Source organism: Ziziphus jujuba, chromosome 8 (assembly GCF_031755915.1).
Source record: "Ziziphus jujuba cultivar Dongzao chromosome 8, ASM3175591v1".
NCBI classification, from domain to species: Eukaryota; Viridiplantae; Streptophyta; class Magnoliopsida; order Rosales; family Rhamnaceae; genus Ziziphus; species Ziziphus jujuba.
Window position 1 is genome coordinate 11,380,992 of NC_083386.1, and position 72,089 is coordinate 11,453,080.

Below are 72,089 nucleotides of genomic sequence, written 5' to 3' on the forward strand. Positions count from 1 at the left end.
ACCGGACTAGACGACAATGTACTCGTATTATAAAGACATCAACTTGCAAAAATTAAGTCCCAAATTTGTTTATTTATTTGCTAAATATCTAGTATTTCAGACGTAGTTTATGATTATCATCTATAGAAAAGGTTTATTTGCCAAATATGTTGTGTTTGTGACGTAGTTTATGACTACCATCTATAGAAAAAGTTCAAGGATTTTAGCATTAAGCCTAGCTACACAATTTCAAGCAACCCATTTAAAATTTATTTTCTGTTGTTGAATAAATAGAAATCCATAAAATTGTAGGGTGGAAGCCCCCAAAAAAAAAAAAAAAAAATCCACAAAAATGTAGGGGATTAAAAAAAATAAAAAAATCATGAACCTCTTTGATAGGTCATATATGAGGAGTAAATTCAAGAATGAAAAAAAAAAAAGAAAAGAAAAGGAAACTTGGGGCATGATGAGAACTCTAATTTACTTTTGTAGTTCGAATCATTACGCTTGTGTAAATTGTTAGAGTTAATATCATTTTACATTCCATATCGAAGATTTTCATTTTGCCTTGCAAATTATTATTTTTGTACCATTTTGGTAGTTTTATAGACACATAAAATTGTTGTCACCTATACAACTTAGTCCGGAAAAGAGATTTTATTTTAATTTTGAATATTGTTAAGAGTGTATGACTAATTTGGTCAAATTCATTAAAATAAAATTACAAATTTGGACTAAAGGGAGCAATACACGAAATTTATAGTCATATAGTTTGAACGTTAAAATGATAATAACCCAAATTTTTATTTATATAACAACAACTGAAAATGAACTGTTAATGGAAACCCATTATGCCTTGTGACTCGTGAGCCACTTGTATAGGACCTTTTTTACTTCATGTCTCTTTGGGGGTCCAAAAGAGTATGTATCCCAACCCAAAAACAGTTCTTAATACAAAGATATGGCAACTAGTTTTACTGCTTAATTAAGTTGCCAAATGGAATGGAATCTCCGTTTCTTCATTGCAGCGATGTTTAAGGGAATATTTGGTCCAGACCCAAAAGGGTGAAAGATATTCATTCATAGTCAATGTTTCTGGGACCAACAAAAGCTGATACAAACACCATCTATCTTTTTTGGGGAGTTTTTATTTACGTCTCAGTATCTCAACTACTACGCATCAAACAAACTCTTCAAATACCACAAATACCAAAAACACCACCTATAATTTGTGTTTCTACTAAAGTTCCTTTTGTAGAAGCTAGAGGCTTTTATGCTTTATTTATATTCCGTCAACATGTCTTCTCATATAGTCAATGCTGTTAGAGTTGGGCCAAGGCGCACTAGTGTGAATTATTTGAGTTTTTTGGTTGTTGAGTTTTATTATAATAATTTTAAATCAAATCAAATAATATTTTGATAATAGTGGGAGTGAGTTTTACGGGAGAATAACTCCTTATGAGAGTTTGAAGGTTGCACGAGTAACGTTCTTTTTCAATTTTAATTTTGGAAGAAAATACAGAGAAAAAAAAATAGTGGTAAAATGAAGGTACATAGAAAGTTCGAAGAGAAAAAGCTTCAGAGGTGCTGAATCTGAAAGCTTTTGCAGTCGTTGTATCCTGGGAGACGTTCACTACAAAACTCCTGCATCGGTGGGCGTAAAACGTCTTAAGGACACTGTGGTATCACACAGGCCTCGGTCAACCTTTCTAGAAAGTAGATCAATTTCAAAGACTTACAGGTTCTAAAATGCTTTATTTATTTTGTATTTATTTTTATTTATTTTGTATTAAATTGTCCACATGTATTTACATATATTCATCCATGATATTTTCCCAACAATCTTAAGATGTTTTACTAATTTTTATATATATGTAAATATAATGTGGAAATTGAAGTTGTTTATTATGTTATTGTTTACCGTTAAATATTTCCATGTGTGTTTCACCGTTGAAACAAGAGAAGGAAAAAAAAAAAATTTTATTAAACCCGTGGGTATAAAAATTTATGGGTAATTATTAATTTTTTGTTTTTGATCAAAAATCTTTCCAAAATTGAATTGCCCATAAATTTTTAAACATTTTGGTGTATTTTTGGTAATTTTTTGGCCACTGGGAGAGTGGAAAAGAGAAGGAAAATTGTTGCTGGATCGTATGACCCGTTTACCAGAGAAACCGGGTCATTGTTGAAGAAGAAAAGAAATAGGGTTTGGGCTGTATCTGAAAAGCTGGGCTGGTTTTTCTAATGTTATTGGGTCAGGCCTAGTTCTAAAGTCCAGACCAGGTTAGAACAGGCTACTGTTCAACCCAGGACCTAGGCCCGATTGAGATCAAGGCCCAAGAGAACCGGTCCAATGGCAAATGGGCTTACCACGTGTCGCCAAAACAATGAGTCATGTGTCGACCCGATACATATGACACGTGTCTCATTCTCGGACGGCCACGTTTCATGCTTGGACAGTCCACATGTCGACCTGCTACAGGCGACACGTGTCTGTCTCTAGTATTGACACGTGTCGCAAATAGTGCCAACAGGATCGCCACGTGGCATATCCACGTCATCAATGTGATGACGTGGCCTGGTGCCACGTCAGCGTGTGTATGACATGGCGGTGACACATCACCAGGATGATAATGTGGCTGGGCGCCACGTCAGTGGACTGATGACGTGGCATGGTGCCACATGTGCCGAGCGATGATGTGGTGTGGTGCCACGTCAGCACTATGATTATATGGCGGGGTGCCACGTCAGCAGAATGATGACATGGCAGAGGTGCCACGCCAGCCCTGTGGCCAGGCCACGTCAGCATGGTGACACGTGGCATGAACAGTGAATGTGAATAGTATTTTTGGGGTGTATGCAGTAATTTTTTGTGGTGTATTCAGAAATCTTAAAAATCATTTTTTGTGTGTTTTCCTTATGGAAATTGCATATAATTAGTTTGTTAATATAGAAAATAACAACTAATTGATTTCTGTTTTGTGATGTTACAGAAATGGCAAGTGGAGACAACAGGACTGTGCCCACTCAGACTTCTAAAATTCAGATGCCTCTTTCTGCTAGTCATGCAGAGAAACCTGAGAAGTTTAATGGAGCAAACTTCAAAAGATGGCAGCAGAAGATGCTATTTTATTTGACCACCCTGGGACTTGCGCGGTACTTGACTGAAGATGCGCCACCCAGTAATGAAGAGAGTGATAAGGAGACTCTCATGGCGGTAGATGCATGGAATAATTCCGATTACTTATGTCGGAATTATGTCCTGAATGGCCTGTCTGATGCCCTGTATGGTGTATACTGTGGCACGAAATCAGCAAAGGAGCTGTGGAAAACACTGGACCGAAAGTACAAGACCAAGAATGCGAGTTCAGGAAAGTTTATTACAGGCCGATTCTTGGATTACATGATAGTGGATGCAAAGCCAATAATGAATCAAGTACATGAGTTGCAAGTGCTAATTCAGGAAATGCTTGCTGAAGGGATGATAATGAATGAAGCATTGCAAGTGGCCTGCATGATTGAGAAACTACCTCCGAGTTGGAGTGACTTCAGGAATTATCTGAAGCATAAGAGAAAAGAGATGGATATGGAGGCTCTTATTAGCAAGCTTCGCATAGAAGATGACAACAGGAAGTCTGATAAGAGAACTTTGAAGGCCGTGTTGAAGGCTAATGTTGTGGAGCATGGTCAGGGCTCCAAGAATAAGAAGCAAATTGGAAAAGCTTCTAAGCTAGGGCCAAAAGGAGGAATCTCCAAGAAGGCCAAATTTCAAGGCAGGTGCTTCAACTGTGACAAGATGGGTCTCAGAGCTACTGAATGTAGGCTGCCAAAAAATAAGAGGAACCAGGCATAAGTGATGGAGGACATCACTAAAGAGGTTGACGATATTGACCTAAGTGCTGTGATATCTGAGGTGAACTTGGTGGGATTTAATCCTAGAGAGTGGTGGATAGATACTGGTGCGACCCGCCACGTGTGTTCGGATAGGAGTATGTTCACTTCCTTCGAACCAAAGAAGAACGGGGAGAAGCTATTTATGGGTAACTCCGCTACCTCAGAAATCCAAGGTGAGGGCAAAGTAATCCTGAAGATGACCTCAGGGAAAGAGCTGACTCTGAATAATGTATTGTATGTTCCAGACATTCGCAAGAATCTGGTATCTGGATCGCTGCTGAGCAAACATGGTTTTCGCTTAGTGTTTGAGTCAGACAAGGTTATTTTGTCTAAATTTGGGATGTTTGTGGGAAAAGGCTATGTAGTCAATGGTTTATTTAAGCTGAATGTAATGACTGTAAAGCCTAAAGAAATGAATAAAGCTAGTAGTTCTTCTGTTTACTTGCTTGAGTCTTCCATTTTATGGCATGGTAGACTAGGACATGTTAATTTTAATTCTCTGCGGAGATTAATTAACTTAAATTATATTCCCACATTTGAAATTGATTCCAATCATAAGTGTGAAACTTGTGTGGAAGCAAAATTAACGAGGTCATCATATCAAACAATTGATAGAAATAACGAACCTTTGGATTTAATACATAGTGATATATGTGATTTAAAATTCGCACCGACTAGAGGTGGTAATAAGTATTTTATCACCTTTATTGATGATAGCACGAAATACTGCTATATATACTTGCTTAAAAGCAAGGATGAGGCTATAGAGAAATTTATTCTCTATAAAACGGAAGTTGAGAATCAACTCAACAGGAAAGTTAAAGTGATCAGAAGTGATCGTGGTGGAGAGTATGTAACTCCTTTCGGAGAGTATTGTGCTCAACATGGCATAATACATGAAGTTACTCCACCATATTCGCCACAATCAAATGGTGTGGCTGAACGGAAAAATAGAACCTTGAAAGAAATGATAAATGCAATGTTGATAAGTTCTGGAGTACCTCAGAACTTGTGGGGGGAAGCCATTTTGTCGGCAAATGACCTTTTAAATAAGGTGCCCCGAAAAGATAAGGTAAAGACACCTTATGAGGTATGGAAGGGAAGACAACCCTCCTACAAATATTTACGAGTGTGGGGGTGTCTAACTAAAGTAGTAGTACCTACACCTAAGAAAGTGAAGATAGGTCCCAAAACTGTTGATTGCATCTTCATAGGATATGCACAGAATAGTAATGCATATCGGTTTCTCGTGTATAGGTCAGAAATTTCTGATATACACAAGAACACAATAATGGAATCAAGAAATGCATCATTTTTCGAACACATTTTTCCATATAAAGTGGAAGAAGGACCGAGTACGTCTAAACGAACTTATGATACTATTTATGATGATAATCATGATAGTGATCAAGAACAAGAAACTGAAGTTGAGCTTAGACGTAGCAAGAGAGTAAAAACTGAAAATTCCTACGATCCGGATTTTCTTACTTATATGCTAGAAAGTGAACCTCAAAGCTTCCAAGAGGCCATAAATTCTCCTGAAGGGAATTTATGGAAAGAAGCGGTTAAAAGTGAAATTGATTCCATCCTGCAGAATCACACTTGGGAGTTGGTAGATCTTCCTCCAGGTTGTAAACCTTTGGGTTACAAATGTATTTTTAAAAGAAAGATGAAAGCAGATGGAACAATAGATAAATACAAGGCAAGGCTTGTAATTAAGAGATACAAGCAAAAGGAAGGCCTTGATTATTTTGACACTTATTCTCCAGTAACGAGGATAAATTCCATAAGGATGGTACTGGCAATCGTAGCATTGCGAGATCTTGCAGTACATCAAATGGATGTGAAAACAGCCTTTCTGAATGGAGATCTAGAGGAAGAGATCTACATGGAGCAACCTGAGGGTTTTACTGCTGCAGGACAAGAAAGGAAAGTTTGTAGATTGGTAAAGTCCTTATATGGACTTAAACAAGCTCCAAAGCAATGGCATCAAAAATTTGATAATGCCATGCTAAAAGATGGGTTCAAAATAAATGAATGTGACAAGTGTATCTATGTAAAAGATACAGAGAATGGATATGTTATTCTATGTTTGTATGTAGATGACATACTCATAGTAGGTAGTGACGACAATATGGTCCGAACTACAAAAGCCATGTTAAATTCTAAATTTGACATGAAAGATATGGGGCTTGCAGATGTGATTTTAGGTATGAAAATCACGAGAACTTCGAATGGAATCATTCTTAATCAAACTCATTATGTAGATAAAATACTGGCTAAGTTTAGTAATGATGATACTAGTATAGCCAGAACACCCATAGATATGAGTTTACGCTTATCCAAAAATAAAGGAGAAGGTGTATCTCAAGTAGAATATGCTAGGGTGATTGGAAGTCTGATGTACTTGATGAGTTGTACCAGACCAGACTTAGCCTACGCAATAAGTAGACTAAGTAGATACACAAGTAATCCAAATGAAGATCATTGGAAAGGGATCGTTAAAGTACTAAGATATCTACGATATACTCGTGAATACGGACTGCACTATACAAGATATCCTGCTGCATTAGAAGGATACAGTGATGCAAATTGGATATTAGATATAAAGGATTCAAAATCCACTAGTGGCTATGTATTCACGTTAGCAGGTGCAGCTGTGACATGGAAGTCCTCGAAACAAACTGTGATAGCTCGATCCACTATGGAATCCGAGTTTATTGCTCTAGATAAATGTGGTGAAGAGGCAGAATGGCTACGCCAATTTTTAGAGGACATTCCGAGGTGGCCTAAACCTGTGCCAGCAATAAGTTTACATTGTGATAGTCAATCTGCGATTGGCAGGGCACAGAATATTATGTATAATGGAAAGTCTAGACACATTCATCGTAGACACAATTCCATTAGACAATTAATCTCAACTGGAGTTATCTCAATAGACTATGTAAAGTCAAAAGATAACATTGCGGATCCGCTAACCAAAGGGTTAAATAGAGAACTAGTTGAGAAGTCATCGAGGGGAATGGGATTGAAGCCCGTGAATAAAGTCAATACGATGGAAACCCAACCTAGTTGACTGGAGATCCCAAGATCCAGGTTCAATGGGACAACTCAATTGTGAAGACTAGTATGGATTAGACCTGGCAATTTGGATCATGACACGGCGACACGACTCGAAAACGACACAGAATAAATGGGTTTGGGTTTATTATAAATGGGTTCGGGTCATAATCGGGTCAACCCGTTTAACACGATTATTAATCGTGTCATTTTCGGGTTGACCTGTTTAACTCGAAATTGACCCGTTACGACCCATTTATTAAACGTGTCAGTTTCAACCCGACACGATTATATACCTATTACAACCCATTTAAATTTAATTTTAAATTAATATTTTATCACTAATATAATATTTAATAACTAAAAAATATTATAAATTAAAAATTTTATAAAAATAATTTTCTATTACTAATTTTTTAAAAACAAAAAATACATCTTTAATAAAACAAAAACATAAAAATAAAAAAAATAAAAAAATAAAAAAAAATTCGGGTTAATAGGTTAATTTTCGGGTTAATAGGTTAGTTTTCGGGTTAATAGGTCAATTTCAGGTTAACGGGTTAATAGGTCAACACGACCCGTTAAAATAATCGTGTTAAACGGGTCGTGTCGTGTTGACCTGTTTATAAACAGGTCGGGTTAGTGTTTTAGGTACCTGACACGATTAATAAATGGGTCGTGTTCGGGTTAGGCATTTTTGACACGATTATTAAACGGGTTGACACGAACACGACCCACCAACCCGAATTGCCAGGTATAGTATGGATCACTGTGGGGGGTTAATCCTCTGCCCATTCCTATGATGAAACAATGATAAAAAGAGGTTAAGCATAAAAGTATGCTTTTAATGATTCCTATAAGAGTATGTTTAGTAATCTATGCATAGGTATGCTGATTATAAAAGAAATAGGAATCACCTATGTGAGAGAGAAGAGTGGCCGCTTCAAAGGAGAATTGTTTAGGGCACAATTCTTTAGAAACTCTCGCAGAACCAGGGAGGTGTTTATGGCCAAAATGAACACAATAGTGAGAACTGAAGTGTATCAGGAAGGAATCATGTGTGGGCTATGTTGTCATTTACACAAAAGACGAAATGGTTCAAAGATATCGCTTTTATCATAAGTCAGTAAAGAAAATGTAGTCTCTTAAGGAAATGTTCAAAGAGTAACATCTACCTATCCTATGCAGTTTCCGACTGTAGAGCTTTACCACTAGAATCATGTTTGTATTTTTAAATCAAATCATTCATGTGGGGGATTGTTAGAGTTGGGCCTAGGCCCACTAGTGTGAATGATTTGGGTTTTTTGGTTGTTGAGTTTTGTTATAATAATTTTAAATCAAATCAAATAATATTTTGATAATAGTGGGAGAGAGTTTTACGGGAGAATAACTCCTTATGAGAGTTTGAAGGTTGCACGAACTGTAACGTTCTTTTTCAATTTTAATTTTGGAAGAAAATACAGAGAAAAAAAAAATAGTGGTAAAGTGAAGGTACACAGAAAGTTCGAAGAGAAAAAGCTTCAGAGGTGCTGAATCTGAAAGCTTTTGCAGCCGTTGTATCCTGGGAGACGTTCGCTACAAAACTCCTGCACCGGTGGACGTAAAACGTCTTAAGGACACTGTGGTATCACACAGGCCTCGGTCAACCTTTCTAGAAAGTAGATCAATTTCAAAGATCTATAGGTTCTAAAATGCTTTATTTATTTTTATTTATTTTGTATTAAATTATCCACATGTATTTACATATATTCATCCATGATATTTTCCCAACAAATGCTTCGTCTATGCAGGTGTAGAAAAACGATTATGGAAAATGGTGTCACCAGTCTTAACCAATAGCATTTTTTCCACATAAAAAGTAAAATAAAATATAAAAAAAGTAAACAAATTGCACCCACAATAATATACAATAGTCATAAATGTTCTGAGTCACAATGTAAATGATCAAGCCTGTTAACCGAAGATTATTAAATTTAATAGCATATTAAATTATTATTGATAAAAAAAAGGCTTAAGTTTACTGTGTATCAAACAAACACATATAAATGAAACTGAATTCTCACAGCTTTTATGTGAATTTCATGACGAAAACTAAGAAACCTGCATCAAGTTATAAAATTCTAGAAGACAACTGAATCAGATGCTAAAAAAAATATCATGGATCTCACTTTATTTGCAATTCTTGCTTTTAGTGCCTCAAGATAACTTTCTTTCCCGAGGCTCTACATAATCGTGCATGCAGTATGCTCCACTTAATAATTGCAAAAGTAGTTGCAAAAGGCAGCAGTACTAGCTCTTTTCATTTGCTATGACAGAAAAAAATTAATAACAATAATAAACAAAGTTATCCTTATCATATAAGGAAAGGATACATTAATTATACAAAAATATATATATATATATATTCGATTTCTGAGTAAATCAAACTTGTTTGTTTGCAAGCCTATCTGTTAAAAAACAATATATGAAGATATGCAAGACCGTTGTTGGAAAAGGTTGATAATATCCAAACAGTAATTCACCAACTAAACTCCTTATGCAATAATATTGAATCACAGAAAGCGAACTTGGGTCACCCCATTTCACATAGTGGCTGAACTTTCTCATTTTGAATGGTTGTTATTCTCTCTTTCTTCATTGGTCGTTCTTCCATTTATCATCAAAATTTCACCAATCAGGATCAAGTCAATCTGATAACCCACCATTACACACTTTCAAGAATAAGAATCTTTTGCATTCTACCTTGTTCCAACACCACCATTTGCTGTGCTTGCTCTTTGTCCCATTCAAAAGCAAAAGAAGAAACAGGATATAATGTTAGCCCATGAAAAAAAAAAAAAAAAAAAAACTTGAAGTGTTTTTTCAAATATTAATATGTCTATACGACAACCAATATGCAGTATGTTGATTGGATACAGGGCAAGAAAGTGCACGATCAGGAAAACAATATAGCGCACCATCAGGAAAACAATATTCAACAGTTGGGTAACAATAGAAATATCACAGAATAATATTATCATACTTTGATAATCTTCAATGGAATCCATTTTAACACACTAAATATTTATATTGCTAGTGGAATATTGCTTTTAAAGTATAACAACTTTCCAACAAAATATGCCAGAATGCTTTGCAATAATTGGAACCAGATATTTTATTAACATAAATACTAACAAAAAAGAACACCATGAAAAAGGCTTTAGCTTTTGCATGCGTGCACATTTCGTTGGCTGAATTCTGGCACAGTGGCAGTCTTGGAACATTTACACATCTTAGTTGGTGATGTTAAAAAAAAAAAGTTAGAAAGCCAAAAAGGAATATCAACCAAGATTACCAGTCACCCAAATCTTAAGCTTAAAAAACACAACTTGCATTGGAACTGGAACTTCAGATAAAATCAATAATGACATAATTTATTTATTTATTTATTATATGATTGGAATTCCCAACATCGCTAATACTGGCCTAAGCAGGATCGAAGTTACATATATATGCACAGCAAGTTGCTAGCTTGCTCATTTCTGGCAATTTGTACACATATATGCACGAAGTTACAAATTATAACTTTTTGAGATACACAAATAATCTGTAAATCCATCCTTCTTTCAGGCATAAAATGATTAAGTCAGCGATCCTCGCTTCAATAACATGCCTTTCGCGAGTAATATATAAGGAGACAGCAAACGAAGTTCCCATCCCATAAAACCTGCTTGCAAAAAATATATTACCATCAACATCAAGTTGATTTGTTAAGTATAAAGATACAAATTGGGTGATTATTGAGATAAAGATTCTAGGATTTTAAACAAATGCCTAAAATACCTTCACTTCATAGATCGCAAATCAATGGCAAAATCACCTAGTGAACCAGGAGCAATCCGATTGCTAGGTAATTATGTCATCCTTCCCTGCAATGAATAATACCACTAATAAATTTAAGAAGCCGGTTTCCAAGTAGAAAGTGCATAAACAATCCGTCCCTTCCACCCCTGCAGCAGCCAATCTCCATCTTCATCAATCACAAAATCCTTATGGTAGAATGATTTCATCCTGTCCTTTGCCATCCGCCAGATCTCCTGATTCAAAGGAAGCTGCCTAAACCCAGCTCTCTGATTCCGGACTTGCCACTGTTTGTATGTCTCTGGCCTCTCTGTCCTCTCTGAACCTTCACATGCAATAACATTTATAGCTTCACGTCCAAATATCACCTTCTCAATCAGCATCCTTTCAGGAATCTCTCGGGGAACATTTACCTCAAGCATGTCAAACAGTGTAGAGAAGTGGAAAAGAGCCTCTCGGAAACGTGTGATAAAAAAAGGTGCACTATGGGCTCCATTGACAATTCCATGTATGAAAACATCGGGATTTATCTTCCTGATCAAGTTCAAGACGATATCTCTTGGACTGTCAACCACCACAGTCTCATCCAGTAGATTTCTGAATCTGTACATAACATTGACAACAAGCACCTCATCATCCCTAAGTTTAAGATCCTCAACTTGAATGGTGTCCCACTTTTGTGCTATAGCATTAAATTCAAATGGAACTTTGAATGTTTCTGCATAGTTTGCCAAGCGCCGTCCTGTCTCCTCAACCCTTTCAGCTGGTCGGAAACCTGGTTGTGGTAAATCAATCCCGGTAATCCGAAGCATAGGAGGTCCCTCGGACCTAGATGAGAGACGTTCTATGAGGCAAGGCCACTGAAAACCATAAAGAATACCGAAATCAATAATGTGGAGCCTTGTTGCTTTCTCAGCTATATTCATAATTGTCTTGTTTGAGAAGAAATTTGATAGCTTCTTAAAAGGACATGCAGCAAGAAATAGATGGTAGGCTTTCAAGATATCAGCAGCAGATGTCGGCCACGTAATAAGGGTTTTGTGAATCTGAGTACCAGAGCCAGCTATCCGTGCCTCAAGGCCATCAGCAAAATAATGGGCTATTCTTTGCATTCCATCCCCCGTAGAAGTTGAGTGCTGTCTGATCTGCTTCAGAAACTCATTAGCAGTCCGGAGATCATCAGCTGCAACAGCTTGTGCACAAAGTGTCAAAAGAGTTCTCAAATCTACCACATCTCTTTTACCTCCCTGCTTCTTCCCACGAGTTTTTCCACTTGACCCTTTGGACTGACCATTCTGCTGAACATTTTTGCTTGTTCCATTTTGCAAAGCTTCTCGAAGAGCTGATTCACCCTGACCACAGTTTAGCAAAATCATATCAAACATTTCTGAACTCACAGTTGATTCCGAACAAACTGCTGATTGTTTGTTATTCCTCCCTCCCTCTGAACTAGCATCCTCACTATGAGGATTCTTCTTTCGCCTTGATCCATCCATCAAATTTTCATTCTCAAACTTAACTACCACATCTCTAGTCTCTATTTTTACCTCTTTAGGTAACAATCTATTGCTTTCCAAATCAAAAAAGGGACTATTTCCATTAGGAATAAACTTGCTTGCTTCCTCAAACCCTCTCTTAAATTGCATGACAGACTCATTCTCATTAAACATATCAGGAACTTTAAGAATGCTCACAGGAGAATCCATAGACCCATCCATAAGATTACCAGTCCCATTTGGTGAACCATGGGAGGAATGAGAAGTTGACTGAGCAGCAACTTGTGGTGACTTATATTCACCCAGATCATAGATCCACCCAGGATCCACTAGGCTGACACTACTAGTACCGTTTGTATTACTACTACAGTTACCGTACTGCAAACCAGGACTTTCATCGGGTCTTTCGTGCTTTTGATCATGAGATGGACTCGGGGAACTATGAGGTGAAGATGGATACTTCTCCCCAAGAAGCTCATACAATGATTTTTCGGCGGCTTGGAGCGCTGAAGACTCATGAAACATGGAGGTCTTTTCTTCAATATCTTCTTCCATAAGCATTTGGCTTATGTACTTTAGAACTAAATCACTGAAATCATAGTCCTCATGAGCATCCCCTTCTTGGTTCACACTAAAAGAAGGGGATGAATCACTGGGGATTGAATTGGGAGGAAATAGAAGCATATTTGCATAATTTTGATCAACAAACTGATCTCTCGTTCCCGACCCATTATCACCTTTGTTTTGATTTGATAAGCCCAGAAGAGAATCATCCCTCATGTACTCCAACCCATTGATAGAAAGTCCAGTCAAATGTTGATCCATGACCATCCAGATTGCCAGACTATTCACAACACCAAGATACAAAACCTCTTCAAAGATAAACTCACATAAATGATTTGATCAGCATATGCAGCTTATCTTATTATCATCACCTCAGAGTAACAGCTAGCTTTTATGTATTAAAACCCAGATCATATATACCTATAGGAATGTAAACATCAGTACAGAATCGAACCCAGTAATCAGAATACTGGAAATAAATGAACTAAAAAAAAAGATTTCATCTTGAAAGCAAAAATTTATCATACTCCAAAAGAGAAAGACTTTTTTCATGGGGAAAAAAAAAAAAAATTCATTTTGAAAGTAAAACTTTATCATACTCCAAAAGAGAAGAATTTTCTTTTTAAAAAAAAACAAAAAAAAACCATTTTTACTGAATCATTTCCAGCGGAGCTGTAGGAGGATAAAGAATAAGTACCTGAACCAGACCCAGATAGAAAGAGTGGTAAATATCCACTTTTGAAGGAGTATTTGAAATGGGTCTTTTTCTGATAAGAAAATGGAAGGCTAGCTCCACTGTCTGTGATTAGGATTTTAGGCTTTTGACGGGAAGGAGTCAAGGACAAAGAGAAGAAAAGATATAGAAGGTGTCTCAGCGGTACGGATGATTTCTGTTTTCTTTTTCATTTTTTTAAAATTATTATTTTATTATTAATTTTTTCTTTTTGGACTCGTTTTCAGGGATTTCACGGGAAGTTTAATAGGCGTGCAAATTGCCCGCGTGTTGTCTGTTGACAGTTTCCACTAGGCTTTTTTCTTTTCTTTTCTTTTCCTTTTTTTTTTTTGGTTGTCATTTATAATAATATTCCATACACATTTATAATAATTTTCTGAGTCCGTATTTCAAACTCACAGCTTTGTAAATATGCGAGTTGCAATATATCAGTAAAAGTTAATAATTCCTATACCAACAAATAAAAAAATAATCCTACCTATTTCTCATTAAGTTTATTGCAAATATAATTTGGAAAATCCATAACTTCCATTTGATAATTTTGAAACATGTAGAAAACTTTCACCTTTTTTTTTTTTCTGTTAATTTGATCATTTGAAGCTGAAAAACTCACATATCAGATGTGAACATTGCCGTTAGAATTTTTAACTCTAAAAAAATAAGGTTATGTTGGATCATATTTTTCATTTTTTGTTTTCAAAATATTATTTTTAAATCATAAAATAAAATAATTTTTTGTTATTTATGAAAATAGTAAGTATTTGGTCGATTATGTTTGAAAACAATCAAACAAATAAATGTCAGATACCGTGAACCAATATATTTTTGAATTTTTTAAAAATTTTGAAAATTTTTTTTTTACTGTTTTTTCTTTTTTTGTTTTTATTTTTATTTATTTTCTAAAAATAATTTTTAAAAACTGATGACCAAACAATATATTTTTATTTTGAGAATAATTTTTTATTTTGAAAAATAAAAAATAGTTGTTAAAACAAATGGCCAAACAAACTTTAAATTTCTAATAGATGTGTAGTTATATTTTAAATTTTAGAACAAATGTGAACATAAATATAATAATGGTATTGACAAATATTGTTTAAGTTAAGATAAAAGACCTTTTATTTGTAGGAAATGCTTTGACTAAAAACCGTTAAACATTACTTAGAGGTTTCCTATAAGTCTTAATACATCTTTATAATTTTCTATTAAAAATAAATGGAAAGTTTCTTTTAGTTTGCTTTGCCAAATTCTACCTAAATTTGTATAGTCTGTGGACAGCTCAAATGAAAGAAGCTAAGCCATGCAAATTTGAAGCATAAAATGTTGTATTCCATATATTAGGTTGATGTCCATGGATTCCTTAATTAATTTACTTTATAGAAAGCCAAAAAATTGATCCATGCAACGTAATCATCAATGAGCCTAAGTTTTTGTATTCTATCGTTGCTGCCGAATATCATTCTTATTTGCTTTTTTTTGCTTTCGCTTTGGCTTTATGTCCTTATTTTTGGTTTGGATTGATTTCATTTTGATTGGAATATGTACTAATTTTGATATCCTCATAATAATTCCAACAACTTTATCTTGGAAGTCTTTTACGGTTTTACCCATAGACCAAAACATCAAACATATTGATATTCCCCATCAACTGTTGGCCCCCCACATATACATAATTATATTTTTCCAATTTTTTTTTTTTTAAAAATTCCACTGTTTCTGATATGATTCTCAGAATATTGGTGCACTGCTTAAAACGACAGAAGCATAAACCAAATGAAGATGTGGAATTAACGTGGACCAGCATTCTCTTTATTTATTTCTTTATTGATTTATTTATTTATCACAACAAACTTTAAAAAGATGGAAAAAAAATAGAGGTTAGCCTATTTTTATTATCCAAAATGGTGAATTCATTTTCATTGATCAGATAAGAATAATCGAATTTTTATTTTAGATAAGAGTGAAACTTCAACTTAGCATGTTGATTAACCATATCTTAACATTTAGGATTATGAAAAAATCGGAGAAAGAATCATTTACAAAATTTGTTGGATCTTTAAAGGATAGTGGCTGGCTGGATATTAGAAATTGGAGAACAAATGCAAGTTATCATGATAAGAGGAAGCAGCGATTGGAACATGTACCAGCTTTCTCTTCACAAAACAATAACAAAAAAACAAAAAAAACATTATCCTCAGAAAATAGTATGAAAAATGTTTTCTTTTTTATTTTTGGGTTCGGTTTGATGGCTTGAAGGGGAAAAAGGGTTTAATTTACTCTCTTTATTTTTGACAAGATTGTGGGTCTGGGGTTTGGTTTGATGGTTCGAAGGGGAAAAAGGGTTTTTGTCTTCTTTCTTTATTTTTGACATGATTGGGGGATTTGAAGGGCGGGGTTGTCCATGGTTAACACCAAGCATAAGCATAAGCTTATGTTGTTGGTATCTGAGTGGAGCTTATCTACTGTTTCTGTAAATAAATCATGCTTGGTACTTAGATAAGGATGTTCAGACAAGATCTCGACCTTAAAAATTTTAATTTTTCAATCTGTCATTGTCTTGGTCCGTGGAGGCCTCTAGACAAGTACCTATTTTATAGTTATAAAAAAAAGAAATAGTATTTTTTTTTTTTTTTGGATGATTGTGCTAATCTGCTATTTTGGATATACTTCTGATTTCCATCTATATAATACTAATATCTTTTAGCATATTGTATGACTATGCTTTGTTTTTAGTTTGATCAAATGTCCCTTTGCATAAATGTACACAGTTTCTATAGTCCCGTTTAGGAAAAATTGCAATTTTGATGGAGAATTATTTTCGAAAATTAGTTTTTGAAAAATTAATTTTTTAGGAATTTAATTTTTATAAATTATTTTTCAAAATGTTTAATTTGTATAGGGATATTTAAAATTTATAAATAATTTAGAATTTGGAATTTAAAATTTGAGAATAATATTATTTTTTAATAAAATATATAAAATTAGTTTCTTAATAAATTTTAAAAATGATACTTTCATTGAAGGATTCACTTTTTATCCTTATATATATATATATATATACATATGTATATATATATATATATATATGTGAGATTTAGTTTTTTCTTAAAACCCACAATTTCATTTTTCTAAAAACCATTCAAAGATGGAAAAACTTAATTTTTTTCAAAAAGTTTCAAATTTTTACTAATTTTAACACTTTTAAAAAAAATTAAATAATAAAATAATTTGTATTCACCCATAAATTGTTTTATTATTAGGTTTTTTAATTCTTATTGTATTATTGAATTTTTATTATTATATTACTTAAAATCATATTTAACTGAGAAGCAAACCCATATCAATTACGGAGGAGAGATAGGCAAAGAAATCATAATAATTAAATAGAAACAAATTGGACATGGTTATTGCTTTTATTGTATTTTCATTCTTATCATTTTATCAAACAATATGGCTAAATTTTATGTGGGAATCGTGATTCGAACCTAAGATATGTGGGGCTCTCACCGCGCTTCTATTTGGCCACCTTGATTCAATCTTATAGTTGCTAATTAAATTTTATATATCCAATAATTCACACATATTTTCACTTAAATTCCTTTCATTTGAAAATTCAAATATGCATCTTCACTTAACAAGGGCAACGGAATCGGAGAAAGAAAAAACATCAATTTTCAAAAATAGTTTTAAAAAACAAACAAAAAAATAAAAAATAATTAAAAATAATAAAATGATATTTTTATCTGTTTTGAAAATAATAAAATATATATTATTTTAATTTATTTTTTTAATCGTTTTTCTTTAGTTTGCATTCTCTATTTTATAGAGAAAAAATTATACAGAAAAAACATTACTTCAATTTTTTAAAATATCTTAAAGAGAAAAAATTATTGAGAGAGAAAAATAAAATATTATGCCTTGATAAATGTATCCAATTAAATTTTTTTATTTTCTTATTTTATCTTTCTTTTTTTTCAAATTTTTTTAATAGAACAATTTTAAAAAATAGTTATTTTTTTTTAATCCTTTGAAAGTTACATCAATTATTTTTTATTATTATTTTTTATTTTCCTTTTCTTTTTTATATACCAACTAGTTTTTTGTTTTTTGTTTTTTTACCCTACTTCTTTTATCATTTTTTTGGCAAATATTTCTTATATCAATTATTTATTTTGTTATTTTGTTCTTTTTCCTTATTTTTCGTTTTTTTCTTATCAAATATTCTCTCTCTCCTATTCTGTTCTTTTTCCTAATTTTCCTTTATTCCATTATTTTTTTCTTATTTTTCATTTCTATCATATATTTTTTTAATTTTTTAATTTTTACTTTTTCTTTTTCATTGTTTTTATGTTTTCTGTAAGTTATTCTTTTTTTTTTTTTCCTTATCTCCATTTTTTATTTCCCCTTATCTCCCATTGTATTTTTTTTTCCTTTTATTGTTTATTTTTGTTTTTAGCTTTTCTCTGCAATAATGTTAAGAAGATCTAAACATGTGGCTTGGCTATATATAAAAGTTAGTAGTTTTATTATTATGCTAATATGAGATTTCATGAATGGTTATAGTTGGAAATGTTATGTTAGACTTGTAGAATTTAATTTTTTAATTAATGAAACTGTAATCTTCATTTTTATGTCTTATTATTTTATTTACACCCTTCAAAACAATTTTATCTACATTCCCTATAATAATCCCAGTTGTAATTTTCAAAATCTAAAAGGTTAAATTGAAATTAATGCAAACCTATGAGTTTAGATGAAATATTCCCAAAAAAATATATAGCTATAAATATTATATATAATGTTAATCAATTAATAATAATTAAAAAAAATTCAACAGAAAATAAATATTATATTATATTTTAATATATATTTTATATATATAATTCATTAATATGTGAATGCATTAATACATATATATAAATATTATAGCTATATATATATATATATTATATAAGGTTCCTTGTATGTAAAAAAAAAAAAAAATCATCTTATGTTAAAAAAAAAAAGTAGAAAAAAATGAAAACTTTTTTTAAAAAATGAAAACTTAAAAAAAAAAAATTTAAAAATTGTTTAGCCAAACATCTTTTTCTGTTTTTTAGTTTTGAAAATTATTTTCAAGTATTAATAGTTAAACGCTTATAGTTCTCATTAAACAGTAAAAAATAATTTTTTATTTTCTATTTTGAAAATAATATTTTGAAAACAGAAAACGGAAAACATAGTCAAACAGGCTCTAAGATATTATTCTTATTGTTTTATTACTTTCTTCACTTATAAATTGTTTTATTTTTAATTTTTTTATTCATATTATTTTATAGTGTTATATTATTCATGTAATTATATTTTCATTTATTTATAATTATAGAGATTTTTTAGAAAATAAAGGGGAAACGCCTAAAAGGGGAAACCAGCCACAAATTCCAAAAAGATGCACATTATAAAAAGCTTTTTTGTTTTGAATTAGAATCCTTTATTTTGTTTTTTCTATTCTTTTTTAATCTTATTTTTATTATCAATCTAATGGATGATATGTATGTATCTACTTTATCATTATAATTTTTAAAAGCATAATTAAATTTAAAAAATATATATATATATATATATATATATATATGTGATTAAATATTTTCAATGTTAAAAAAAAGAAAAAGAAAAAGAAAAAGCATACATAAGGATAGAAATAAAACAAATAGAAAACCTAGACCCATTTGTTCTATGTTATTACCAACACGTTCATTTCTTCTTTTTGTTCCTTTTTCATAGGTTTTGATTAAATTTTTGAATGTCTAAAAGCATGGTTTATTATCTTTATATGAAATAGAATAAAAGTTTTAATCATCTTTTGATTTTTGATTTTTGATTTTTTTTTTTTTTTTTTTTTTTTTTTTTTTTTTTTTTGGAGTGGGGTTCATAAGTGACAGTGGTTATTGATGAGCCTAACGTAGTGGTCCACAATTATATGAAAATCCATTGAGAATTGAACAAACATGGCAGGCAAGGGTCCAAACCAGTAAAAGCCAATCAACCGAAAGCGACCTATTGCGTCCAACTAAAACAAAACAATGTGTTCCGCAACTTTTGATTTCCGCTCTTACAATCAAATTTCAACACCAAGTGGGCCCAAATCTTGGGCTTTGGAAGTCCTAATTTCCATCTCCATTATCAATAAATAAATAACTCACGGGTGAAAATGATTGTGGGCGGTAATTAATAATAGTTAATAAATTCGTTAGATATTTTAATTAATTACAAAGTTATAAAAGGAAAAAATATATATAAATATTAAATGGAACAAATTTATAATTATTTAATATGTATAACAAATTTTAATTATTATTAATTAATACTAATAAATATTAAAAATAAATAAACTATAACAAAAAAAAAAAAATTAAAAGCCAATACCAAACAACAGCTTAGGTCTTGTTTGTTAACGTGCTCGGTTTTTTATTTTTTTGTAATTTTTTTTGTAAATTGTATATAGTTTGTTTATTTTAATAATTTATGAATACTGGTTAATGGTGGTTAAAGAGTACTATGAGTTTGTCATAGTTATCATTTTCCTATTTTTGATTTTCATTTTAAGTTCTTAATAATCAGCTACTCAAAAAAACTATACATGAAATTAATCGGACTGTTAAATTCTTTAATTTTTTTGAAACCAAACATTATATATTTTTTTTAAAAAAAATTCTTCTATATACCTCTGAAGTTTGTTAAAAAAAATTTAAATATCGTTGAGATTTTAAAAATTATCAATTACATATCCCACTTTGGAAGAATCATCTTTTATCACTCTTGAAGTTGATTTTCAAGTAAAAATTGATTTATAAAAATTCTATTTTACTTTTTAGTTTCAAAATAAATATCGATACTTTATTTTATGATCTTTTTATAATATATTATACAGAATTTTTTTTTTTACAATTATAAAAGAACTCTATAAAGTATCATTTTTTTTAAATCTTTGTTCATTCTTTTCTTCTTCTTTTTTTTTTTTTGGCATCAGTATTAAGTTTCAATTTTTTCTTTTTATTATCTTACAATTTCTTTCTTTTTTTATTTTTTTATTTGCTTTTTTAGTTTTGTTCCTCCAGTTTCTTTTTCTCTTTTTAATTTAAAAAAAAAATTAAATAAAGGAGTTATCTATTTTTTATATTGAACTTATTTAATATAAATTATTTTATTTAATTCAAAAATTAAATAACTTATATTAAATTTTAATAATAATTATATAAAAAAATAATCCTATCCAATTGACAACAAACATAAAATTAGATGAATTTTTATCTCATTCAATTCAAATCCAACTGTATCCTTAAACCATGCATGTTCTAATGGATTTCATTCTATAGACTTCAGCCACAGCAATAACACTCAGTTATTTTACCCAAAAAATAATTATAAAAAAAAAAAAAAAGAAAAACCACTGCGGCTATGTACTTCAAATAAGTGACCAACAACCATCACTACAGTACAGGCATACCAATAAAAAAAAACCGAAATTTTATATTAGAGTTGCCAGCGTGGGTCAATCGGATAATATATATTTAATGTGTGCATGTGGCATTCCACGTGATACATATATGTACAATACACAACTACTGCACCGCCAACCCTTCGCTGTAATCATTCATAGACCCAAAAAGAAAAGGCAAAAAAGAAAAAAAAAATAAAAAAAATAATAATAAATTAAAGAGAGAATCTGAATTTGATAACGTAGCAATCATGTAATTCAGCCTTGTTTGGAGGAAAAGACTTTAAATTGACGTTCAATGCAAGTTTACCCACCTCACATGGTGACAAGTGCCAACAAGCAGCGTGACTAAAGAGAGTCTCTGAAATGGAGTTCTGTCAACCCTTTTACCAATAATTCGCTTCCCAGCTATGTTACGAAAAAACAAAAAACATTATCTTCCCAACTACTTAATAGACAATGTTGTTATCGACCCACAAATTTCTTGCCAAAATTAATCAGGAAATTCATGGGGATGTGTTTGGTGGGAAGGAAAATGAAGCTTCAAAATTAACATAAAAGAAATATGCCAACCAGACGACACCTTAAGCTGTCGGTGCCGAAAGATCCTTTCACCTGGGAATTTTACTTGATTCAGCAACAACTCAAAATGTATACTTTCTATTATTCACCATCAGAAGTATCAAAACAAGTAACAACAACCATTTTTACCAAGAAAAATAAATAAGTGACAACCACCACAACATTATGCGTTTTTCTAAATTTGAATCAATTGAATTACAAAAAACAAAAAATGAAAATTAAATACACTAAAAGTCTGTTAGAATCATCTTATTCCATTCGAGTCATTTACAAATGCCACTGCCCGGGCGGACAGTAAAGTTGGCGATGAATAATGTGAGTGTGAGAATATTACAAATTTGAGTGATTTGTACATTTTTCCTTTTTCCCTGTTACTGTCAATGTTTCGTTACTGTTTTTTACATCGTTACATGGGGATACCTTCAACTCCTTGTCTATCAGCGGGAGCTTCTGTAATCATCAGAGTTCCAGACTGATTATGCTTGCCATGTTGCTTAGCTTGATGCTGAGCCCAGTATGCATGAGCAGCCAACACCCTGTCCAAGAGTTCCTGAGGGACAGGCTCTCCCCTTCTTTGCTGTGGAGAAATTTTGGCTGTGTGAACCAATGTTTTCCATTTATCCTGGACACAATCGACAAAACGCATTATGCACTGAAAACTGTCAGCTACTACCATTGTTATATACCATTTATATCCTACTTTTTATGTTCCAATTTCTACAAGGATGGCCTGTGCATCAGTGCAGATGTAAATTTTCAGTGCTTTTTGATGCACCATTAACACTTTCTAAATACAGCAGGAGTGACAGTATCTGTTGTTCCACAAGCATACTCGCCACACTAGCGCAACTTTTAGTTGTATCTGAGGACTGAAAAACAATTCTACTTTTCATGTGACTTGTATTGCAATCCTCCATTATAAGTTGAAGTGTCATACAAATATAAACAACTTCTTACCTTCAAATCCACATAAGTTCGATGATCTGCATCCTCAAAAGCCCTTAATTTAACATCGCGCCACCTGTTGAGGGTAGCATTGTCAGACCCCTATATATCCTACCGTAATAATTAATTTGTCATACTCCATTCTTCCGTGAAGTTAATTAAGAGATAATAACAACTCACCTTCCAGTTCCAAGTTCCTCAACCGCCTGAACCAATGCCTCTACCTCTGATACAGAGAAAGGTCTCCTGGTTCGACGTTGTACAAGCTCAGATCTCCTAGGTTTTTGGTTCACAGGAATGACAGCTAGTGCCTCCATGCTCATGTCTGGAACAGCAACTAATGCTTGAGAATCCGGGATTACTTCATTGGTTAATGTATCAGTAGGGGAGGAAACTGATTCATGGTTACTTTGAACTTGCGTGTCTGAATTGGTTAATGGAAGGGGAAGGGGTTTAGGTAAGTCATCACAAGTCCCTGTATCTACGATAGGAGTGCTTGGGGACCTGGAAAGAGCAATCTCATATTAAGCTCTCATGAACAATGACATATAGCATATCTATTCAAAGCATCTCCAGAGTACACTAGAATTACCTGGTCAACAGTTCTGGTGTATCACAGGATAATGAAGGAAGTGGATCACTGGAGCACATAGATGGAGTAGTTTCCTCTATATTGGGCTCCAATGTGAAACCCAGTGTGTCAAGATTGTCTTTGGCAGAAATACCACTCTGCAAAAGAGTTCTGTTGTCATCCCTAATCTTTTTCCCTTGAAGAAGTACCTCAACATGTAATCCATCTTGAAGAATGGCAGTAACAGCCTCCATGACTGTCCTCTGTAAAAAACGGCAACACAAGCATACAAACTAAGAAACCCAAAATACACCAAATTTAGGCAAACATTTAGGAAACACAATTCATAGCTGGTATAATAAACAAGTAAAACATTCTCCATCCTTGTGCACGTGATTTGTGGTTTAATTTTATCAAAGCCTAACTAGTCCAATCATGGTGCCATACAAGTAAAAGAAAGCCTATTCTGAGAAAACTAGAATTCAGTAGTGCCCCTTAACAAACTATCACAATGAAAAGAACAGAATGCTTTATACCTTCAGCAAACCAATTGTTGCAGTTTCTGGGACATCAACATAAAGCTCTGGTACTCTGAAGGATTTGATACTAAATTTCACTGTAAAAGTAAACATGCACCATGAGAACCTATTGGATGCCACAGCAAAGATAAAAACCGTAAAATGTATACTAGATCACAGAAAGTTATAGTACCATGAGAATCCTTTGAGTGAAAAGATTTTTGGCAACCTATAACCGACGATGATACCCCAGTTGCTGCACAGAAGTACAACCCTTTAGCAAAATTACGCAACACCACAAACTTCTTTTCTAAAGAACAATAACAATGTAATGATGCATGAACTGACCTCCATGTAATATTCCAGTCGAATCACTCTTGTCTCCATTCATAGCCTTCTCTGGTGAATTAGAAACACTTTCGCTACTGAATCCTCCATCAGATGTCACGACTGATCTCTGGTCAAACAATTTCCTTCTCTTATAGAGGGTGTCATGATGGCATCTATCATGGTTGTAACAAGTTTTCCTCTTGTAACGTAGATGTTTTGCTCCACCATCTAAAAATGAAAAGTTCAGATCTAACATTAGAAAAAAATATCACATAATTTTGAGAGACACAAACAGACAGAAAGAACTAATAATTTATGATAAATATAAGGTACACCGTAATCAACTAATAGTTAGTCACTAACCATTTCTAGAGACTTCACAATCCCTCAATTTTGGGGCTACTTTCCAGTATTTGGATGTCAGCAACTTCCTTATTCTACGGTCTCCAATACGTGCTAAAGGCCTATAAGCCTTTACCTTGGTGCTCGGTTTCTTGCACCTAGATAAATTTTCGTCATCATCTCTACTACCTAACTTAATATCATTCCTATGCCTGGAAAAAGAAGCATTAGGAACAGGGTCCCTGAACAATGACAATTTGACATTACTGTCTGGACTGATCATTGCAGGAAATTTTACACACAACTCAATTGGGTCATTGGGACTGCATGTGTTAGCCAAAGTCAAACCTCCAGTCTCTAATCTCTCACCCTGTTTCCGTCTTTCAATTCCATTCTCTACATTACTATGATAAGACTCCTCAACATGAGGGAAGCTTCCCTCTACTTTATTGACATTATTTTCAAATGCACGCTTGCTGCTGTTGCAAATTACAGGCTTCACATCACAATTAACTTTATCTGAACAGTCAGATTTTGTAATATTTTGAGTACATTCCAAAACACCATCGCTCTCTGGAGGGGGGAATTCCCTCATAGTAAACTTCTGATCAATGTTTCCTGAGGTAAGCTCATTTGCAAACACACTCTCTTCAGAGCTTCCAGGTTCAACACACTCTTTTTTCACTGGTTTATCTTTATGTTGTCTGCCCTGCTTAAAAACATCTTTCTCAAAGGCAGACCGATTATTTCCTTCGGACGCATTACTAGAGGCAGAAGAACTTTCAGTCTCCTGCAATAACTTTCCCGCTAAAGAAGCAAGTAATTCAAATGCACAGATTTGACTATCGTCAACTTTCTTCTTATATGGATCCCTCCTCTGAAACAAATAATCATGATTCATGAAGTTGAAAGAGATCAAATATTAGAAGGGAAATCACCAGGCAACCCAGAAAATTTTAAAGTGAATACATACTCTAGCTGATCTGGGAGCTCTAGGTATAGTGGGGACCTGGAAGCCACTGAATCCATGTTCTAGCCTCTTCTTCAACACCATATCGCAGGCTTACATGGCAATAAGGATTCATCAAACAAGTAGAAGCATCATTCCCACATCCTCTTTGCTGTGATCAGATTGGAGAGATCAGAAAAAGAAAAAAAGAGATCAACAAATTTTTAACTGGTATTACTCTTAAGTCTTTACAGGAACATATAATGCAAGAAGTCTGACACAATTATTAAACTAAGCACTAAGAGGGGGGGGGGGGGGGGGGGAAGAAAAAAGCATTTTTTTTCTTTCTTTCCATAAAAATAATTAAACCATAAAGTAAAGCAAGAATTCCAAACAACTCGTCACATTAAGCACTAAAATGGCAAAGGCAACCCAAGATTCATCGACCAAAATTCACAGGTAGCCCATCGATCTTCGAGGGTGTTTAAAAATATTCTTTCTCCAAATACCGAAATTTAAGATCAAATGAGGAACATCTATAACTTGAAAGGAGAATAGTCAAACAGAAAAATGAAAAGATGTCTATTGACAAATAAAACTATAAACCAAAGCCGGAAAAGAGAGTAGTCAAACAGAAAATTTGTCGTTGATTAATTTACGTATACAATTGGAGATCAAGAAGATACAATTCAAGGCTTTATCTAGTTGGTCAATTTACATTTTTAGTGTTTCTGGGCTTTCTATTCCAATCAATTCGTAGCAAAACCCAAAATTCAAAAAGCACCATATCAGAAATTCCATGACAAAAACGAAACCGCCATTTCCTAGTTCTACACAAGACGATCAAACACAATTCGACGCAACCAGTTTAACTCCACGATCAGATCTCGATCTCAATCGGAATTTCAAATAAAAAACAAAATTTTCCCACACAATTCTTCAAAGATTGCAACGCAATCGTAAAAGGGGAAAACAAAAAACCAAAAAAAATAAAAAAAATTCATCAACATCCCAGCAAAAAAGAAATCAAATTTCCAACAACCCAAATATCAATTTGCATTCCACAAAAGCCCAACCAAAAAAAAAAGGAATCACGGACTAAAAACCCATAATTCACCAAACTAAAAACCTCTTAGAAAACGACACAAAAAGAGCTCGATTTACTCACCGGAGAAAATAAAAAGAAATCTTCTGGGTCAAACAAATCCAATCTAAATCATTTTCGCTCGGACATCAAAATACCGCAGACAAAATCCGTTTTCCTGAAGAATGTGCAAAAGAGATCTACGACGAAAGTTTAAAATTCAGAGCTGAAAAAAAATAAAAAATAAAAATAACAATATTTAATTTTTCTCTTCCTTTCCCTCTCTCTCTATATAAATATTTCTAGACAAAACCAAAGCAAAACCCCACCTTCCCTGTACGTATAAATTGTATATACAAAAACCACGCAAAATGAACAGTTGCTTAAACCCCATAAAATTTCCTTGTAAATATATATAAAAAATATAATTTATATATGTATATATATATATATATATGCACAAGTTTTCTGACCACAAAACCGGATTAGCCCGTAAAGGGTCATTGATGTCCCGGCAATTGCAGGTTTTTACCCAAAAAAAAAAAAAAAAATTAAAACCCCAAGCTCTCCTTCTCTTCCTCTTGGACCAGTTCTAAATCTTAACCTTAACCCCCCACAACCTCACTTTTTTCCCACAAAATTCACAGCTTCTGCCACGTGGACTTCTCTCTCTCTCTCTCTCTCTCTCTCTGTGTACGAAACCATGTCAGATTTATTTTTATTTTATTTTATTTTTTTCATTTTGGGATTAGGAAAAGTTTGCATTCCACAAATTTACTCTTAATTTAAAAAAAAAAAAAAAAGAAGGAAAAGGATATATTAAAGATTGGCTTTGATAGTGATGGAATTCCTCGTTTCCAACACCCTTCTCTTTTATTGGTCCACTTGGCAAAAAGTGAGGGCCCAATATTTGAGAGAACCTCTCGATAACTTGTACATTAATCCACGTATAATTCTAATGCAGTTCCTAACTTGTCGAAAAAATATACTCTTTCCAACAATTATTTTTAGGTCTGTTTTGTCTAATTTCTTTTCAAAATTTGTATTTATGACTATTACAATTTAGTGGACTTGTTACAATTGTTTATCAATAATATTAAAGCTATTAATTTTTCAAAAAAATAAATAAATTAAAGCAATAAAAATAAATTTTTATCATAAAAAGTTATTAAATTTATTTATCATAATTTAAATATCAAATAATATGATATTATTTTATTAGTTTTGTTTATATCTATTTGATTAAAAATAAAAAATAAAAATTCTATTTATGCATATTGATGTTATGTTCATTTTGTCAACTCTTAATGTACCTAAAATATTTATTTAAACAATGTTGGTAAAATATAATTTATGACTCTAATATAGACTAGGGGTACTTTTTCTATGTTTGTCACTCTTTATTGAGAATTTGAAATATAGTATTTCATCCATAATAATATTTTATCATTATGATCCGATACTGAAAAATACTGTTTTTTTTTTCTTTGTTGAGAAATTGAAATACGGTATTTCATCCACAATAACATTTAATCAAACATGAATCGATAAACATAGGATATCAATAGTTTTAAAGTGCTAAATAGTTATTCTCAATGCCAAATGTTATGTGCCTTTGGATCGATTTCACTCTTTCATCTTGACATTTAATTATTTACTTCTAAATACATTCATATTTATATCAATTCAAAAAACATGTAGTCATTAGCATTGAGTATATATATAAATATTCATTAAATATTTATGTATGTGTTTATTTATGAAAATAATTTATTTAAATCATTTCAGTTATACCTTAATTAAAATTAGATCTAAAAGTTTATATTCAAAGTCCATCTATTACTATTTTTATAATTAATTTTTATAGTTAAAAATTATAAAATAATTACAGCAAAATTTAAAAAGTTTAAATGAAATTTGCTTATTTTATCTATATACGAATGAGAGTAGTTGTGAGTAGAAAAAGAAACATTTTAAAATTCAAAGTTGCGATAATAATACTCGTAAGATTCAAGAATATCATGTGCATGCCCCACCTTATTATCTATAAGAAAAATAGAATATGCTTTGTAAAAAAGTTTGTAAGGTGTCACATGTCATCACTCCACTATAAAATGTTATTTATTTATTTATTTATTGTGTATATCTTATGATTTTATACACAAGATATGATTTACATGCCTTACACTGTTGTTTTAAACAATACTAATCATTAAATCATAATATATTACCCATGATTTGTTATAAATTATATGTATTTTAAAAGGCACTAACATAATCTTATTTACAAATGTCTTTAAGACATTGTTAAAGCATAAATTTAAAGGCAAAAAGAAAACCATTATTTATTTATTTATTTTTTTTACATGAGACACAGTAACTAATGTGTTGTTAGAGACGAACCTATAAATTAAGAAGTACATAACACTATTTCTATGGTAAGATGGAATACACGAAACATCTACGAGGATGCTAAAGACCTGTTTCATGTATGGAAATATCCAATTATATCATAAAACTTTTCATTTGCGATGGACAAAAATGCATAAAACATAAAAATTAATTTATTATTTGTTATAATCCAAATGGATTTGGGTTGGTTCAATTGAATAATTGGTTTTGGTTGATTTAAAAATAACTAAAGTCAATGTGGAGATTTGATTAAATAATAATAATGAACTATATATATATATATATATTCAAATTATATGGCATGATTTTATCAGTTGAAAAATTAAAAATGATTAGTGCAACTTTAAAAAGATAAATACAACTAAATTGAAATAAATAAAATAATGACATGTTGTCTATCATATCAGTCAAGGTTAATAATTTGCTTCCCCCAACATATTAGCTCTTTTTTTTTTTTTTTTAATAATCCTAAATATATTATCTATTTGATATTTTATTCTACTATATTGGTTTACATATACTTTTTTCATGAAAAGAAAAAAAAAAAAAACCCATAAACTTTTAAAGACATATTATTATTGTTTTTCATAGTATAAACTATATTCAAAAGTTTAAAATTGAACAATAATAATAATAATTCAGTTTCTCCACTAACTTATAAATGTCCAAGCATCGAATCCAAAGTAAACCAAACAAACCGTGATAGTTTTTTAAGTAAACTTAAAAATGACCACAATAATAAATCATAAGGAAAGGATTTCTAGTTAAAAACGATTATGAACATTTAAGAATTACTATCAAACTAACCGTTAAGTTCGAATCCCCATATACTTCAAGATTTAAAAAATAATAAAATAAAAATTGATAAGGTTGGAATTTTTTTTTTTTTTTTCGCTGATAAGATTGGAGTTGAGTTGGTGCATTTTACTCGGTTGGTAGATCCATAACCAGTTCATATACACCCGACCGTTAAATTTTTATTTTTATTTTTTATTTTTGGCGATCCAACCGCAAACATTGTTGGTTGCAAGACAAGACAATTTGACGACGTCAGTTACAAAGAAAGGCAGTTGAGTGGGAGATCTGTTCTAATACTGTTTTATTTATTTATTTATTTTTTTGTTAATTTTTCTTTTTAATGGGAAATGGGGATTGGTATTTAGAATGAAGCCAAAAGTAATTTTGGCCAAGTTTGATTGGTTTTTTATGTGGTGCTTAAAAAAAGTACTGGTACTATTAAAAAAAAAAGAAAAAAAGAAGAAGCCTAGAACCCACCGAACAAACATAAAAAGGAAAAAAAAAAAAAAAAATGAGTGGCCGAAAGTAGTTAGGAGGGCTTATCACTCTCTCACACGCTTTGTTATCAGCGTCAAACTGCCAACTGTCAGGTTTCCGGTCACTTACTTCCTTTCTCTATACGTGTCGGTTACTTGCGACTCTCGTGATGGGCTCGGTCTTCGCCACTAAAGTTTTTGGGCTATAATTTCAGATTCTTGTGCAGGCCCACTCTTCTTCTGTGAGACATTGGCCGGCTCATATTTGATTATAAGACTTTGTTTGGTAACGATTCTAAAACTTTTAGAATTAACTTAAAAACATTTAAACCATTTAGATGTTTCATAAAATTACGGTAAAATTTAAAATTGATTATTTGAGAAGTTTGACATATACAGAAGCTTTTAAAAACAGTTTGTAAAATCGGATTCTAAAGTGATTTTTAAAATTTGATTGTTTTATAATTAAAATAGATAAATTAAAATCTTTAAAATACTTTTAATTAATTAATATAATATCAAATCGTATTTATTTTTTCTCCTATCAAATAATTATATTCAAATTAAAAATTATGATATGAATTAACTACTTTAATATATAAATAAATTTAATATATATATATATATATAAATAATCTTTTGATATATATATATATATATTATTTTAAATTTGAGATTCGAATAAAAAAAAAATAATATATTTTAACATAACAGTGTTACTGTCATTTTATCAAAATAAAAAATTTTTAAAAATATTTTAAGTTAAGCATTTTTAATTTTTTTTTTTAAAGTATCATAACATAACTATATATAAATTATTATTTTCTTTTAAGAAAAAAACAAGTTATATGCACCACGTCTATTTTAGTATTTTTAAAATTTACAGCAATTCAATTTAATAAGTTACCAAACACTTAATGGAAAACCTTTATATCTTATAACACTTTTATTGATGTAAATTATCAAACATTTTATTGATTTTTTCTTCAACACAGTAGAAATTATTTTTTTCTTCAGCACAATTACAGTCAATTCTTTTAGAATCTGAGTCTTGTCAAATTAAGTTTAGAATATAATCTGAGATTTTGAATTCCATGTAACAAATAAATATGTTAAATGTCAGTTGAAAGTGAAAAGTAGGAATACATAAGGATGAAAAAAAAGAGTAGAGGATCCTCATTTCATGTGTGCAAATATTAAATATTTTATAAGGAATGATTTAAATATTAAAAGGAACACATTAACTCTACATTAAACAACAACAATAGTTTTACACTTTTTTTTTTCACTATATCAATAGTGTTACATGTATCAAATTAGTTATCAAAATGGATTTTTTTTTTGATAAATAACTAAATATGGATTGAATCCAAATACAACCCAATAAAATAGTGGAACATAATTTGGTCTTTCTTATTAGTGTTATTTAAATAATGTCATCGGCGTGATAAAAAAAAAAAATTTAACAAAGAAAAAAAAAAAAAAAGGAGGGCGGGGGGTTTAACATTGTGATGTAGAATGTGACATACAAAGAGCACATATTACAAAGATACATGAACTCAAAACATAAATAAGAATTGAAACGTTAATGAATTTACAAAAAAAAAAAAAAAAAAAAAACAAAAAAACAAAAAAAACAAACAAAAAGGAGGATAAATAAAATGAGTCAATGGGGGCAAGACATGTTTTACAAGTAAGGCTTCTCTCACTCTTACTTGGCGGAGAAACCTAATAATTATCTTGAGGGACAAATGGAATCCATGGGTCTTTTTGTATGTTATTGAGGTGTGAATGTGCATGTGATTGCTTTGTGCATACAGCATGCCTATGTTATCTCCGCCAGCTATATAAATATATATATTTATATATATATATATATAGAGAGAGAGAGAGAGAGAGAGAGGAAACGTGAGGCAATGAGTTGGGCGGCAGATCAGGAATACAGAGATAAAAATTCATCTCCATGACAGATCACAAGAAGCTAGCTAGCTAGCTACCATGACTTTTGTATATTTCTCTTTCTTCCTATTTCTAAAACATATAAATAAATATAAAACACCCATATGCCTTTAGAAACCAAAACTTAAAACAGCAATGCTTGGTTACAAAATAGATACAATATTTCTTTCTTAGAATGGGTTTACAAGATTGTTTTAGATCCAGTCTGCCTTTGTTCCTTATTTAAGCAGCTTATACTTGCTTTCTTTTTTCTTTTTAATTATTATTATTATTATTATTTTCTATCTAGTAGGAAAAGAACCTGCACAAAATTTAAAGGTAATAAATTTTGGTGGTCAAAACAAAAAAAAAAAAAGAGGAAACATCCTAACGAAATACAAGACCAAAACCATTTTAAAAGTTATTAAAATTGTGGAGTTGCATCTTGCACCACATGAAATATGTGTATATAACTAAGCTTAAACAAGATCTTTAATATAAGGATTAATATGAAATTTTTCTTTTTCAGCATTTGACTTTTATGGAATGCAAATATTTAAAATTATAATTATTAATCATCGATTTTGATAACATTCATTTTTTGTAAATAATTTGTAATATGTTATTAAACTTATATTTAATCATTTTTTAAATTTTAAATCATAATTTTTAATATGATCTAATAATTATTAAATGATGGACTTTAGTTTAATAAGATAAGCTAAACTTTACTTAAAACTCACTACATATATTTATACTTTGACATAAATATATTTATACTTTGACATAAAAACTGAATTTTCTAAAAGCAAACCATATCGGATAATAAAATGCACATTTGGTTTAGGAAAATATATATTTAATTGTTTTGCTTAGTTGGATAGAAATTATTGGATTTAAGATGATGTTAATAACTTTTAACTTCTTGGTAAAAAATAGCATGTGTTGTTTGAACGCTTAGTGGATATTATTATTATTATTTTTATTATATACATACATACATATATATACGGAAATTCTATGTTGAGGACGGTCAACATGATAACCGTAGTATTAGAAAATCGTCGTTAATACTATGAAAAATCGTCACCAATACTGTGGTCCGCCATGAGGACCGTCCGCACCATAGACGAACTACATATATATATATATATTGTCATGGTCTTTGTGTTATATAAATAGATTTAGATAGAGAAATGCACATAAAATCGATAGAGTCTCTCTAATAACTTCATGTTAAGTGGATTGCTAAAGTTTTTTGACATATAAGGAAAACAAATAAATTTTTATTTATTATTTATTTTTATTTTTATTTTTATGTATGTTTATTATATAAAGCTGCCAATTGGTATGTGTAAGGATATTTAGATTGTATAAACCAATTCTGGTGATTAAATGGAGATGGAAAGCGAGGAATTGCTTATGTAAGAAGGGATGTGCCACATTCTAATAAATCTATTGGAGGTAATAAAGCTATGCTGGCTAAGCTTAGAGATTGAAGCATAATCTAAATGCTTTATGGGTACAAGTTTTAAAAAGCATTTATTTTCCAACGGCATCTTTTTTGGTGGCAAGTATGAAGGGTAATTGTTTTGTTTGAGGGGTTTGTATGAAAGAAAGAAAACGATAAGGAATTTATTTTTATGGAGAGTGGTGATGGAAGATAATAAATATATGGAAAGACAACTGGATTCATGGTTCTGGCAGCCTGGGTTTGTTTAAAAATAAAAGGTGAATCGGGTTAATGAGCTTATTATAATCATGGTACAAAGATGTGGAACGAGGATCTGTTAAAAGATTTGTTTTCAGATTAGTTGGTGCAAAAAATTATTTATGTTCCTATTAGTATTAATGGAGGTATGGATAAATTGATTTGACCTTGGCAGGGGAATTAGGGGTGCTCTTTCCTGTTCGTTCATGTTATTTGCAATCGGATTCTTGTTGTGCACTTAATACCGTTGGGAATGAGCAAAGGTGGCGTGATTTGTGGAGGATTAAGCCTTTCTGGAAATTAAAGCTTTTATGTGGAGACTTTTAGATTGAGCCATTCCGGTTAAAAACGTCTCTTTATAGTATGAATGGTTTGGTGGATAACCTTTGTCCAATTTGTAAGCTTGAACTTGAAACAACTGGGTTTGGTGGTAGTTTGAATTTGAGGAGTTATGTGATGTCTCGGTTGTAGATTGGTTTGATCACCCTAGAACTCGAATAAAAGGTGTTCATGGAAGTGGTGATATGCTAGCCTCGACTGCTTTTATTTGTTGGGAAATTTGGAAGAGCAGGAACAAGCTTGTTTATGAGGTTGTATCCTCGATTTTATGCATAATGTCACGTCCCGTGAAAAAGGAGCAAAATCCTTGAGGTTTAACCGGAAGACTCTACACTCTCCATGAAGGATCAAGAGAAGCCCGGAATATTCTAGAAGATTCAAGAGAAACCTAGACTAATGTAGATGAGAATCTCTCTAGAATACTCCATGTAAATATCTTGTACATAACCCTAGAATAATCTAGAACCATAACTAGATAAGTGACATGTGTACATATCTAGAACTTTCCTACATGCCAAGCCCTCTATATAAAGGGGTTGGTCTCTCATTTGTAACATATCCAAGCATATCCAAGCACATCCAAGCATATCCAAGCACATCCAAGCATATCCAAGAATCAAGAATTCTAGCAATACAAGTATTCTCCATATTCTCTCAAACTCTCCTACTTCCTACTCTCTCACTCTTAGCTTCCGCATTTTCATAGCTTGTGGGCAAGGCTTACTTAGCAAGGGAGGTGCTAAGTGCCGCACGGGAGTGTTGGAAAAGTTAGGCCCGTGACAATAAGGTGTCATCGGCGCATACATTATGGCTAGAGTTTCAAATTCAAGGTGAGGAGGAGGTGTCCGGGCTTTTGAATAGGGAGAGTTTGATACATTTCTACATGTAATCGACAGTGGAGTCCTCCTGCAAGTGCTAAAATTAAAGTTACTTTTGATGCTTATTTTGTAGTTGGAGTGAACAAAGGTGGTTTGCTTAAGATTTATGTGGTAATTTGGTTCAGTATATGCATAAAGTTGGACCTTGTGGTTTAAGCATTAAAGCTGAATGTTTAGTTATGCTTTATGCTTGTGCTTGGACTATCAGGGATGCGAATGAGAATGTTATTTTTGAAGGTCATTTAAAAATGTTATTTTTCAAGGTGATTCAAAGGATCTTTTGTACATGTTATCTTCAAAGTCTACAAGTTTTCCTTGGAATTTTTCTATTTTAGTGGAAGATATAAATTTATGTTTATTTTGTACAAGACGGAATGCTGAGAGAGGTTAATCATGTACCTCGAGAGCAGAATCAAGTTACTGATTGGGTTGCTAAAGTTACTCAAAACAAATATTTTTTGTTTCGCTAGGATATTTTGTTACTTTCAATTTTTTGAAATATTTTATCAACTAATCGTAATGCTTCATTGTACTCTGTGTGAAGTTTCATATTAATTGAAAAGGAGAACGAAGCATGCCTTATAAGATGGTATGGATACTTTTCTCTTGCGACGCGTTCCCATGAGGGAAAGTAAAACTGTGAGGGATAGGATTGAGCTTACCACCTAGCTTCCAAAGAGGACAATATCGTGATTGGGCCTGGGAGGCCCGGGCCAGTGGAATTGGCAGGTAAAGGGGTGGGATCCCTAACCATTGCAACGCGTTCTCATGAGGAAAAGTAAAACCATGAGGGGTAGGATTGGGCTCACCATCTAGCTTCCAAAGCGGACAATATCATGATTGGACCTGGGAGGCTCGGGCCAGTGGGACTAGCAGGTGAAGGGGTGGGATCTCTAACAATTGTGACGCGTTTTGACAAAACCGTGCGAGTTGGGCCCAAAGCCGACAATATCGCATGCGGGTGGGCTGGGCCCAAAGCGGACAATATTGCATGCGGACGGTCTGGGCTGTTACAGTTGGTATCAGTGTTAGTACCCGGATCGGTGTGTCAGTGAGGACGTTGGGCCCCAAAGGAGGTGGATTGTGAAGTCTCACATTTGTTGGAAAGGAGAACGAAGCACGTCTTATAAGGTGGTGTGGATACCTTTCCCTTGTGACGCATTCCTATGAGGGAAAGTAAAACCGTGTGGGGTAGAATTGGGCTCACCACATAGCTTCTAAAGCGGACAATATCGTGATTGGACCTGGGAGGTCCGGACTAGTGGGACTAGCATGTGAAGGTGTGAGACCCCTAACCATTGCGACGCGTTCTCATGAGGAAAAGTAAAACCGTGAGAGGTAGGATTGGGCTAACCACCTAGCTTCTAAAGTGGATAATATCGTGATTGGGCCTGGGAGGCCCGAGCCAGTGGGACTGGCAGGTGAAGAAGTGGGAGCCCTAACAATTGCGATGCGTTTTGACAAAATCATACGGACTGGACCCAAAGCGGACAATATCACATGCGGATGGTCTGGGCTGTTATACTCTGATTCTTCTTGCTGAAAGTTTTCTTTATTTGACCAAAAAAAGGGGAAAAAAAAAAACAGTTATTTTGTTTTTTTTGTTTTTGGTTTTTAAAGGGTCCATTCACAGGATTCTAAAAGTTAATGTGGCAAAATATATATATATATATATATATATTATAAAGGTGGCTGTCTACTTTTAAAAAGATTTGTTAAATGGTGTGATTCAATAATTTTTTTTTTCAAAAAATAACATTATCAAAAATAAAAATGATCCCTATAAAAATCAATTGTTTATAAAAGAAAAAATAGAGAAATACATCAATATTAAATAGAATTAGTTGAAATTATTTTGTAAATTCAACATGTGTATACCGTATAGACAATTTATATTTTCATTAAAAATGCTCTAACTATATTAGATAATTGGGTAATGAACAAATCAGGTCCGCGAGTCTGCTGGTCGATTCCTTTCTCTAGTCTTTATTTGTTCCCTACTTTTCTGTTTTCATGATTATAAAACACCGTTATTGGATTATAAATTTTTAAAATTTCCGGTGAAGAGGGTGAGGTGCAATTGCATTGACTCTAAATCTGAATTTTTTGATGATAAATAAGTAGACTGTACAATGAATGAGGATGGACTGAGCATACGAAGTCTGAATTTTTTTATGATACATAAATAGACTTTTGATTAAACAAATGATTTGTGAGACATAAATTTAAAAACAAATTGAAAATTAGAACCAAATTGAAAATTGAGTAATGAACAGAGCATTGGTCGATCCAAATTATATATATATATATATATATAAATGGTTAGGTTTAAATCGAAATTTTAATATTAAGATTAATGTTAGAATTTTTATTTTTAGATTTAATATTGCATTAGATTTAAAATTAAATTTATCAATTATAGATCTCAATAGAATTCACTTTTTCAAAACACTAATATTACATGTATAATGTTCACTAAATTTATTTACTAAATAATAAATATTAAAATATTATTGGTTGTCATAATCATATAATTTAAATATAAAAAAATAAATTCTTAAATAAATAAATTAATTAAAAAAATAAATCGATTAAATTTTGTCATATTATTTGATAACTCTACCATTATTATTTCCAAAATAATATTTAATATATTACTAAACCTATATTTAACTATCTATTGGATTCTAAATTTTAACTTTTCATATGATTCAAAATTTATTTAAAAAAAAAAAATTGATATAGAGAAAAACCATGTTATTTCAAGGTTGAAGACAAGATGCCTTACTTTCATTAAGGAGGAGGCTTTTACCATAAGACAGAGTGTATAATTGAGGTTGGATATATATAGAATGAAATAAAACTACTACATTCCAATCAGTGAAGAGATCCCTTTCATAGGAAAGGAGATCTCTCCCCGTAAAAGGGGCTCCTTCACCCGATCCCCTCCCATGAAAGGAGCTTCCTCTCAAATGGAGACAAGATAGTTATACTCAAAGTTCAAAAAATCGATATCGACGAAAATATCGAAAGTTTAAAATACGAAAATTTATATGAAAATATCAAAAAATATCGGATATTGATAAAAAATTATAAAAGATGATGGAAGTTTATTTTATTTCGACTCTTTCAAAAAATAAAAATTTCAAAAAAATATCGAAATTTTTTTGAATATTTTAATCCATGGTTATACTTAAATTTGTCTACACCTTTCTCCTCCCCATGAAAAGGGCCCCTTCCTAATGTGGGTGGGGTAATATTACTTAATTTTTTCTATACCTCACTCTCAATTACACACCCCGCCTCATGGACCATGGTAAAGGCCTCTCTCCTATGGTAACAGAGAATGTTGTATTCAACCTCTATGCAATATAGGTTTTTTCCTTGATTCTTTTTTTCATAGTTTTCTCTAACCATTTATAAATAAAAATAAAGATTATTATCAAAGTAAAATAAATTTAATAATATTGCTCACTAAATAGCTACATTCAATTAGCATATTCATAAATTATAAAACTTATCAAATTTTAACTAAAAAAAATTGCTTTGATGAGTAAACAAAATATATATATATATATATATTATATATAGAAAATACTATAAGTTTATTCAAAAATCATAATAAAGCTACAAATACCAATTATGTTGTTAAATTTTTTGATATATTCAACAATAATATTGATTGCAAAGCAAATTCATTTTTTGTGGGCCTATTTGAATAATATGATTAGAATATTCTAAACAGTTTATTGTAGAGTAAGTAAAAGATGGATAAAATTATTGAAAATAATATAGAAGAGTACTTTAATGTTTTTCCTTGAATTATCTTTAAGAAAGTGTTTTCGAATGGATAGGCTGAGAAGCCTTGTGCCAAGGAGATGCTTGGTGGCCTAATTCTCTTAAAATAGAGGGAAAGTGTGTGTTTGGGCTGGGTTTTGTTGATGGGCTCATCCTAAAAAGTGGATTAGAATTAGATACACAACAAACTACACTTCTCCTACTCAAGTTAAAGGACCGAAAAACCAAAGCCCATTTCCCTCCCTCCCCATCCACCCTCCAAATGTCAAGTGTCCAGTAACATTTCTTTAGGCTTTCGGCTTTTAATTAAATCTTTGCTTGTTCCTAAAATCCCCATAGCAAGTTGTAGCATTCCAGAACTCCATCTACAACACACTGGAATATCATTCAATGGCCGTCGATACATCGTGGATTGTCATTCAGCTTAAGACTGCCGGTTATTTATTTATTTATTTTCGAAAAAAAAAGAAGAAGCAATTATTTAGAATAGGAGCACAACTAACAATTATTAAGAATTATTGTATAATGGTTCAAGGCATAATCATGTGGGGTTTTCTACACATATACGTCAATTTTATAACCACAAGATAAATATGCATTATGATCAATGTTACAATCGATTAATCTTCTCAACTAATTTACTGACCCAAAGAAAAAAAAAATTAATTCACTGACATATATATATATATATATATATATATATTGAAGATAATTAATCATCATTTTAAATTAGTTCATTATTATTAATTGAGGTTTTATAATAACGCTAATTCTAATTAATTATGTTAGTTAGTTAATTAGTTAATACTAATTAACTAGAATGTAATTGAGGGTTTATAATTGCGTTAAATCATTATTTGTAATTTTGGTTCGTACTATATATACTTAATTTCTCTTAAGCCAAAAGCAAGAAGTATATGTTGACCCACCAAAAAAAAAAAAAAAAAAAAAAAAGAAAACACTAAAAGTAATTTAGAATTACTATACAATGGTTCAAGCTCAAGAAGGCTTGCCCAAGACATAACCATGTGGGTCTAGCACCAAAGACAAGTTCAAAAAAAGGAAACAATTAATCACTGATTGAAACCCAATATTTAATTTCATGCAATTGGGTCTTCTACCCATATATGTTAATTTTAATTGTAACCATAAGATAAATATATATATATATATATATATATCTGCATTATGATGATCATTGTTGCATTCGATTAATCTTCTCAACTAATTCACACACACACACACACAAACACATTTATATTGCACATAATTAATCATCATTTTAAATTAGTTAATTAGTATAACAAATTAGTACTTTTTTTTGGATAAAATTAACTTATTAGTTAATACTAACTAACTAATATGTAATTGATGGTTTATAATGACCCTAAAACATTATTTAATCTTGGTACGTACCATATTCAATTTCTCTTGAGCCAAAAGCAAGAAAAAAAGAAATGACACAAAAAAAAAAAAAAAAAAGAAGCAAGAAGTATATGTCGACCAACATCGCTCATCGATGTTATATATATGTTATATTTCAATAAATTACTATCTTTGTATACGTATATGTTTGCGTCATCAATCGTGGCATGGTGGAGATCCATTCAAGTAGTTTTTAAGAAACAGAGCAGCAGCAAACGATGTTATATCAAGGACCAGGCTATAGGAAACAAAATAGATTGGTGACCACTTATTTTGCTCATTCAATTATACACTACAAACAGCGCATGTGATATTGTGATGTGCCTCTCACTACTAAACTTCGTACTATACCGATATCAAGCACTAGCTAGTCCTGTATCTAAATCTTTGAAACCTTTAATTACTTAAAGATCCCAATTAATTAGTTCCACGTATACCCTAGCTAAGCTAATCCAAGTAATTATCTTAGTTGTTCAATTAATTATATATATGTGATTTTTCAATAACTAGTGGTTTCCATACGTTTTCTAATAATTATAACGTGTGTGTATATATATATATATATATAGTTTTCTACATTTTTGTCTGCTTAATATTAATTCTGAAAATACAGAATATTTACAAAAGCAGTAGTCGTCCTCCAAATTTTAGAGCTTTACATGAAACCTATGGACCGCCATGTCTTTTATATAACCTTAAGCAACCTCACAGACCCACGCTTGCTGGCTATCCACCCCAAGTATATATGTACTTTTCAAAAAACCAGGATACAAACAAAATGGAATTTTCCTTTTCAATGTCGAATAAATCTCATTTCAGCCCCCCCCACCAAAAAAAAAAGAAAAAGAAAAAGAAAAAAGAATAATGTATATTCAATCAATTAGCCAGGAAGCATCATGTTTTCATTTTCCGACTGCTTAAAGAAGCTTTTCTATAGTACCATGATATGTTACAAATTATATCAAAATTAGAAAATATGGTCCCCAATTTGATAAGGGCTCTTTTGGGTATAATTACATGCATGGTAGTTAAATTAGTTAATATTGTGGTAGTTAGTCTTCATCAAAGGCTTATAGTAGAGCTATAGAACAGTTGTGAGTCAAAAAAGATTTATATGGAGGAAAAAGGTACACACTTTGGGGCCCTCTATTGAGGATCATGCATATAAAAGGTTTAGTTATTGGCCTAGGAAAGGAAAAGAAATTAAGCAGAAAACAAAAGCAAGAACTATATAAATGGTGGGGATAGATATATATGGGCGGTGCATGGGAAAGAAGGAAAAGAAAAGTTGACGAAGATATGATTCTGAATTTGCTTGCTTGAGAAACTTGGAACTTTCTTTTTATTGGAGAAGATTGCGTAAATCTCAATAGAGCCTAGAGATAGAGGCAGAGTATTTTTATTTTCTTTATTTTCATGGTAAAGAGGGGACAATGAAAAATATATAGGAAATGGTCCCTCTAGGTCTAGGAAAGATCAGGCAAGTTTTCGACAAAAGCACGCATTAGGAATGACACTAATTAGTTGTAAATTAGCCCCCGGTTTCTCGAAAGTAATTATGATTAATTAAATAACATGTATAGTATATAATTGTATCGGAAAATTAGCACCCTTGTACCTCAAACTTCATTGGACTTGATATTGTGCACTCCGAGATAATTTTTTTCCAGCAATTTGCATCATGAACTCATAAAATTTTTACTATCTTGGTTTTATCAAAAGGAAACGAGAGAGCAAAGTGCAATTTATAATTTAGGATGCAAACTGCAAAAATTTTTAAATAAAAAAGTAGTGAAAAAATTAAAAAATAATTAGAGAGAATTATTATATTTTTAATAAGTTAGTAAAAAATTAAAACAAAATTGCAAATGTATTTTTTCAAAAATAAAAATAATTTTTTTTACATATAATAAATATTTTAAAAAAATAAAAATCAACAAAAAATTTGAATATGTAAAAAAAAAATTATATAGACGATTATAAAAATGGTAATGTAATTTTTCAAAAAATAAATATAATAATTATGCATATTTTATAAATTTTTAAAAAAATAAATCCCTATAAAAAAGTGATAAAGTATTTATAAAATATAAAAGAAAACCGTGAAAAATTACTTTTTCTAAATATGTATTTTATTTATTATATATATATTTATTATATTTATATTTTGTATATATAACAAAATTTATAAAATATTATTGTTATTTCAAAAAATATTTTTTATGAAATGATTTAACAATATTTTTATGACATTTTATATAAAAATATTTTATAAAATATTATAAATAACAAATGAATTTTTATAATAAATATATATTTATATTTTTATAAGAGAAATTAATTATTGTTATAAAATTTAACTATAAAATATTTATAATTTCATATAAAAATAACAATAATATTTTATAAAAAGATATATTATTGTTAAATTATATAATAACAATAACAAATATTTTGTAAAACATTGAAAATAACAAATATAACCAAATTTTGGTTATATTATATTTTATAATAACATTTCGTTATTTTTTTTTAATAATTTAACTAGAATAAAGTTTTTAAAAATATTTTATAAAATTTTATAAATGGTATTGTAAATTTTAAAAAGTTTTGCAAAACGTCATTGTAAATTTTATAAATATAAAAAATTTATAAAATGTCATTGTAAATAACAATTATAAATATAAAAAATATATATAATAAATAAAAGAACAAATTTTATAAAAATAACTTTTTAAGGTTTTCTTTTTTATTTTAGAGATATTTTTAAATATTTTTATAGGTCTTTAGGTTTTTTTTTTTTTTTTTTTTTTTTTTTAAATCTATCAAATATGCACATTTTATTATTTTTATTTTTTGAAAAATTACATTTGCATTTTTATAATAATCTATGTAATTTTTGTTTTACATATGCAATTTTTTTAATTGATTTTTATTTTTTTAGAATATTTATAATATGTACAGAGTTTTATTTTTATATTTGAAAATTACATTTGCAATTTTTTAAAAGATTTTTACTAATCTATTCTTTTAAATCCTTTTTATCTTTTTTATTTGAAATTTTTTACAATTTCCACCTTAAACCATATAAAATTGCACATTGTATCCTCATTTCCGTTAAATATTTAAAAAAATAACCAACGGTGCAAGAATTTTATGACTTCAAGGTGCAAATTGCAAAAAAAAAATATTTTTTTTTTAGAATATAAAGTACCAGCTACAATAAAGTTCAAAGTGCAACGATTTCAATTTCTCAAATTGGCTATAGTTTGGATGTCCCATGAAAATTAATCGATAGCTTTCTTTTCTTTTATTTATTTATTTATTTATTTTTATCTACATATATCATACTTCAAAATTGTATTATATCTTTTTGATAATTGCAATATGTCTTCAATAATACTAAAGTTATTAATATTAAGTACCAAAGTTTGGATATATAGTGGATTATGCAATTTGTTTTTGTTTGTTATTAATTTTCTTCTTGTTCTTATTCGAGTTTATTAATGGTCCTTCCGTGCTGATATATTATATGTCAATGTTGAATTGATAGATAAAAAATAAAAAATAAAAAAAAATCAATTTTCTTAATGACGTTGTTAATTAATTTGCTACTATTACAACAAATGTTGGGTTTTTCCAACTATCTAAAAGGAACAATATGTAGAATAAGCATGTTAGTTTTTCCACATGCATGGATCGAATATTTAGGGCAAGACCAAGCTATACATACGTATGTATGAATGTGTGTATAATATTATACTTTAATTTATTGTTGGTTGCTATTTGAGTAAGAGATAAGATTGAATATAATATTAATTATACTATACTGAATTGAGCTGACCAACCTCAAACCTCAATAGCTCAACCTCTGACAATGTCAATGAGGCTTCTGAAGTACATATAATCCTTACTTGACTTCTAGACATAGACTTTTCGCTTCTGCAAAACATAAGTTTCTAAATTGAATATCACAACAATGAATTAAATACCCTATACCCTCTACGGCTCTACCCTCTACATAAACAGAGTCACATGCATGATTATAAATGAACAACTCTATTTACATTAAAAAAAAAAAAAAGAGCAATAAATTAATTTAATTTCATTTTCGGATATGATTAGCCATTGACGCTTCATAGTAGGTGAACTTTACACAAATAAAGAAAAACAATGGTTGACATATATACCAATTTCAAATTATGGAGAGACCAATAGAAATGCTAGCTATGAGTTAGACATGCTGAATACTACCATATTTTATAACAAAATTTCACGGTTAAGTTGAATTGTTCTAATTGTAAACTTCTATAATTTATAAATGTACAATTTTTTAAATTAATTTTTATGTTTTATTCAAAAATACACACCCATAACATAATAAAAGGGCAATAATGACCCCTCTATAGTGATATAGAAAATTCATATGGGAGGGGGGGATAAAGCAAATGGGGATGGTGAAGGAAGGGACATGGAGCTTTAATGGCATTTTCACGTGCAAATGAGATATGTTGCGTAGGATTGAATCTAAAAGGAGTTTTTATGTGGTTTGAGGGTTGGTGATGTATTGGTGAACAAAACCCTGAATTATTTGATGACGTGGTGGATTTCTTAGATCTTGTTTGATGGATTAATTAATCACTCTTTCCCACCACCTTCTTCTCACCCTCATTCCATGATCTCTAAGCTGTATAACTATAAAGTAAACCCTCCAAACCGTCTCTCTTTGACTTTCAACCATTTTCATTTCTTAATTTCCTTCTTTTATCTATTTCATTATTATTATTAATTTTTAAAGAAACTATTGGTCATATAGATCGTCATAGTTATGCAAGATTTATCTTTCAAGCTACACAATATTGTTTTCTCGGTGACACTAGAAAAAAATACCTTTTTTTTTTTGGCGCGGAAATCAAATTCATGAAATTGCCATATGGACTATTGTGAGACAAGCAATTTGTAATTTTTTTTTTTAGAGTAAAAAATGATGCAAACGAATGATGAAACGTGTTTTAGATTTTTTCCTTTTCCTCATTCAATTACAACATAACAAGATATCTAAGAAATACTCGATAAAGAATTTGCAATAATTGGTGTAAAGTATAATTTTTTTTTTTTGAATATTTGTTTTTTAATTTTAAGAAGGGAGACTTCTTTGTTATATTCTATTTAATTAATTAAGAATCCAATCAAGTTTACTTCTTAGTGCTCAAAAGTCAAGAACTCGAGGTGGTTCTATATGTAGTATGTATTCGTTTAGTGGATTAGGTTTATAAAACCAAACGTCCCTCTTTTTTCACTTTTTATTAGTGAGACTATCCATTTTTATAATAATTCTTTATATTTTATTTTTATAGTAAAAACGTGTGTAGAAGATGACGTAGAGTAATGCGTAACCAACCAAAGGGCAACGAACCTACGCAAACGTACGGCTAATGCACGGCGTAATACGTGGAGCGATGAATGCGGACTCAGTGGGTCCCACTCTAAGCCATCTCGGACCGTTGAAATTAAGCTTGATCAACCCTCAAATTAGCGGGTAAATTGCTGCGCCTTCAGTGGGTCTCTGACCAACACACCATGCACGTTGGGAACTGGATTTTCTACTTCCCTAAAAAAGTGTTGTCAAGAATTTGTACTCTCAGTACCATCAACTAGATGCTCGGTTCTTGATTTGTGCAATTTGTTTTAGCTATTAAGTTTTTTTTTTTTTTTTTTTTTTTTTTTGGGTTAGAAAGACAAATTTAGACCAAATTATAGTTGGAATTATATATATATATATATATATATATCTTTCTGGGTTATTTTGAAAGTTCAAAATCAATTTAAACAAGGTAATACTTTTATTATTTTCCCTTACATATTTCTACCAATCAAAATTAAACATACTTAAATCTCTCAATTAAATTAGCATATGTACTAACATGGCAATGTTCATTAATTTGGTAAGCATTCGACATTGAAAATTTACATTTCTTTTTTTTTTAGATAATTTGTACATAAAGGCTAAAAAATCTTTTATTCACAATATATATATATATATATATATGTATGTATAATTTTATACTGGAATATTGTTGATAGTTGTCCATGCCATGCATGGTAACTAATTAGTAAAAACCAATCACAAGTTTGTCTTATCCGTACCAAGGAGTAGTACAATAACAATACCAAAAAAGTCTTCTAATTGCCTTAGTCCACCAATTTAGAGAACAAAAATTCAAATTGAGGAAACTAAAAGTAAGAAAACATATTTTCACTCAGAAGAGGACATGGTAGTAGTCCACGGCAGATGGGCACAACTTACAAATGAAGCAAAGCGGTTTTCATATCAGCCTTGAGCTCGAACCCCTTTTAGACCCTACCACACAATCATTCCACAATATCCTTCCTATTTTCCACAAAACCCCATGTTTAAATAATAAAAAAAATTTACATTTGATTGGCATTTCCGTCTTTTTAATTAAAGTTGAAAAATTGATTTTAATATAAGTTGTTGAATGGAATTACCGCCAAAAATAAATAAAAAATAAATTAAAAAACAAAAAAATACAAAGATGGAAATAACTTTAATCAGCCATGGGAGACCAAACAGCATTAATTAAGGGTGATAATTTTGTACCCCAAAAATATGATTTTCATTTCTTTTTTTTTTTTTTTTCGTTTGACAATTCTCTCCCACTAAAACCTCTCGGTTTCTGCTTCATAAATACCCATGAAGTCTCTGCTTTCTTCCTCACACCCCACTCCTTCACAAACCCAATATTTCTCTCTGTTTTCCTCCCTGAGCTCCTCAATGGCTACCTTCAATATGCTCCTCATTCTTTCTCTCTTAGCATTCACAACTTTCGTCGACGCCAGAATCCCTGGCGTTTACACCGGCGGCCAGTGGGAATCAGCCCATGCCACCTTCTATGGTGGCGGCGATGCCTCTGGAACCATGGGTAATTATTTTCCTCTGTTTTCCAGTTTTCTATAGCAGAGGATTTTCCCTCTGCATTTACTGGGAAACAAATATGACATTAAAAAAAAAAAAAAATTCCATTCCTTTCATACATTTTCAGATACTCGACACTCATTTATTTCCAAATCTTTAAAAGTTTACGGTTTTTTTTTTCTTTTTTTTTTTTTTGTTTTATATCAAACAGGTGGGGCTTGTGGGTACGGGAATCTGTACAGCCAAGGCTACGGAGTGAACACAGCGGCACTGAGCACTGCCTTATTCAACAATGGCTTAAGTTGCGGTGCTTGCTTTGAGATCAAATGCGCAAACGAACCTCAATGGTGTCACGCCGGCAGTCCCTCCATCTTCATCACTGCCACAAACTTTTGTCCTCCAAACTATGCTCTGCCCAACGACAATGGCGGTTGGTGCAACCCACCGCGCCCTCATTTCGACCTTGCCATGCCCATGTTCCTCAAGATCGCCGAGTACCGTGCCGGCATTGTTCCCGTCTCTTATCGCCGGTCAGCCTTCTTTTCTCTCTCTGATTATTGCTCTGTTTTTAAGTTACAACTTATACGGACACAGACACAGACGCAGGCAGAGCAGAGCCAAATCATAATGCCGAATTTGCCATTTGATTTTATTAAATCATAACCGCTGCATATTCTGTGGAAAATTTTGACGGTGAAGATTTTTGGGTTGTTTTTTAGGGTGCCATGCCGAAAGCAAGGAGGGATCAGATTCACGATCAACGGCTTCAAATACTTCAACTTGGTATTGATCACCAACGTTGCTGGTGCTGGTGATATCGTGAGGGCCAGTGTGAAGGGATCAAAGACTGGTTGGATGAGTTTGAGCCGTAACTGGGGTCAGAATTGGCAGTCAAACTCTGTCTTGGTTGGCCAGTCACTCTCTTTCAGGGTCACAGGCAGTGACAGACGTACTACTACTTCATGGAATATTGTCCCTTCCAATTGGCAATTTGGCCAAACTTTCACCGGAAAGAATTTCAGGGTCTAATTCAAAAGTTTCCCTCTTAATATGTTATTTTGGTTTTTTATTTTTAATTTTTTTGCTACTTTGTATTTTTGATTTGAACTGTATTGGGTAAAAAAAAAAAAAAAAGAAAAAAAAAAGGAAAAAAGGGGAAAGGAAAACACAGAGAACATGAGGGAAAAGTGTGTTTCAGTGGCGGTAAACCTTTTTGACTTGGTGGAGTTTTAATATAGAAAAAAAGAAAGAAAAAAGTAGATATTGTATTGGAGCTGAAGCGGCTGCAAAGCCATGTAGCCCGCAGCTTTGCTGCATTCCATATATATATATATATATATATATATAAATTATAGACATCTTTTTTAGAGTATATTCTCTTTAATTTCTCTTTTATCTTTTGCACTGGAACTTCTTTTCTGACTGTGGGCTCTAGGTAAAATGAAAAGTTCATCAATAGGATCATGTTCATGAAATATTGGTTCTCGCTGAAAATTAGTATATTGGATGGAGTTTAAGACATAAAACACAGAATCTAAGAGGAATGAGAAAAATAGAGCTGAAGCAAACTAATTAGTGATGAAAGTAGAAACCATACCACGTTTAATTGTATTAAGTAAATGTTATTTTGGTTCATGTTTGACAAATACGCACTTGATTTTACATTATAAGAAATGAAAAAAAGATGAAAGGAATATATTACGTGTATAACAAATATTTTACAGAGATGTCAGAAACAAAGTAAGTAATGGTTTGGAACCAAAAATCCAACTCCAGTGTGTGTTCAATTGTGAGTCAAAATGGAATCTAAATCGTCTTAGGATTTTTATAAGGTGGACGAACTTTAACATAAAGCATTTTGAAAGTCATAGCATCATCCAATGCACTTTTATCCCCTGAAAAAAATTCAATGTGTTTACACTTAGCTAAGATTATTGGCCATTAATTAAAATTCCAAAGGGACGGTTCCTACTGAAGGAAAATTAGCAGGATTATCTCTTTTTCCAAAGTAAAATTTGTTGAAAATTTTGCAATTTGTCATAAAAGAAGCGCTACTTTATCCGCAATTGTACTAAAACGACAAAGGCCAAAATCAAGAAAAATTAGTGTACATATAATAGACGCTTCTTTCTAAGAAATTAGGTTAGTTTGGAAAATGGGCTCCTAAAATGCGTTTTTTATTTTTTATTATTTTTTTATTTCCAAAGAATCATATTAGATGCTTCTTTCAAAATCACTAAATGGATGATTTTTTAATCAAATAATGTTTTAAATTTTTTTTTTCTATCAATTAAAGCTATTGTAGCAATTTTAAACTCACTTCTAAATGCCATGAATAATTTTTTTAAAAGATATATTTCGGACCTTAATGATACCACATGGCGTCATCGAATTGACTATATATTAGGAAATCAGGTTTGCTACACAGGATCGTTGTAATGAATAATTTTCCCAAAATCAAACTAACCCACATCCCAATTTTTATTTTTATTTTTACTAGAATATCTAATATATTGTTGAAGCCTCAAGAAGTGAACCTCACTTATATAAGGATTGGGCATTACTCTCAATATTAGGTGCCCCTAGAAGAGAACCTCATATAGAAATTGGGCATTACCCTCGATATTAAGTTATGTTTGTGAAAACATAGTGAGGGGAAAAAATACCTAATTCTCAATATACGAACATCAACTTATATGAAAAAAATGCTTTAATAATGAAAGGAATAACATTAAAAATTGGTCCAAGACTGTCTATGTTCATCCCTGGTCCGGTAACTTGTAAGGTCCATAACATTTGAGCAGCAACAATGTAATGCAGGTGTTCACTAGCTCGGGCAAATTTGTACCTCAGATTTTTATGTCGGTTCTTAAGATGGAGGAGAAAACTTTATTTAATTTTCAATGTATGCTTTAACATGTTTCTTGATGGAAGAAGAGAGTTCACCTTTAAAATTGGTTAATCTTATGTCTATGTAAAGGGGTAATGTTTTTTTCCAGGTCAAATATTATGTATTACCAAAAAGGTCCAATATTTAGCATTTCAGTTTGAAGGTCTTTTTGATCATACAGTTTCTATGCGCTTAACAATTCCATTTTTAAAATAACCAGTCAGTGCATTTTAAACCAATGTCATATCATATACAACCGGAACCTGCTCTATGTCTCACTGGCATTTAATCAAACGCTTGGTATTCATTCACATCAAGGGTGAAGAAACAGAGAAATCTGAATAGAACGAAATATGAGATGGAATCAGTAGACAAAAAAGGGATAGTATTAAACCCTCCATCTGTGGATACCATCTCTACGGTTGTCTGGCCGCTGCCTGATTTCAAACCCCTTTATTTCCCAGAAAACAGTTTTGAATGTTTTTGAAAACACAAATGGGTAGAAACCAGGCCTTCTCTGTACGCATTGTTGCACCAAAGAGAAGACAAATGCAGATTGTTTTCTCTTTATAAAAACAACAAATGCAAAATAAAAAAATAATAATAATAATACAAACCCAGAAGGCAAAAGAAAAGAAGGAAAAAAAAAAAAAAAGAAAAAAAGAAAAAAAAGGAAGGTAAACACGAATCCAAAAAACCAATATGTGGGTAAGGGCTCATATCAAGTGTATAAAGATAGATCTGTCATAGCGGGGAAATACCCAAATCAGAACAAGAAAGAAATAGAAAATATCAGATAAAAGAATTTCCCGGACGCCAAAAATGCCTGCCTTCTGACGAAGTGGCGGCGATTAACTGTGGATTCTTTGTAGTATTTTCTCCTCTGAGTTCGATTTGAGTATTTTTCATGTGGGGTTTTTGAAAATCCCCACGATCCCACTCGAGCCCTCTCTCTTTGTAATCACAGCCCCCCACCTTATATAGAAAGTATTAACCAAATTGAGGTTTAGGGTTTACTGTAGGGCAGGCAAAGATTTGTACGCTTGGGACTTGGGGAAGAAGACCAAGAGATAATAGCATTCTATATATTGGGTATTTTGATTTTAGGGTTTAGCTGTTTACGAATTTAGCCCCAATCCTTTTATCATATAAAACGAAATACCAAAACATTTGAGGGGCAAAAAAAAACTTTAAACAGGTACCATCTGCCCCAATATCTTTTTCTTTTCTCTTCTTCTTTTTTTTTTTTTTTTTTTTTTGGGTTGATAAAGTACTATATATTTTATTTTATTTAAACAAAGATCTTTAAAATATATTTAACCTGACATATTCAAACACTGCTAAAAAAAAATTTCAAAAAACAAAAAAACAACGGAAACATCAGAATCTGACATATATACTAAAAAGAATATTTCAAAAAATAAGAAAAATACAATAAAGAAAAGAAAATTGCAAAAAGGCTCTTTTTTTTTTTTTTTTAATTCAAAGATAAATAAAATTATTTTTTTGCCCAAAAAAAAAAAAAAAAAGAGATCAAATAGGATCTCGATTGATAATATATATAAATATTAAATCCTAATATATAAATATTAAATCCTAATATATAAATTCTATAATAGTGACTCTAAAGGACACAGAGAATAGGCAGATATGCACATACTAGACATGACGGTATGTATGTGTGGGAACGAATTTGTATGGTATGAAATAGGTATTATATGTTTGATACGAATTTGTACGGTATGAATTTGACAGTATGTCTCCTTTCCTTTTATCCTAACGATGAAACTATGCTCTTCAAATGGGAAATTGAGAAGAAAATCATTGGAGTGAAGTTTGGATGCTGTTGCTCGTCGGTGTCACACTTCCTATTCGCGGATCATGTTATCATCTTCTGTGGAGCTAGTGTTGAAGAAACCATAAATGTTCATCGATGTCTCCAATTCTATTGCAAATAGACAGGATAGTCCTTTAATCGAGAAAAATCAGATTGTTACTTCTCTTGTTATGTCAATGCAAAGGAAAATTGGATATAAAAAAACTTTTAGAATGAAATAGATTGAGAAGGCAACTAAACACCTAGGACTGCCTTTATTTCTCAATAAAAACAAGCCAGAGACCTTTTAGGATCTTTAAAGAGAAGTGGAAGACAGAATTTAAGGATGGAAAGTAAAGCTTCTCTCACAGGCAGGACGAGCTACCCTCATCAAACACATGGTCATTTCCATTCCCGTGTACTCCATGTAAGCATTCTTACTACCCAAAGTTTGGTGCCAACATCTAGAAAGAAAAGCCAGAGCATTCCTCTAGAAGAACGAAAAATCAAATTTGAGAGGATTTACTCGAATAGCTTGGAGAAAGGTGTGTCAACCAAAATCTAGAGGAGGCCTTGGCATTAAGAACATGTGGAATTTCAACAAAGCTTTCATTGCCAAGGTTGGATGGTGGCTAGCTACAGAAGAAAACAATTTCTGAGTGAAGGTCCTCAAAGCAAAATATTTCCCTCACTCCTCTTTCATGAAGTGTAAGAAGAAACACAACAGCTCATGGCTTTAGTCTGGTGTTCTCAAGATTAGACCTCTATTAGCCAAAGGTCTATGCTATGAGGTAGGAAAAGGCAACTCTGTGGACTTCTAGGAAGACCCATGGGTCCCCAATGTACCAGGGTTTATCCCAAAACTGGAAACACTTCCTGTGACTGCTTTTGGCATGGTAAACTCCCTCAAATGGAGCAATGGAGATTGGGATGATGTCATATTAAATGATTTGTTTGAAAAATAGTTGGGTCAGAGAATAAAGGAAATGTTTTGGGCCAAAAGCAACCAGGAGGATAAACTCTTTTGGTTGAAAATGAAGACTGGGCTATTTAATGTGAAGACAGCGTACCATGTCCAAGAAAAAGACCTATACAAGGAGAAAAAAATGGTGGAAGATCCTCTGGAAAAGCAGAGTCCATGAGAGAACAAAATTTTTTATGCGGAAGTTAGCCAATTCGGGACTCCATGTAGCCTCTGACCTATTAAAACTTGGAATGTTTGTTGATCATGAGGTGTGTGTTCATGGGTGCAATTGCATAGAGATGAAATACAAGTCTTCTTTCATTGCGAAGTAGCTAGAAGGATATGGGGCTTAAGATGGGAATTAATGAATTTCAGCGATCTTATGTCATTCCTTTACTGTTTGGTCAACCCAACAGATTTTTTAACAATACATGAGGAAGAAAAAAAGAATTTCTTCATGTATGGAGCTATCACATTGGAACACTTGTGGTGGATTAGGAACAAAGTCTATCATGAAGGAATGGACATGTCTTTGGAGCAAGCTCCACAATTGATAAGCAGCAAGGTTAATGAAATGATTGATGTAAACAGAAGAGACGCCAGAACCAGCCAAAGACCAGAGGACTCTAGCAGAACACCCTTTCATGGAGAAAACCCCCTGCGGGTTTCATAAAATTAAACTCAGATGCGACAATGAGGACAAATGGCAGCTTCCTAGCCATAACGGCTCGGGACAACAAAGGCAAAGTGCTGAAAATTCACACGTTTAAGTTAAGAGTCTCAATCCCACAAGTGGCTGAATTAGAAGCAGTAGCCAAAGCCATGTTGGTAGCTCACACTCATGGTTGGCCGAAGGTGATTTTTGAGATAGACGCCATAACAATTTTTAATGTTCTTCATAGAAAAGATAAAAGTTCTCTTCACTGGGCTTCCGAAAGCCTTTTTACTGACATTTTGCTTAGAAGTTCAAATGCCCAAGTTGTAAATTTTAATTGGGCTCCTAGAACAACAAACAGATTGGCACACAATGTTGGCAAATGGGCGGCAACCCATTAGATAATAGGTCCTGTAGACCTTGATTGGATGCCTCATGCGTGTACTGAAATATTGACCCGGGAGTGTGTATATGAGGAAGGCTCTTGAGTCTAGCTTTGGTGTTTTGTTCTCTTTCGGTTTCAATAAATTTCCAGTTTGAGCCAAAAAAAAGAAAAAAAAAAAAAGAAATTGGTATTAAATGTATGATATATATATATATATATATCATTTTACTTATTATCAAATATATATATATATATATATTTATATCATTTTACAATAATTTCTTACCAATTAAAGCACTCGATAAATGTGTGATATTGGTATTCAATTTTTTTCATTTGAATTTGGTCCATTAATCTATAGTCTAAACTATAATTATCGGAATTTAATCCATTAATATAAAGTGTAATCTGTGAACATAGCTATCCAAACTATCCAAAATTGTCTTTTATTACATGTGACTCAAATACATATTTTTATGAACAGAAATAAAGGTGTTTAATCACTGGAATTACCGGCTTTATCATATATCTCAAATTCTTTTATTTTTATTATTTTCCAAAAAAAATATTATTATTTATTTATTTATCTTTTTGTCTTTTGCTAGGATATATGTGGGAGGAAAGATCAACACAACTTAGAGACAAATAAATACTATCAGGAAATTGAGTACATATTACTGGATAGTGGGTGCTCGAATCGAAAACGTTCAGTATTCATATCTTTATTGGGAAAAATTGTGCTTAGGATCCTTAAATACGTTCTCAGGAAATCTAAGATGGAGGAAATTTTGGTTTTATTTTCAAATTTATGCTTTAACATATTTCTTTACTGGAAGAAGCTGGTTGTTCTTTAAAATTGGTTAACCTGTTGGGAGCCCAAAAAAAAAAAAAAAAAAATCCTACACTTTCCAGTCCGAGGTTTTTACTTATATTTATTTGTTTAAATCCAGAATCAATGCTTTCGCCTCTATACGGAATTACATTGTTCTTCTGATGTGTAAGCAAGGTGTATTTTCATTCACGTCCAACATTATGCATTTCAGTTTAGAGTTTCATAAGTTTGTTTTGACATCGTCTATATGCTACTTTAATACAAGGCCCTGCTCTCTGTCTGATTGGCATTTAGTCGAACACTTTGGGGTTCTTTTTCCCGCGTGAAGGAATCCTTCTTCTTCTTATATTATTTATCTATTTATTTATTTTGACTTAATAGAGTTATACAGACATCAAAATCTTGACAAAATATGGTCTTCATAATGGAGTTTCCTTGGCTTGGAACGTGGGTTTGAAGGAAATTGTGGTTGAAAAGGATGGATTCTAAAGTGAGATGGGTGCTTCATGGATTGGATACAGTTATCTTTTGTATGACTTAATTGAAAGCTTTAGAGATTTGCAGAGAGATTGGGGAATTTTTTCAATTGTCATATTTTCTGGAGAAGGAAAAATAGAACAAAACGTAAAGATAAATACAATACAAAAAGTAGCAAGGTCCTGAGAAGTCCTATAGATCAAACTTCTTCGTTTCAAGAAATTTCTCCAGTCTGAATAGAAACCTTAACAAAAAAACTGAAAACAGAAGACTGGACCAAAAACACAAATTTACAAGCTCTTTTCAGTCACATTCATCATCTACAACATATAATTTCCAAAAACAAAGACGTTTTGTGGCCTTTCCAAAAACAACACTAGTCTTCTGTTATTTTTAATTAACGTTATTAGACCAAATAACAAATATAATCAATTTCTCTTCTTGCAAATATGATATTTATTACCAAAAGCAAATTTAACTCTAGAAGAACATACCTTTGGTTCCCTATTAACCACTTTTTAAGTTTGAAAGGCTGCCACAATGGATTCTTTAGACGATCACCCCACGACGACCACAACTTGGCTTCGGCTATATTCTGCAGATTTTGTCAACTTTTGCTTCTTTTTCATTGCTTCATGGAATAGTTTTGTTGTCCAGCTGTCCCATTCTTTTCGTACCAATAACAATTCCACGACGTAATATGTCTTCAAAGGACTTCAGGTAAAAGAATCAGAGTCAACTAAAAGCAAAAAGCATTTCAATATTTCAAGAATATAAGCTGCTGTTGAAATACAACATTAATCTGAAATATTCAAGTACTTCATTGAAACTTTTCACTACTATGTACCAAACCAGAGCTCCAAGAATCAATTATAAAAGAAAATTCTTATAGATAAACAAAATTAATGCTATCATCAAGATTTAACAAGCATCATCCTATTAATTTAAAGAAAAAAAAAAAAAAAAAAAACCACTTACCTCAATCAGTTCTTTACGAGCTTCCTGCAGCCAGTCATTGCTCTCACGATTCTTAGCAATTAGAACAGCATTTAAAGCCTCAAGCTCTCCTTGCTTTTGCCTCAACTCTTCAACTTGTTTTCGCTCTTCTCTCAACTTTTCAAGTTCCAAGTTTTTTGCTTCAAACTCCGCTCCTGCTCCGAATATCCTTTTCTGGAGTCCCTCCTTTTACTTGTGCTGGAAGAAATAACAAAGTTAATACCATCTGAATGCTGACAGAGGCTATTAGCTAGTTAGACTTATATTCTACATTTTGTCTTCTAATTAAAATTACAGCAAAAAAGGTTATTAACAACAACATATAATACAATTAACTCCATCAGAAGATCACATTATGAGAAGGCACAAAATCAAAACTTCGTTCCAAAAATAAATTAAGGATTCCAAGATAGACTAAAAGACCACAAAGCAAGATATGGTAATCTTTATCATTATCATTATCATCGGTTTTTCTTTCGAGTTCAGTGACTCTCTGCTGCAGCTTCACAATAATTCCCGACTATTGCCTTGCACTTCTTTAGGAAGGTTCCCAATAAAATTATTAGGTGTTCTCTGTAAAGCTTCAGAATCAGAGCTTTGCGTCTCCATTTTTATCTGAAAATATCCCGGGAAATTCTAACCAAAACCAAAAATTACATTACAGTTACAACAATTTCGTAGTTACGGCCAATAAGAAAGGTTTTCTTCCTCAAACCAAATATTGAAGCAATAATGGCAAAACTGGTATAAAACATATTGTCAATCGTTACAGGCTACTAAGCCTTGGAGAAGCCTGCTGTTCGGTAAAAAACAAAGAAATTCAAAAGCAACCAGATTTATTACCTTTACCATAGTTTACCTAAATGGAAACCCAAAAAAAAAAAAAAAAAAAAAAAAAATGCTCAAATTGTCCTCTGTAGTGTTCTATATATGGGACTAATTCACATTAGATAATTTGTTTGCATTCTTTAGTGTAAATATAATAAATAATTAATGTGTGATTAAAATAAAAAATAAAAAATACAACCACGTGCATGCATATAACTGATATATTCGTCTGTCAACTAAAATATGCAGGAAAGGTAATTGAGACAATTACATGTCATCAACAGATACATAGAACTTCACGATACTACATTATTTATTAGAAACAAATAGTATTCTTGAGGAACCTGGATCCTCTACTTGTTATTTTTCAGTGTTTGTGATACACACACACACACACATATATATATTTATATTGAAATGGACATCAATACATGTCTAATATGAATTATATTATCTTTTCGAATTTTTTTAATTATAGAACGATGTTATATTATCCATTAGATTGAAGATCAATAGTTGATATTAAAAAACAAGTACAATCAAGGATGAAAAAAGAAAGAAAAAAAAGAAAGCAGATTCTAAGAGCTTCTATTACTATGTTTATATTAATATTTTATTAAATTTAATTAAACATTATTATTATTATTTTATTCGTGCGTTCCTACATGTTCTCGTTGACCAGGCTTTCTTTTCCTCCTCCAATTATAGACTCTAAAGCAAAACATATAAAACATGGATTAGGATCCTTTGTATTGTGTGTTTATTTTCATGCTTGTTTATAATTAATTTTGAATCTTAACTATTGATTATCAATCTAACGGATAAAATTAAACCATTTTATCAACCAAAAAAAATTGGTAAGATAAATAAATTTAATTTAAACATTTGCTTAAATTGTTTGAAATGTTTAAAAAACGTATAGACAAATATAAGAAAAACAAATAGAGAATACAGATCCATACCAAGTTTCCTTATAATCGATCATAGAATTAATAGCTTCTATTTTTTATTTTTATTTTTTTTATTTTCAGAAATAAATACTTTTTAAGATGATGTGAGATCCTATAACTAATCGAATAAGGAACAACCCAAACCACCCTCGTCACTCTCAGCACTCCGTTGAGTTCTCTTTGATTCAACTTTGAGTGAGTCCAATTCAGTTCTAAGTGCATTTGCCTCACCCTGTGCCTTTTCCTGTGCCTTTATCACCATTAGCTCTAATCCTGCCTTGGCGGTATCGAGTTTACCTATTTCAGCTTTTATTTCGGCCTTTCAAGCCTTCCATTGTTTTGGGCTTTCGAGCCTTCTGTTGAGCACTTTTCAACTCAACCCTGAGTGAATCCAACTTGGTTCTCAATGCGTTTGCCTCCATTAATTCCATGGCAAGCTTTGACTTGAGAGTTCAGACTCATGATTCTTTTGGCATTCTGAAATATATCACTGGAAATCTGGATTTTCAGCACCAAAAAATTTACTTTTATGTTAAAAAAAAAAAAAAGGGAAAAATTGAAAGGGTTAAATGCACTCTACATGGTTTAAGCAAATATCATATATATATATATATATATAAATATTTAATAACTTTATATTTCTGTTAGTTAATGATCACTGTTTTTCCTTATTTCTATTTATTTTCCTAATACATGGTGAGTTTTCGAATTATATGAAACTAGTTAATGATCAGAAATTAAAAAAAAAAAAAAGATTTAGGACTAACAATGGATAAACCCTAACATTAGCATTTAATACTTTTGTCAAAATTATGTAACTTTTTGGAACTTAAAAATTGCCAAATGCAGAAAAAGGAAAAAAAAAAAAACTTAAAATACATCAAAATGAATTTTACCCGAACTAAAAGGTGGTAAAATTGCATTTAATCTTGACCAAGAAGAAAATTTTGCATTTAACCCAAAACATAAACAAATCAAAAAGAAAGAATTAAAAAAATCAGTGAAGCATAATTTAATTTCCCAACCAAAAAAAGAAAAAAGAAAAGCAAAGTAGACCATACTTTAATTACTTGTTACGTAAGCCTGTTTAAATCACTCTAGTAATTTTGCAAACTCTTGAAAAATCTCCTCAACAATGCTTGTTAGAGAAAAATATAAATGAAATGAAAACTCACTTTCCATCAGTTTAAGCTTTTATGATAAGTAGTATTTCAACATGGTATTAGAATCAGAGATCCAAAAGGTCCTGAGTTCAAAATTCAACAACTTTATCCAAAAATAAAAAAAAAACAAATATAAGCATCCAAAGAGAAGCCCAAAAGAGGCGGACCTACATTTGAAGGGGAGTGCTAGAGAAAAATATAAATGAAATGAAAGCCCACATTCCATCAGCTTAAGCTTTTGGAATAAGTGATATTTCAACAACGCTTTTAAAACTTGAAGCTCTTTGTAAAACTTCAACCAATTTTGGTTATCCATTTAATTAAATCTGAAACCAGGATCTAGAACTCCATGGTCAACATAGAAATGCAAAAATAATTTTTATAAAGATTTTAGATGTAATGCTACCATATTGTATCACAAATTCTAATTAACACACACACACACACACACACACACACACATATATATATATATATATATCCATTAACTATTATGTTTATTTTGGTTTTAGAAGCAAATTTTTTCAAACAAAATTGATATATATGATATTATATTTTGCAATTTTAAACCCAAATAAACTCTCTAAATTTATAATTGAATAAAGAAGTTTTTTTTAACCATTCTAAATTAACTATATACAATCTTATAAAAATTAATTTTAATAAATTACCTTTGTTTTCTTATTTCTCATTTTGAATTAGGGTAGGTTTTTATCCTCTTTATGTTTTTATTTTTTATTCTTTTTATGTGTTTTTTGCTTGAAAGAAAAAAAACCAACAATCATTGTCAATGGAGAATAGCTAATGATTCACATGACCAATATACTTTCAAGGCTAAAAATTGTTTATTATTATAAAACTCTCTCTCTGTTTACTTCAACAAGACACCATTTAAAAGATAAAACCATCTTCAAAAGAAAAAAATTGTCTATTTGTCTCTTTCACTCTCATTCTCTCTGTTTAAAAAATAAATTTTCTTGATTTTTCTTGGTTTTGATGTGCGATCCCACATCGGTTGGAAAAAGAAATGAAGCATGGCTTCTAAGCGTGTGGATACTTTTTTCTTGCGAGGCCTTTTAAAACCTTAAGGACTGGGTTGTAAGAGGATTCTCCAGGCCCAAAGAGGACAATATCGCATGCGGGTGGTTTGGGCTATTACGGATGGTATCAGAGCCAGTACCCAGATCGGTGTGTAACACCCCATCCCAAATCACATCGGAATTCGTGCACATTGATCGAGGTTGACCATTGACCGAGTGGGTCAAAAGTTGACTTTTTGTTCCAGTTGAAATTTCTAGTTGACCAGGGTACCGTGGCGAAGTGTATGATGCCTCGAGTTCGTAGACTAGTAGCACGTCGAAAATGGAGCTACGGTTTGAAAGTTATGGGCAAAACAAGTCGAGGTGCAAACAGTCCAAAAGATGCCGAGAGTTGACTTTTTACTGTTATATGGTTTTGTTTTGACTCTTGTATGGTTGTAAAGTACTCGTCGATACGAGTTCATAGACTAGCGGCACGTTTAAATTGGACATCTGGTTAAAAAGTTATGGACGTTTGAAGTTTGCTGGATACTGTAATATTTTATTATATCTGGCTTAAGTGCACAGTAACGCCACATGTCATCACCTGATTGGTCCACGTGGATGAACAGTGTCACCCACGGTGGCTTTTATTTGGCAAAAACGCCAGGGAAGAGAGAGAAAGAGAGAGAGGAGAGAGAGAGAGAGAGAAAGAAGCTGATCGGCTGCCGGAATCATCCAATTTTCCGACCGGTTCTTGCTACACACGCCGGCCAGACGGAAGCGGCTCCCCATTTCCGGCCAAATCCTGAAATTTCACGACCGACGGTCGTTGGACGCGCCCGGATCGAAGCGGCGAAGCTCGGCGGCAATTTTCCCCTCCATCGCCGGCCACCGCCGTTTGACCCCTTTCTGGCCATTTTCAGGCCACACGCACCAGCCACCTCTTACCACCTCCTCATTTCCGACCAGCCCAACAAATTTCACGGCCACCGGACCTCCGATGCACCGGGATCGGAGCGTTTTCCGATGAGGCACCGAAAATCTTCAAATCCCGATCTCTCCGCCGTCCGGTCTCCGTTTGCCTCACCGCCGGTCCCGTTGGAATCCTCTCCCCTCGATCTACAAAACCACCAAAAATCCCAGCCAACGGCCACCGCAAGTGCCGCCATCGGCTACGGTTGCCGGTGACCGCGGCGGCTCGCCGGAAGTCACTGTTCCGGCGAGTACCCAGTTGCACCGCCAGTCCCTGTCCACTGATTTCGACCTCCTGAATCCAAATCTGGCATCCTTTTCTGCCAATTCGTGACGGTTTGGGAGAATTGAGGAGTCGAATCCCGAAAGCTTTCCGGCGAGATTCCGGCCACCTCGGGTCCGATCTCTGGAAAGTAAGACTGAATCCGTGATCCTCATCACTCAAGCTTATATTCGGTATATAACTCGTAACTTTTAGTTGTCGTTTGTGTTCGCTCCTCGGGTACCCAATTGGGAGTTATTTGATTAAAATATTAATATATTTGGTTGGTGTACTGTGGATGTTTTAGGTGCGTGTGCGAGTAGTGGAGTTGATCCTACGGAGGATCTTAGCTGATATACGCGCTTAAGGTGAGTGACCCACCTTTAAAAATATTTTGGGTAATTAATTATATTTAATTGGTATTTGAATTATGCTCATGTGGTGCAGTTTAATTATTATTTTATTGTGGTTTAATTTTAATTATTATGCATGAGCAAGGTATTTTCAGTAGTAAAATTGTATGTGGTTTTAAGATTATTTTTGGGCATAATTGGTTTAAATATTTTATGAAAATATTTGATTAAAGTGGTGGTTTAATTTTTTTATAATTATGCCCACGGTATTTTAATTGTTGAACCTCGTATTACGAGAAAAATTATGGTTTTATTGGTTATCGATGTTTTCGTACCGGTTTGTTAAATGAAAATATGTGGGATGGTAAGTGTGAAAATTTAAAATATTTCCCACGGTAATTTTTGGAAAGAACGGTACGGTTGATTTAATAATTATTTTAGACGCATTCATACAGTATTAGTGTTCTAGTGCATGTATATGTGGTTTAGCGCGCAAGTATTATGTCTCCCGTGAGTTACCATTGGACTGTGGGCAGGCAAGTTTGATATTAGCCACAGCCGTCCCCCTCCTTGGCCGGGATGACGGTTTCAGCAGCGGTACTGTCTGGACGCCGAAGTGCTGTTTGCAAGTTTATCTCTTTAATCTCCCCGCCAGTCGGTGCTCGGGATGCTGGGTATCGGAGGGCATCACCGGTATATGGTGTGGTGCGTCAAGTATAAATTTTTCGGATAGAAATTTCAAACCCCAAAGAGTACAAAAATTATTTATTATATGTATTCACATTTTAATTACATTTGGGGTATTTATTTATTTGTTGTTTATTAAATTGTTTGATCCTTTGGTTTTCGGGAAGTAGAATATCGGATTTTGTGAAAATTTTTGAAAAGGGGAGCATTTCCAACGGAGTGAATAGTGAAGGATTTGAGAGAAAATATTACTTCAATTGTTTATTATTATTTTATTTATTTAATTATTTGTATTAATTAAATTCCTTTATCTGTTATATTATAAATATTAAAGGTGTTCAGTAGATAGGGTCACGCACTGAGATGATTAGCATCTCACGTTTTTAAATTCCGTTCCCCTAGGTCCAGGTTGGGAGACGTTGATCGTTCGGGGCGAGCCCGACGTCTCAGTTCATTGCCGAAAGTCCAAGAAGTATTTCTTCCCTTTTTCCTCTCCATCCTGTATTATTTCTTTATCTGTCATTTTATTAATTCCATATTTAATTGTATAATGCTCTATATACTATATTGGACATGCAGTTATTATCTATGCACTGAGTTGCTGTTATTCTTTGAAGTGCGGTAAATTTGTGGAAACAAATTGTAGTAACGTGGGAGGAATAAGGGGATGTATATAGAAGTGTGTTTTCAGTGTAGAAAATTTGTGGTAAGTCCTACCCTTAGGGGAGGTGCTGCCGGATTTTCTGTTGGAAGGTTCGGTGGTATTTCCCTGGGATCAGGGCTTGTCTAGGGTTCCGGGGAGGAATCTTGGACGGGTCCTGACAGTTATGGATTTGATGAACAGGGTGTTTCGTCCGTACTTGGATCGTTTTGTCATTGTATTCATAGATGACATCCTGATCTATTCAAGGAGCCAAGAAGAGCACGTGAGGCATTTGAAGAGAGTGCTCCAAACTTTAAGGCAGCATCAGCTATATGCTAAGTTCGACAAGTGTGAATTCTGGTTGAATCAAGTGGGTTTTCTCGGACATATTGTGTCAGCCGAAGGCATCTATGTGGACCCCGATAAGGTGAAGGCAGTGTTGAGTTGGGAACGCCCTACCACTGTGAGGGAAGTACGAAGTTTTCTTGGATTAGCGGGATACTACCGTCGTTTTATAGAAGGGTTTTCAAAAATTGCTGGACCGCTTCATAACTTAACCCGAAAGGAGGTTGAATTTAGTTGGATGGACAGGTGCGAACAGAGTTTTCAGGAATTGAAGCAAAGGTTAACATCCACGCCTGTCTTAACTTTACCTGATGGGACTGAAGGTTTTGAAGTTTATTGTGATGCATCCCATCAAGGGTTGGCTTGCGTGCTAATGCAGAATCAAAGGGTGGTAGCGTATGCATCACGGCAATTGAAGCAGCACGAACAGAATTACCCTACGCATGACTTAGAATTGGCGGCGGTAGTCTTTGCTTTAAAGAAGCGGAGACACTACTTGCATGGGGCCATATGCCAAATTTATACCGACCACAAATGCCTCAAGTACGTTTTCACTCAGAAGGAGTTAAATATGAGGCAAAGGAGATTGATGGAGTTATTAAAGGACTATGACTGTGTGATTGATTATCACCCAGGCAAGGTGAATGTAGTGGCAGATGCTTTGAGTAGGAAGGCTATCGGATCTCTTGCTCACATCCAAGCCATCCAACTACCTCTCATGGTGGAATTGAAGAAGATGGGAGTGTTAATGCATATGCATCCTTGGGGAGTTCTTATGGCTAGTTTTCAGGTGCCACCGGTGTTGGTGGATCGTATATTGGAGACTCAAATGGAAGATCCTAAATTGAGAACAATTAAGAGCAAGGTACAAGAAGGTCTTGATCCAGAGTTTTCCATAAGGAGGGATGGAGCCCTCGTGTATAAAGGACGACTTTGCATTCCTGATATCCCAGAACTTAAGAAGGAGATCTTAGAAGAGGCGTATAGCTCGATGTATGCGATGCATCCTGGATGTACCAAAATGTACCGAACGCTTGTTAAGTATTATTGGTGGATTGGCATGAAGAGAGAAGTGCCAGATTTTGTATCAAAGTGGTTGATCTGTCAACAGGTGAAGGCAGAAAGACAGAAGCCTTCGGGACTACTCCAATCCTTACCTATTCCCGTGTGGAAGTGGGAAGAACTCAACATGGACTTCGTATTCAAGCTTCCTTCCACACCTAGAAGGTACGACAGAATTTAGGTAATCATCAATCGTCTTACCAAGTCAGCGCACTTTCTACCTGTAAGAGAGCGCTTCTCACCCGAGAAGTTAGCCTAGTTGTTCGTGCAACGTATTGTAAGTCTTCATGGAGTACTATTAGCCATCGTATCCGATCGAGATCCACGTTTTACTTCACGACTATGGCAGAAGTTGGCCGATGCACTAGGAGCAAGACTTAACTACAGCACCGCTTTTCACCCGCAATCTGATGGACAAGCTGAGCGCACAATTCAGACATTAGAAGACATGCTAAGGTCTTCTGTTATGCAATTTCGTGGTAGCTGGGATAAACAATTGCCATTAATAGAATTTGTCTACAACAACAGTTATCAGGCGAGTATTGGGATGTCCTCGTATGAAGCTTTATATGGGAGGCAGTGTCGGACACCTTTGTGTTGGAGTGAGGTAGGAGAAGAGAGACTCCTTGCAACGAATAATGCTCTTGGATCTGAATATTTAAGGTTGACCTTGGACAAGGTGAAGATCATTAAGGACCGATTGAAGGTTGCCCAAGATCGACAGAAGAGTTATGCCGATGTGCGTAGGAAAGATTTGGAATTTGAAGTAGGAGATTGGGTATTCCTAAAGCTATCTCCATGGAAGGGAGTCGTACGCTTTGGTCGACGAGGTAAGTTAGGTCCTCGTTATATTGGACCTTACGAGATTACGGAGAGGATTGGCCTTGTGGCTTATAGGTTGGCATTACCGGAAGAGCTAGCTCGAGTGCAAAACGTGTTTCATGTTTCGATGCTACGGAAATATATTGCAGACCCCTCACATGTACTCGAGACTCCTGACATAGAATTAAGGGAAGACCTTTCTTATGTGGAGCAACAAGTGTAGATTTTGGATCGCGAGGAGCGGGTGCTATGTAACAAGACTATCCCTTTGGTTAAAGTTTTATGGTGAAACCATTTAGTCGAGGAAGCAACGTGGGAGCCCGAAGCGCAGATGCGTGATCAGTACCCTTATCTGTTCCAGTGACGTGCAGAATTTCGAGGACGAAATTCTTATAAGGGGGGAAGGTTGTAACACCCTGTCCCAAATCACATCGGAATTCATGCACATTGATCGAGGTTGACCGTTGACCGAGTGGGTCAAAAGTTGACTTTTTATTCTAGTTGAAATTTCTGGTTGACCAGGGTACCGTGGTGAAGTGCATGATCCCCCGAGTTCATAGACTAGTAGCACGTCGAAAACGAAGCTATGGTTTGAAAGTTATGGGCAAAACATGTCGAGGTGCAAACAGTTCAAAAGGTGCTGGGAGTTGACTTGTTACTGTTGTATAATTTTGTTTTGACTCTTGTATGGTTGTAAAGTACTTGTCGATACGAGTTCATAGACTAGCGGCATGCTTAAATTGGACGTCTGGTTAAAAAGTTATGGACGTTTGAAGTTCGCCGGATACCGTAATATTTATTATATCTGGCTTAAGTGCACAGTAACGCCAGTGTTATCACCTGATTGGTCCACGTGGATGAACAGTGTCACCCACGGTGGCTTTTATTTGGCAAAAACGCCGGAGAAGAGAGAGAAAGAGAGAGAGGAGAGAGAGAGAGAGAGAAGCCAATCGGCAGCTGGAATCATCCAATTTTTCGGCCGGTTCTTGCTACACGCACCGGCCAGATGGAAGCGGCTCCCCATTTTCGGCCAAACCCTGAAATTTCACGACCGACGGTCGCCGGACGCGCCCGGATCGAAGCGGCAAAGCTCGGTGGCAATTTTCCCCTCCACCGCCGGCCACCCCCGTTTGACCCCTTTCCGGCCATTTTCAGGCCACACGCGGCAGCCACCCCTCACCACCTCCTCATTTCCGACCAGCCCACCAAATTTCACGACCACCGGACCTCCGACGCACGGGGATCGAAGCGTTTTCTGGCGAGGCACCGAAAATCTTCAAATCCCGATCTCTCTGCCGTCCGGTCTCTGTTTGCCTCACCGCTGGTCCTGTTGGAATCCTCTCCCCTCGATCTACAAAACCACCAAAAATCCCAGCCAACGGCCACCGCACATGCCATCGTCGGCGGCTCGCCGGAAGTCACTGTTCCGGCGAGTACCCAGTTGCATCGCCGGTTCCTATCCACTGATTTCGACTTCCTGAATCCAAATCCGGCATCCTTTTCCGCCAATTTGCGATGGTTTGGGAGAATTGAGGAGTCGAATCCCAAAAGGTTTCCGGCGAGATTCTGGCCACCTCGGGTCTGATATCCAGAAAGTAAGACCGAATCCGTGATCCTCATCACTCAAGCTTTGATTCGGTATATAACTCGTAACTTTTAGTTGACGTTTGTGTTCGCTCCCCGGGTACCCAATTAGGAGTTACCCGATTAAAATATGAATATATTTGGTTGGTGAACTGTGGATGTTTTAGGTGCGCGTGCGAGTAGTGGAGTTGATCCTGCGGAGGATCTTAGCTGATATACGCGCTTAAGGTGAGTGACCCACCTTTAAAAATATTTTGGGTAATTAATTATATTTAATTGGTATTTGAATTATGCTCATGTGGTGCAGTTTAATTATTATTTTATTGTGGTTTAATTTTAATTATTATGCATGAGCAAGGTATTTTCAGTAGTAAAATTGTATGTGGTTTTAAGATTATTTTTGGGCATAATTGGTTTAAATATTTTATGAAAATATTTGATTAAAGTGGTGGTTTAATTTTTTTATAATTATGCCCACGGTATTTTAATTGTTGAACCTCGTATTACGAGAAAAATTATGGTTTTATTGGTTATCGATGTTTTCGTACCGGTTTGTTAAATGAAAATATGTGGGATGGTAAGTGTGAAAATTTAAAATATTTCCCACGGTAATTTTTGAAAAGAACGATACGGTTGATTTAATAATTATTTTAGACGCATTCATACAGTATTGGTGTTCTGGTGTATGTATATGTGGTTTAGCGCGCAAGTATTATGTCTCCCGTGAGTTGCCATTGGACCGTGGGCAGGCAAGTTTGATATTAGCCACAGCCACCCCCCTCCTTGGCCGGGATGACGGTTTCAGCAGCGGTACTGTCGGGACGCCGAAGTGCCGTTGCAAGTTTCTCTCTTTAATCTCCCCGCCAGTCCGTACTCGGGACGCTGGGTATCGGAGGGCATCACCGGTATATGGTGTGGTGCGTCAAGTAGAAATTTTTCGGATAAAAATTTCAAACCCCAAAGAGTAGAAAAATTATTTATTATATGTATTCACATTTTAATTACATTTGGGGTATTTATTTATTTGTTGTTTATTAAATTGTTTGATCCCTTGGTTTTCGGGAAGTACGAATATCGGGTTTTGTGAAAATGTTTTAAAAGGGGAGCATTTCCAACGGAGTGAATAGTGAGGGATTTGAGAGAAAATATTACTTCAATTGTTTATTATTATTTTATTTATTTAATTATTTGTATTAATTAAATTCCTTTATCTGTTATATTATAAATATTAAAGGTGTTCAGTAGATAGGGTCACTCACTGAGATGATTAGCATCTCACGTTTTTAAATTCCGTTCCCCTAGGTCCAGGTTAGGAGACGTTGATCGTCTAGGGCAAGCCCGACGTCTCAGTTCGTTGCCGAAAGTCCAAGAAGTATTTCTTCCCTTTTTCCTCTCCATCCTGTATTATTTCTTTATCTGTCATTTTATTAATTCCACATTTAATTGTATAATGCTCTGTATACTGTATTGGACATGCAGTTATTATCTATGCACTGAGTTGCTGTTATTCTTTGAAGTGCTGTAAATTTGTAGAAACAAATTGTAGTAACATGGGAGGAATAAGGGGATGTATATAGAAGTGTGTTTTCAGTGCGGGAAATTTGTGGTAAGTCCTACCCTTAGGGGAGGTGCTGCCGGATTTTCCGTTGGAAGGTTCGGTGGTATTTCCCTGGGATCAGGGCTTGTCTAGGGTTCCGGGGAGGAATCTTGGATGGGTCCTGACAGGTGTGCCAAGGAGGATGCTGGGCCCCAAGGGAGGAGGATTGTGAGATCCCATATCGGTTGGAAAGGGGAACGAAGCATGGCTTATAAGCGTGCGGATAGCTTTTCCTTGCGAGGTCTTTTGAAACCTTGAGGGCTGGGTTGTAAGAGGATTTTCCAGGCCCAAAGAGGACAATATCGCATGTGGGTGGTTTGGACTGTTATATTTGAGCCAAAGGGAGAGCGAGATTATGAGAGATTAAGGAGTTTTTTTGAATTTGTTTTGGGTTTTCTTGGTTTAGTTAAGAAGTTTTTGACTATTTTGTAAGAGTGTGAACTGAGTTTGATTAGAAAATATCAAACTAGAATCTCCGTTCATTGTTTTCATCATCATAGTTGTGTCTTTGGCAAAGCGGCATAGGCCTCTCTTTTGTTTTCTTTCTCAAAGAAAAACAATATGGCAAAAAAGGGTAATTTAGAAAATTTAAAATTTGGAAACAATATAGAGTTTTTTTTGATACTGCAACTAGAGTTTTCAATTGAATATTACATACCTTACCACTTACCATATTAAAATTCCTTATTTAATTAATAAAGTCATGGATTCTCTAATTAACTGAAGAATTCTTTTGTATATACATATATATATATATATATATTTTATATATGTATGTATAAACTCTTTATAGATAAACAGATTAACAGACTGAGAAAATTAATTGTTAATGAATAAAAGTATTATGGTAATGTGGTGAAATTTGGTTGGGGATAGAGACTTGTAGAAATGTTAGGGGGTACAGGTGAATTGTGATGATCTCAATGCACATGTATATTTTTCTTATCATTAAAAGCCTACTTCCGTGCCTTAAGCATGCGCTTTAAGGTTGGGGCGTATGCCTAACTGAAGTCTCACCTAAAAATAAACACCCAGGGGCATTTTTGGATCCCTTTGCCTCATTACGCTTTTTAAAACATTGATTACACCTAGTAGTAACCCTCTTCTTTTTATTTCTTATAATCTTGTAACCAAATTCGAATTTTAGACAAAAACCGTTAAGAATCGATCTAAATTTATCTACTGACTCAAATATGAGACTTCTATGCAACACTATTACACCATTAGAAGAAGGCATATAGACACTACCCTTCATATGTCGAGCCATCTTAGCCATTGGATGCTCATCCCCAAATTCACTAATAGGCATCTCATTAGAATGTTAACTCTTAAAGCCTTCAAAGTACCATCTGCCTCCTATCCACCATTCGGTTCATTATGTTCTAAATCTGCCTCACCAACCATAGAATCATCAAGGGTTTCATATGCTTTGTCATAATCACTCCACACAAAATGCTCACTAGGTTATATTCCTTATCATTAATAATAATTATCATTTGGAAGGGGGTAGGGGGAAATGGGATTTCTTTTAGGTTTAGTAAATGGTTGGGGAATCTGAGAGTTGGGTGGAATTGGTTTAGTTTCAGGTTCAATTTTGATTTGGGAAACTTGAGTTTGGTTGGCTTGGGTTTCAGGTTCTGTATGGGGTTGGGAAGGAACTAATGGATCGGTTTGGAGATGGGGCTGAACTAGATTATGTTTATCTCCAAATTCATGGTTAGAGATCTCAGTTTGGGTTGGTTGGGATTGAGGAGGAAACTCATCAAATCTATATGGTAATAGAAGTGGAATTTCCACAGGCATCTCAGCCTTCAGTCCTGCTAGTAGCATTGTCATATAATACTAGACATGATCAGTAGGGAAATAGTTCAAGCAAAATTGATATAAATGATTTGGTAGAACAATCATAAATAATCAAATAATCAATTAATAATTATTTTATATGATCTATATATTTTATTTTGATATTACATATAATTATATGGTATATATGTATATGTGTATATATATATATATATATTACGTTTTGAATTATCTAGTTGACAATGTTAGGTTATACTTCTAAAATATAATGGAAACATGCTAACATATCAAATGAAAATGGTGACTTCTTAATTAATAATTTAATTCTAAATATTTAGTTATGTAAGTAACAATTTTTAATTCTTACTATGGTTGATTTGCAATATAGAATGGAAAATAGATTCTCAAATATCAAAATTATTAAATTACATATGATTATGTTTAATTATATACAATAATTTTTTTATTTAGAAGTACAATATATTTTAAATTAATATGGAATGGAGATTTCATCTATATTTAATCCAACTAAAAATTTTTAAAATTGTACTTTCAATAATTTTATTAGTGAACTAAACCTACAAATAATATAATATATTATTTGTGTATAAGTCATTGTCATGCATAATGAAGTTGGAAGTGATTATGTTATCGAAGAATTGCATAAAGTGAGTTGGAGAAATTATTCAATATATAATGTGTATTGACATGGAATCCCAAATGGTACACATATTTGATCAAATTGTAAAATGTGTTTTACTGTTAACACGTTAAGTTTTGACAGATCAACAAATTAACGCCGCTAATTTGCCTTCTCATTAGGCTGTTTAGATCTATTAAAGAAAAGGGAATGGCGTTTTCCATTGGTGCCAGAAGACAACGCTTGGGTTTCCACCCCGCCTTAATTTTCTCTTCATTTTCTCTGCTTATCTCCTTCTCTATTCTTTTGTTGTTGTTATTATTTTTAATTGTCCACCATTCTTGTTGTGCTGTTTCACCTATCCTAGAATAATAACCTTAGATTTCAATGAGATCAAATTTTAAAAGCTTAAACAACACAAGGTCAATTGTAATAGGAAAAAATAAAAATATAGATGAACAACAACTGGGTTCTTAGCTTCAATTTCCAGTTTTCCATCATTATTGTTTTCTATGAAGGTATCCTCGGCATTAAAATTTATATTCAAATTATTTTGTTTTGATTATTAGTAGGCAAATATTAAGTGAAGTTGGAGGTGCTTTTGTTTTTGAAACATGCTGTTTGACGACTACTGACCTACGATAATGGATCTTTTTTTTCCTTTCTCTCAACCCAGGAAACTTAAAAACAAAAGCTGCAAATATGATATTGGTGTTTTTGGTTTAGCAGAAAAGCTTCTTCATATGATGATGGCAACCCAACGGCGTTAATGAGTAGATTGATTCATTTTTTTAAAGATATTTATTGATAGACACATAGCATTATTGTATTGACTACGTGTACCATTTGGGATTCCATGTCAATACACATTGTGTATTGAATAATTTTTGTACAACCAATATGGCATTTGATTAATCCTTGCTACAAGAAACAGCGACAAGTGCCGTTCTATGACCCCCACCATCCTATTTTCGCCAAACAAAACTATAATTAAGACTAATCGTAATCTATATTATTAGATATGCAATGCAATCTCCATGTTTGTATAGGATCAAATGCGGCCCAACACCTTAGAGACAAACTATGCATCAAGCTTGAATTTTGTGGCGGACCCAAGAAGCAATTCAATAGTTTTTTTTTTTTTTTGTTTCCTTTCTCTCAAGAATATTTTCAAAGCACTTGATTAATCCTTGCTTCCAGAAACAGCGACAAGTGTCCTTTTATGACCCCTACCATCCTATTTTCACCAAACAAAACTATAATAA

At 32.9% G+C, this 72,089-nt stretch overlaps 3 protein-coding genes and 1 non-coding gene across 4 annotated transcripts; 1 reads left to right on the forward strand and 3 right to left on the reverse strand.

The window, feature by feature from the left end:
- Window positions 1-10,325: 10,325 nt before the first annotated feature.
- LOC107413462 (scarecrow-like protein 14) lies at window positions 10,326-13,789 on the reverse strand. The gene is made up of 3 exons (XM_025071743.3): window positions 13,531-13,789; window positions 10,756-13,253; window positions 10,326-10,639 (listed from the first exon to the last, which is right to left on the reverse strand). Exon 2 carries the CDS (start codon window positions 13,098-13,100, stop codon window positions 10,869-10,871), a length of 2,232 nt encoding a protein of 743 aa, XP_024927511.2. The 5' UTR covers window positions 13,101-13,253; window positions 13,531-13,789; the 3' UTR covers window positions 10,326-10,639; window positions 10,756-10,868.
- Window positions 13,790-21,848: 8,059 nt separating this feature from the next.
- On the reverse strand, window positions 21,849-26,781 carry LOC107413431 (telomere repeat-binding protein 4). Its single transcript, XM_048470290.2, has 10 exons — window positions 26,449-26,781; window positions 25,305-25,452; window positions 24,353-25,208; window positions 24,008-24,217; window positions 23,853-23,915; window positions 23,678-23,757; window positions 23,163-23,404; window positions 22,751-23,074; window positions 22,583-22,646; window positions 21,849-22,247 (listed from the first exon to the last, which is right to left on the reverse strand). The coding sequence occupies exons 2-10, from the start codon at window positions 25,383-25,385 to the stop codon at window positions 22,032-22,034; spliced, it is 2,136 nt and encodes a 711-aa protein (XP_048326247.2). The 5' UTR covers window positions 25,386-25,452; window positions 26,449-26,781; the 3' UTR covers window positions 21,849-22,031.
- Window positions 26,782-46,860: 20,079 nt separating this feature from the next.
- On the forward strand, window positions 46,861-48,448 carry LOC107413433 (expansin-A4). Its single transcript, XM_016021381.4, has 3 exons — window positions 46,861-47,083; window positions 47,288-47,606; window positions 47,796-48,448. Exons 1-3 carry the CDS (start codon window positions 46,936-46,938, stop codon window positions 48,103-48,105), a joined length of 777 nt encoding a protein of 258 aa, XP_015876867.2. The 5' UTR covers window positions 46,861-46,935; the 3' UTR covers window positions 48,106-48,448.
- A 1,867-nt stretch (window positions 48,449-50,315) lies between these two features.
- On the reverse strand, window positions 50,316-50,453 carry LOC112491146 (small nucleolar RNA snoR143). Its single transcript, XR_003055451.1, has one exon. It is a non-coding gene; the product is annotated as a small nucleolar RNA snoR143 (small nucleolar RNA).
- Between the last annotated feature and the right edge of the window lie 21,636 nt (window positions 50,454-72,089).

Coding starts and splice junctions, on each gene's coding strand:
- LOC107413431 (XM_048470290.2), bottom strand. CDS start 25,385: ATGGTGTTGAAGAAGAGGCTAGAACATGGATTCAGTGGCTTCCAGGTC. Junction 24,218..24,352: donor TTGTGAAGTCTCTAGAAATG/GTTAGTGACTAA, acceptor TTTCATTTTTAG/ATGGTGGAGCAAAACATCTA. Junction 23,075..23,162: donor ACACCAGAACTGTTGACCAG/GTAATTCTAGTG, acceptor TGCTCTTTCCAG/GTCCCCAAGCACTCCTATCG.
- LOC107413462 (XM_025071743.3), bottom strand. CDS start 13,100: ATGGTCATGGATCAACATTTGACTGGACTTTCTATCAATGGGTTGGAG.
- LOC107413433 (XM_016021381.4), top strand. CDS start 46,936: ATGGCTACCTTCAATATGCTCCTCATTCTTTCTCTCTTAGCATTCACA. Junction 47,084..47,287: donor CGATGCCTCTGGAACCATGG/GTAATTATTTTC, acceptor TATATCAAACAG/GTGGGGCTTGTGGGTACGGG. Junction 47,607..47,795: donor GTTCCCGTCTCTTATCGCCG/GTCAGCCTTCTT, acceptor GTTGTTTTTTAG/GGTGCCATGCCGAAAGCAAG.